The 72,089-nt window shown below is 32.5% G+C and overlaps 3 protein-coding genes, 2 long non-coding RNA genes and 3 other non-coding genes across 9 annotated transcripts; 6 read left to right on the forward strand and 2 right to left on the reverse strand.

Annotated features, from left to right (window-relative positions):
* The first annotated feature begins 16,950 nt into the window (after positions 1–16,950).
* On the forward strand, positions 16,951–20,032 carry LOC114181481 (metal tolerance protein 10-like). The gene is made up of 6 exons (XM_085670261.1): positions 16,951–17,119; positions 17,719–17,831; positions 18,311–18,555; positions 18,696–18,776; positions 18,866–19,096; positions 19,451–20,032. Exons 3-6 carry the CDS (start codon positions 18,343–18,345, stop codon positions 19,793–19,795), a joined length of 870 nt encoding a protein of 289 aa, XP_085526387.1. The 5' UTR covers positions 16,951–17,119; positions 17,719–17,831; positions 18,311–18,342; the 3' UTR covers positions 19,796–20,032.
* A 3,920-nt stretch (positions 20,033–23,952) lies between these two features.
* On the forward strand, positions 23,953–24,032 carry LOC114165421 (small nucleolar RNA snoR116). Its single transcript, XR_003599705.1, has one exon. It is a non-coding gene; the product is annotated as a small nucleolar RNA snoR116 (small nucleolar RNA).
* A 4,397-nt stretch (positions 24,033–28,429) lies between these two features.
* Positions 28,430–35,316, reverse strand: LOC114176685 (ent-kaurene synthase-like 1). 2 transcript variants are annotated; one of them, XM_028061838.2, is made up of 15 exons: positions 35,021–35,316; positions 33,603–33,684; positions 32,997–33,049; positions 32,290–32,575; positions 32,038–32,218; positions 31,740–31,957; positions 31,533–31,653; positions 31,168–31,265; positions 30,854–31,077; positions 30,639–30,751; positions 30,440–30,538; positions 29,653–29,868; positions 29,408–29,549; positions 28,948–29,193; positions 28,430–28,865 (listed from the first exon to the last, which is right to left on the reverse strand). In XM_028061838.2, exons 2-15 carry the CDS (start codon positions 33,652–33,654, stop codon positions 28,557–28,559), a joined length of 2,358 nt encoding a protein of 785 aa, XP_027917639.1. In that variant the 5' UTR covers positions 33,655–33,684; positions 35,021–35,316; the 3' UTR covers positions 28,430–28,556. The 2 variants fall into 2 exon arrangements, with proteins under 2 accessions (XP_027917639.1, XP_027917791.1); XM_028061990.2 differs by lacking the exon at positions 33,603–33,684.
* Positions 35,317–35,975: 659 nt separating this feature from the next.
* Positions 35,976–36,804, reverse strand: LOC146888691 (uncharacterized). Its single transcript, XR_014993059.1, has 2 exons — positions 36,372–36,804; positions 35,976–36,174 (listed from the first exon to the last, which is right to left on the reverse strand). It is a non-coding gene; the product is annotated as an uncharacterized LOC146888691 (long non-coding RNA).
* A 2,098-nt stretch (positions 36,805–38,902) lies between these two features.
* LOC114165408 (small nucleolar RNA snoR116) lies at positions 38,903–38,982 on the forward strand. The gene has a single exon (XR_003599703.1). It is a non-coding gene; the product is annotated as a small nucleolar RNA snoR116 (small nucleolar RNA).
* Positions 38,983–46,276: 7,294 nt separating this feature from the next.
* LOC114177184 (metal tolerance protein 10-like) lies at positions 46,277–49,358 on the forward strand. The gene is made up of 6 exons (XM_085670277.1): positions 46,277–46,445; positions 47,045–47,157; positions 47,637–47,881; positions 48,022–48,102; positions 48,192–48,422; positions 48,777–49,358. Exons 3-6 carry the CDS (start codon positions 47,669–47,671, stop codon positions 49,119–49,121), a joined length of 870 nt encoding a protein of 289 aa, XP_085526403.1. The 5' UTR covers positions 46,277–46,445; positions 47,045–47,157; positions 47,637–47,668; the 3' UTR covers positions 49,122–49,358.
* Positions 49,359–54,678: 5,320 nt separating this feature from the next.
* On the forward strand, positions 54,679–55,192 carry LOC146888692 (uncharacterized). The gene is made up of 2 exons (XR_014996846.1): positions 54,679–54,813; positions 54,893–55,192. It is a non-coding gene; the product is annotated as an uncharacterized LOC146888692 (long non-coding RNA).
* On the forward strand, positions 54,898–54,977 carry LOC114165414 (small nucleolar RNA snoR116). Its single transcript, XR_003599704.1, has one exon. It is a non-coding gene; the product is annotated as a small nucleolar RNA snoR116 (small nucleolar RNA).
* Positions 55,193–72,089: the final 16,897 nt, after the last annotated feature.

The raw sequence follows: 72,089 nt of genomic DNA on the forward strand, positions 1-72,089 counted from the left end.
GTTACCTATGATTGATTGATATTGATGTTATCATTAGTATTGTAACCATTGAGTTGTATTCCTTGGGTTGCCTTTTGTATCTATAAATAGGGACTTCTCCCATTGATAATTACACACAGAAAATCAGTCTCTACTCTCTATTCTCTTTCTCTCCTTTATTTTTATAATACGTTATCAGCACGAAAGCTATCTAATTGAGTTAGTGGAGATGTTTTTGCTTTCTCTTTAAGGACAATGCTCTTCGTACCTCAATCTAGGTTCTTTCTAACCCTTCCTTATTGACAATTTTGTCTTATATTTTTTTTTTGGATAAAAAATTATTTGACTTTATCAAATTTCATCTGTCTTATTATTATTATTTTTATTGTGATGTTGATTATTTTAATTATTGTCTATATTAATTTTATAGTTTCATAAATAAAATTTGATTATTATCAATATTTTATGAGCTAGTTTAAAAAAAAGTCAAACCTTACAAAATTTGAATTTATGACTTTTGATATTATAAGAAAAAATTACTCATATTCTTGAGTATTAGAGACTGAAATACATCTAGATGTGATGAGTCTTGATGATGCTCTAAAAAAAAGGAGAAAAAAGAAATAAAGCATTTGAGCAATAATTTGCTCTTATAACAACAATATCGTGAAAAAATTATTTCACAAATATTCTCAAATTATTTATGCCTTCTTATGGCTAAACAAAATAATGAGTTTTTGATTAAAAATCATGAGATCAAATTGGTTATGCTTCATTCCCAAAAGTGAATGGAGCAACATCCATGAGACTAAATTGGTTATGCTTCATTCCCAGAAGTGAATGTAGCAACATCTGATCCATATTTTTGTAATCATAAAGGAAATTTCAAAGAGAAATTGTGTCATCAAAAGTGGAACAATAGTATGAAAATGAGAAAAGAAGAAAATGAAAACAATGACAAATAATATGAAAATATAATTTATCACTACGGTGGTAAAGAGCATTTGGGTCATACTTGTCTTACATAAAAGCATCCTGAAAAATAGGGATAAGAACATAGAAACACACTTTGTGTTTATAAAAATATGGATGTCGCTCATCTTGATATTGTTGTTTTTCTTAGCTAAATTAAATGGAAATATTAAGAACTTTATTTTATAAAATTGCAGAAGAAGTTTTTTATGTGACAGTACAAAATATATTTTTATATATTAAATTATTTTCATTATAATTTAATTGAAGGTGAATTCTCTATGGCATTATTACTATATAAAATATGCATGTTTGATGTTGGTTATCTATAAGTAAGAATCAATATTTTCTTTTATATTATGAAATGTATATGTGAAATGAGTGTATAATGAACATTTATTATTATATATAGTAATTTTTATAAAAGTGTGAATGATAATATTGATAATTTCTAATATTGGATGATACATGAATAACATTATTAAACTTGAATTGGTATTATGTAGGGAATATGCATGATAATGGAAAAGTCTTTCCTAATATATATATATATATATATATATATATATATATATATATATATATATATATATAGTTCCATGATAGAAATAGAAATGTTGAATTTTATTAATTGCATATTTTTAAATGTTGAATACAAAAAGTCATCATTTGTGCATTTACGTGCACAAATTAAATGAAAAAAAAGCATTAATTGATTGAAATTGAATTAGAGGATGTAACTGAATTTGTATAGTAAATTGACGTAACAAGGGACAATGAAGTAACTTTTAAATAAAAGTAAATAAAAAGGACCATGCATTTTTTGGTGCAGAAAATTTAGGTTTTGGAAGGTAATAAATTTGAACTTGATTAGTATTAAAATATAATGGGTAAATTGAGATTGCATTAAATGATATATTAAAATAAAATACATTTTTTTTTGTAAGAATGTGAAGAGATTTGATATGGATTTGTGGTTCTAATTTTATTATACTATACATATATAAAGGTTCAAAGATTTTGGATATAATATTTTATACTTTTATTTGTTTTATATTATTTGATAATATATGACTTGCAAAGTTGATTAATTTTGGATGGTAACCGCAACAAATTGAGGTTATTAAGTTCATTAAAATTTAATATATATATATATATATATATATATATATATATATAAATATATACACACACACATATATATATATATGTGTGTGTGTGTGTGTGTATGATCATTTTGATATGCAGTCATATTGGATAAACTAAATATATTGTATTTTGCTGATAGTGCAAGAATTAAACTCTCAAGATTATTAATTTAGTTTTCTCATGTTTGGTTATTTGAGAAGTCAATATTAGCATTATTTTTATATCACAAATAATGTTTTAAAGGCTCTAGAAGAGCTACTACACTTCTACAAAGAAGTCTAATAGAAACTTATTAAATTCTAAAGATATTTGTCTAAATAGATATCATATTGAGACAAACAATGAAGGAGATATGAAATATCTTTATATCACTGGACTTGGGTTGATAATAAGACCATCACCAGAAAACTTTAGAAATGAGTCAATCTCATCTTTTGGAATGAATACAGGGTGATTTTGTGGTCCAATGCACCCATCATGTGGATCATTTAGATATTTTATGGTTTAATTGATGCATCAACTAAATGGTCACATGTTTGTTTATCATCAACTTGCAATCAAGCATTTGCAAAGTATTAGCACAATTAGTTAAGATATCACTTTCCAGATTATCCATTTAAGAAAATTTGTCTTGATAATGCTGGTGAATTTACATTTTATGTTTTTCATGAGTATTATATGTCAATGGGAATTGTTGTAGAACATATGTTCATGCTCAAAATGGGCTTTTAGAATTATGAATAAAATGTCTAAAGTTGGTTGCAAGACCATTACTTATGAGAGCTAATCTTCCAATGACTACTTGGAGATATGTAATTTTACATGCTACAGGATTGATTCGCATCAAGCCAACAAGTTATCATAATTATTCTATTATGCAGTTGGTTTTTGGTCAGTAAACTAATTGTCTCATTTAAGAATTTTTGTATATGATCAAATTTCCCCGCCAAAAGGGACTATGATGAGTATTTAGAGACGATTGAGAATATATGTTGGATAGGAGACATATTTACAGTTTGATTTATCAACTATTATTTTTGATGAATAAGGTTTTCCAACATTAGAGGGAGAAAAAAAAAACATTTGGATAAGGATATTGGTTGGAATGAATTATCATTATCTCTCTTGATCCTCATACAAAACATGTGAACTCGAAATTCAAATGATAATTCATTCACAAATTAGTCAATCAATTCTCAGATGTTTTTTACTAACACAAATAGGGTAATTAAATCACATATACCAACTGCGAAATGCTCCAAATATAATTGATATTTATTCATAACACGATTGAAGCGTAGTAAGCCTATTGGTTCCAAGGATAAAAATCCTCGAATGAGAAAATGAGCTAAAAAGACAAGATGACCTAATCGAGGAGGTGTAAATCACAAAAGATTCATTTGACATAATTAATAATTTGGTTCTAGAAGAACCTTGGTTCCAGAAGAACCACATGTGCATGAAATTGTTGAAAATGATGAGATCTCAATAAATTATGTCATGAATATGATAATATGGAACCAAAGTCAACGTTGGCGATGTTTTAGCATATAATATAACGATGAATGTTATGAGTAACAATGAGGATCAAGATTGTAGAGAAATAAATGATTGGTCAAATGGAAAGATGAAATAGAAGCAAAATTAGATTTGCTTGTTAAATAAAAAGGTTTTTGGACCTATAGTCCGCACACCTGAAGGTGTAAAAATCATTGAGTACAAATGGATTTTTGCGCAAAACAATATTGTAAAGAATGATAATTATATGAAAATCCCTAAAGGATTTAATTTACCCAACAATGCAAATTCTAAAGTGGATTATTCAATAAAATTGAACAAGTCCCTTTTATGGATTAAAGCAATCAAGATGTATAATTTTCCTTGTAAGTACTTGTTAAAAGAAAAGTACTTATCGTTGTATTTATGTGAAAATATCGAAAAATGAATTTGTCATAATTGTTGTTTATTCATATAACATAAACATCGTTGGAACTACTAATGAGTTCACAAAGGCAATTGATTGCTTAAAGAAAGAATTTGAGATGAAAGATTTTGGAAGTACAAAGTTTTGTTTAAGATTACAAATTGAGTATTTAAATACAAGTGTTTTTGTACATCAAGAGGTTTATATAATGAAGGTGCTTAAAAAGTTCTATATGGACAAGTTATACATTTTTACACTTCAATTGTGAGGTTGTTAGATGTTGATAAATGTCCTTTTTAACCTAACAATGATGAAGAACTTCTTGGTTAAGAAATACCATATTTTTAATGTTATAAGATCACTAATGTATTTTTCTTATTATACTCGATTTGATAGAGTATTTGTTATAAATTTGTTAAGCAAGATATAATTATTCACCTATAATAAGACATTGAATTAGTGTAAAACATAAATTTTGTTACCTTGAGAGTACTTTGAATATAGTCTTATTTTATCCAAATGAATCAAAATCAAATGAGTTATGCAGATGCGGGTTATTTATCTGATCCTAACAACAATTGATCACAAACAAGATATTTCTTGACAAGTTTCGGCTCCGACATCTTAAAGATGAAAGTTTACATGACGGAGAGAAATAGAAGATGTGATGAATAATATTACATCGAAGAATGAAGAATGATGTACTTTTTTTCCTTAACTAGGTTTTTATCCCAAAGGGTTTTTTCCTAGTAAGGTTTTAACGAGGCACGTTCTCTGATCAATGGACACCTAAGGGAGAGTGTTATGAAATGTATAGATGTCCATTGAATTGCTAGCAGTTACCTATGATTGATTGCTATTAATGTTATCATTAGTATTGTAACTATTGAGTTGTATTCCTTGGGTTGCCTTTTATATCTATAAATAGGGACTTCTCCTATTGATAATTATACACAGAAAATCAGTCTCTACTCTCTATTCTCTTTCTCTCCTTTATTTTTATAACAATTCCCAATTTTTTTGTTTATGGCTAAGTATTATTTGTCACATTATGTTTGATTTTGTTGGTGCTAGAGATCTTGGAATAATTAATTTTTTGGAATTGAAGATTAGTTTAGACCCAATAACTTATTATATTCCAAATTCCAAAAGAGAGTCATCTATGGTAGGTTTAAGTAGCATACACATGTCTATTTGATGTTTCTTAGTTGACAGAAACTAGCTAGTATAATAAAAGGCAATTAGTAGTTTAAGTCCTTTAATTTCCCATTTATTTTGCAAAAGCTCAAGTGTATTGTTTACTTCTGGATAGTGCATCATTTTCTATTAATTGCATTGAATATATATATATATATATATATATATATATATATATATATATATATATATATATATATATATATATATATATATATATATATTAAAAGCAAGAGCCTAAACTAAAATTATAGCGAAATTCTTTTGAAGCTGACAACTTTAAGTTATTGGTTTGCTGGGAATTATTTGATATTCCAATGTGGTCACCATCCCACTCGCATGCACCAAAGCAACAAACGAAGACAATTTTTTCCTCGTTTTATTTTGTTTAAGTTTTTTATACCATGATTTATTATGTTTATTTGACATCACTGTTTGTGGTTTATGCTTGATTTCCTCTAGGGCAATCATGCGTGACAAAGGAGAAAGAAGAACATGTCCTAAATGGATTTTACAGATCAACACTTGAAGCCTTTCAAATGTGGTTATGAAGTTTCATACGATGTATTTCTTTAAGTAATTTTATTTGTTGGGTTAGTGACTTGTTCTTCGGTTTGTATAAAATTATGATTAGTGTATGGATTTTTAAGTATTGGTTCATTAATTATTTTAAGTATATTCTTAATTTGTAAATTGTGATTTATATTTTTTTTTACTTCTCAAAAAATTAATAAGATAATTTAAATTATATAAACAATTATTTTACAGCAAGTTGACTATTTAAATATTTTCTAATGCATAAATTTTGTGATACTATATTAAAACTTATTATTTGATTTTTTTTAAATCTATATGTTTCCCACGGATAATTTTGTGAAAAAAGGAGATGCGTCAAAATTCAGGACAAATATCTTTGGGAAAAAATCGTGAGAATTATTTGTGGCATTGAAATGAACTTGATTTCCCACAGAAATTATATGTTTGAAATTTTCCACAAAAACTGAAATTTGTGGGAAATATTTCTTATGAACAAGTTACCCACGAATTTCTTTCCTATAAAAATGTCATGACAAAAATATCTTTACCCATAGATTTTTAGAGTTTTTCACGAATTTTGATCATGGAAAATTTGAATTTTTCTTGTAGTGTGATCATTGTAAAGCACACAAGATCAAATTAATGTACAATACAATCAAACCGAAAAAAAAAAAAACCACAGTATATGCCTCATTATTAGATATAGTAAATAAATTCGTGCCTATTTTGATGAAAAATCTTCGCATTGACTGGTATCACTAGTGCAAAATTGCATTTTTACCTCGCCTTATAGGCCTCAGTTGGCAAGGAACCGAAGCATATAATGGCACGGTGGCATTTTTGCAATTCCAGGCAACTTTTATGCCTCGGTTCAAGAAAAACCCGAAGCCAAAAGGGGTTATAGGCTTCGGTTCAAAAAAAACCGGTGCCAAAAGGTGCCTATATGCTTCGGTTGAATAGACCCGAAGCCAAAAACGTGGCTAGAAATTTCAAAAATGCCACTAGCCATTACGTCTTTGGCCTCGGGTGGCACTGAACCGGGGCCAAATAGGGCTATATGCCTTGGTTATTAATTGAACCGAGGCCATATAGTTTAATTAGGGCACAAAAACGCGAACCCCTCTACTTCTTCCTCGCGCGCCGGTGCATCCTCTCCTGCTTCAGCAAAACCCAGTCCAACACATGCTTCAGCTTCTTCCCCTTCTCATCAATCACCCTCCTCCACATCTTCACCGTCCCTTCCGACCCTGTCAACATGCACCCTCCGAACATCGCCACCACCGCGTTCACTGCATCGTCGTGCACATTGATCGACTCCAAGCACTTGAAATCTGCCACGCGCCACACCTTCACCGTCTTGTCCCATGAGCCGGAGTACAATAACCTTTTCTCCTTGTCCAGGCTGAGAGTCGAAACGATGTCGAAATGCTTCACCTTCACCGCGTTCCAGTTCCGGCGAACCTCCAGATCGTCGCCGCTGAGATGAAGAAATCATTCTCGTCGTTCGTCGTAGTGGATGCGCTGGTTCAGGCGAGTTGCAAGCATGGTGGCTGCGCGAATCTGTGGTGGCCGGAGAGTTTGGTCCGCGTGTAGGTTGCTTCGTGATGGTGGCGGCTTGCTTGAGCATGGTGTTGCTGCTTCCATGAGTGGTGCGCGAGGAAGCAGGTTACAGAGGAGTGTGTTGTGCTACAAAAAACTTAATTAAAAAAAATTACCATATGGCTTCGGTTCTCGTGGACCCGAGGCAGAAAAAGAACCCTATGACTTTGTGTAACAACCGAGGCCAAAAAGGGGTACCTTTTGGACTCACCCCAATATGCCTTAGTTCCAGACCCGAGGTAAAATGAGGAAAATAACTGGGGCAAAAAGCCCTTACTGTACTAGTGTATAGATATGAGTAATATTATATTAAAAATTTTCAACTGAGGATGGAGATGGGGATATGGATATACACATCCTCGCTTAAATACCCGTCCCCGTTTAAATTAATAAATTATCTATAATTTATTAAGTGATCTAAAATATATATATATATATATATATAAAGATTATATATATATATATATATATATATATATATAATATAATATAATATAAGATAATATAATATATATAATATATACATAATATATATATATATATATATATAACTTATTTCTTACTCTCTTAATTGTTCGACTTTTTTTCAAGATTTAATTTTTAAGGTAATTTTTCTTATTATTACATAATTTTTTTTCGTACGTGGTTATTTTCATGAGAATGTTTGACTCTTAATTTGTAGCTCTTCTTTTTGTTACTTTGGTTATACACTTTTTCTTGCTCTCTCTTAATTGTTTAGCTTGTTCTTTAAGGTTTAAGCATATCTTCAAGATACTTTTCCTTTTATCACAATCCTAAATATACATTTTTTTTCCTTTGTGTTATGTTCAAATGGATATTCTCAATTTCATTGAATCAAATTTGGGTCACATATTTAATTATTTTTACTCCTTTATGGTATTTTTATTTTTTGTTTATTTTTTGTTTCATGAGAATGTTTGACTCTCAATTTTAAGTACTCAATTGCATAAACCTTTAATTTAATTCAAGATCAAAAGATGAAGAATCTATGTTTAAATTTGAATTATTATTAATTTAATTTTATTATTTGTGTTATTTCGTTTAAGTGGTATAATATAAATTTTTAATTGTATAAAAAATATTTAAAATATTTTTAAACTTGATTATTGGTTTTCCTTTTATATTTTGTTAAAAAAGAAATTAACCTTTTTACTTTGTTTGATTTTTTTTGTGTTACCTATGTTAGTTTATAGAGAAAATGAGCAGAGGAGATCAGGATTTGCAGGTACCAAGTCCACCACAATGTTCACAACAACCAACTCCCTTTCAAAGTTCTAATAATGATAGCCAATCCCCATTGAATCCATCTATGCAAACACCTTCAGAAGTACTTGATGAAATACATTCAACAACACAAGCGAAGCCTAAGAAAAGAAAGTTGAAAAGTGTTGTGTCGCAACACTTTGAAAAGATAAAAGTTGATGGAAAATACAAAGCTAAATGTAGTTATTGCAAGAAACTGCTTGGTGGAGAAATAAAGAATGGAACAAAGCACTTGCACCATCATTTAGACATATGTATTCAAAAGAAGGCTTTAATAAGGGGGAAAGGGGGATAAGAAACAATTTTTTTCTAAGATTAGAAGTGGCAAAAAGGAGTTGGCTTGTGGAGCTTATAATGAATAAAATGCCAAGAGGGAACTTGCTATAATGATTATATTGCATGAATATCCATTGTCAATTGTGGACCCTATTGGTTTTATTAGATTCGTGACAACAATTCAACCATTACTTCAACTTCCTACACGAAATACGATAAATAAAGAGATACTCGGTATCTATGAACATGAAAAAAAAAGTTATGAACTTGATAGATACAAATAAAGGAAGAATAACAATTACATCGGATATGTGGACTGCAAGCAATCAAAAGAAAGGGTATATGTCTATCACAACTCATTATATTGATGACAATTGGACCTTGCAAAATATAATTTTGAGGTACACCTTTTTTAATTTATAAGTTTTCAATAATTTTTTATGCGCCTCTAGAAATAGTATATGTCTTACAAAATATTGCTTAATTTATAGGTTCATTTATGTTCTCGCACCTCACACAGTTGATCGACTTTGCAATGTATTAGTTGATTGTTTGTTCGATTGGAATATTGATATAAAATTGTCTACTATCACTTTCGACAATTGTTGCACAAATGATAACATGATTGAAAAAATTAATGATAAGTTGAAGTTGGACACACTCATTAAGAAAAGGGTATTTGCTTCATATGCGTTGTTCAACACATGTCCTTAATTTGATTGTGAAAGAAGGGTTAGCCGTTCTAAAGGAAGGGGTGGAAAAAATTCGAGAAAGTGTAGCATATTGGACAACAACTCCTGAAAGAATGGAAAAATTTGAGGAAACAACTAGACAATTGCAAATTTTTTTCACTAAAAAGTTAAGTTTGGATTGCCCAACTAGATGGAATTCTACTTACAAGATGCTTGATATTGCCATATGTTATAAGGATGTGTTTTTTAGGTTAAAGCAACGTGAAGCTGAATACACTTCTTTGCCAATTGATATGCAGTGGAAATTTGCAAAGGATGTTTGTCGAAGGATAATATTGTTTAATGACATCACATAAATCATTTCTGGCTCCATATACCCAATTGCCAACATCTTTTTCTCAAAGATTTGTGAGATCAAGCTTGCAACAAATTATTGGGTTAAATCTCCTGAGACAACCATTCAAAATATGGCAATACAAATGTTAAAGAAATTTGAAAGTTATTAGAGTGTTATTCATGATATATTGGCAATTGCTTTAGTTTTAGATTCAAGGTACAAGATGGACATGTTAGAATATTATTTTTATAAATTGTATGATATTGATTTTGATCTAAAGCTTAGTAGGATTCGTCAAATGTGCCATGATTTGGTTTTGTAATATCAATAAAAAAGAATGAAACTTCTTCTTATAGAGCTACATCGTTGGAGTTGGGAAATGTTGTTGATAATGATGTGAATAAATTTTTAGAGTTTATGGCAAAAAAGAAAAAATCTAGAACTACAGTTATGAAAATAGAGTTGGATTATTACTTGGAAGAAGATAATTTGCCAGTTACATAAGAATTTGATATCCTATCATGGTGAAAAACAAATGGGTTAAAGTTTCCAACCCTTTAAGCAATTGCAAGGGATGTTTTAGCTATTCCAATAACAATTGTAGCTTTTGAATATGCTTTTAGTACTAGTGGTCATATATTAACTTATCACCATAGTCGACTTCATCATATTACTATAAAGGTTTTGATATGTACAAGAAGTTGGCTATGGAACTCAAACTATCTAGGTAAGTTACTCAAATTTATTAATATTTATTGTTAGTATTTTTTTATGAATTCTCATTTAATATTCTACATTTGGTGTTTTTAGGTGTTAAAAAATTAAAAGAAAAATATGTTCTCATGAGTGAAAATGGATCTTATGAAGAAGGTACATTATATTATAGTAATTAAAATTTTCAATTTCAATTATTATATCATATCTAATTTTTCATTCTTTTTATATGTGTATGTGGATCGAATGCAAATGAAACCACTGATCGTTTGTAAAATTAATAAATATTTTGGTTATTATATTGGTGGGATCTGGGACCGTATTTGGGTTCTCTGGTGCAGTGCTTGTATGCGTAAAACAGTATCAGAACCTGCAATTCTCGCTCTGGCGGGAGGCACTCGCCTAGGCGAGACATGCAAGGACTCAAATTACTACTCTACTCGAGGTTCTCACTCAGGCGAATAGGATTGGGTTTGAGCGACTCAGACACTCGCTCAGGTGATTGAGGTTCGCCTAAGCGAGATAATGATGAGGTTGCGCGTATTGAGCGCGACTTCTCGTCCAGGCAAGGGTTTTGTGGGTTTTGAGCGAACCAGGGTCTCGCTCAGGCGAGACAGCCTCGCCTAAGTGAGATGTCGTGGTCATGTGTGATGCCTTGTTTGCATTTTTAGCCCAAGCGAGTTTGAAATGGGTGTTTGGGCGAGAGATGATCTCGCCTAGGCGAGAGGATCTCGCCTAAGCGAGATAATGTGATGTGGTCACTGTTTATAGCTCGCTCAAGCGAGGTGGGTTAGCCTAAGCGAGGCTGAGGGCTTAGCTTGGGCGAGAAGTCCCTAGCTTAAGCGAGTTTATGCGAGTTAATATGTTTCTATGTGCTTGTGAGTGTGTTTTGGCTGTTTATCCTAAGGATAGGATGTATGTGCATGTGGTGTAGTGTTTGGGCTTGAAGGACTAAGTCCAATAGGGGTCTAGGATGTGCTTGGTGGTTGGACACATGATGGGCATAGAACTGGTTGAGTTCCCGTCGGCTACTAACAAGCGAGGAGTCCTTAGTATGGTGATTGCATGTGTCGGGCGCACGATTGGCAAGGAACTGTTATGTTCCCGTCGGCTACTATTGGGCGAGGAGTCCATAGTATGGTGATTGCATGTGTCGCAAGGGTCCAAGTGAGAAGACTTGGATGATTTACAAAAGACGAGGAGTTTGTAGGGCAGGACTATGAGCGGGACATGCTCATAGGGTTGGACCACGAATGAGTTAGATTCGTGGAAGCACAGTGAAGTCCCAAGATCTAGTTCATGCATATGACTCATGAAGGACTATAAGGTCATGGGTGGATGATTTGAAAAGTATGAGAATTTAGTAATGTTATTTTGGGTTGGGAAATATATTTATATTCATGTTTTGTTTATATATATTGTGTATAGCTCATCCTTTCTGTGTGTGTGTGGCAATGATCGGATAACTTGTTATCCGGGAGCAGATGATGTGACATGTAGGCCAAGAGATGCTTAGACTCGGAGCGAGGGCTAGCAGGGGATATTTTTGTATATACATATAGTTTATGTTTCTTATTTTAGCTTTGAGAATATTATGTAAACTTGTTGGGAGCCATTGACTTTTATTTCAGTTTTATGAATTATGGACTCCTGGTTTTGTGGCTTTATATATTAAAGTTTTAAATTTCCCGTGTTTTGGGAAATAGTTTATATTAAATGCGGCATTTATTGTATTTCAAATTTTATTTATTTAATATCAGTAATATTCCTTAGGGATGTTACACAGAACACACGAGGGTCCAGGACTTTCCTCCTGCTAGAGTGTCCACGTAAAGTTTGATTATGAAATAATGAAGATGATAATAATGATTATGACAATTTTCAAATACATATTCATACCCAAGTTGAGTGACATCATTGAAAACCTACAAATCAAAATAGAAAACAAACTTATAACACTAACACTCATAAATATATATTTGTGTACCTTTCCGAAGTGTGAGGATGAGACAAAAATTTTGTACCTATTGAATTTGGATAAGAGGATGAGGATATTTTTTTTTTCAAAAGAATAAGTATGGATAACGAAATTCGTCCTAGCCCGTTGCCATCCTCTTCAATAGTATCATTTATTTTCTCAATCTTTATTAAAATCTTTTTTTTTATTTCTCAAATTGTATTGGAATTAACATCATTAATTTAATTAATTAACCATAATATATAAAATATAGTGTATGTACTTAATAAATAGAAAATTCCTAAACAAAATTAAAAACTACAATCTTATTTTAAATTTTTTGAATAAACAAAACAACATATTTTTAAATATAAAAGTGAAAAAGTTGTAAAATAGAAAAAAATAAAGAATGTGCTTCTAAGAACTATTTAAAAAAAAATACAAATAAAGATATACTTTGAAACACAGTTTCATTATCAAGGAAAAAAACATGTTTACAAGCATGATTAAAAAATTCGTACTTGAAACTGAAAAAAAAAAACATCTCAATGGGACTCCCTCCTGTTTGAAAACATGACTTTTTTTAAATTTAGGCTTAAATAGTCATTTGGTCCTAGTTTTGGTCGATTTTTTTCACTTTGGTCCTACTTTTTAAATTGTTTTCAATTTGGTCCTACTTTTCGTTATATTTTTTCAATCAACTCCTTTCCGTTAACTTCGTCTAAATCATTAACGGATGTGAACAGTAACTGCCACGTGTCATTTTGTGATTTTTTTGATTTTTTTTAAAATTTTTTTAACTTTTTTTTAATTTTTTTTTAATTTTTTTATTTTAAAAAAAATGTACACGTGTCAAGCTCATATTATGCCACGTGTCATTTTTTTTATTTTGATTTTTTAATTTTTTTAATTAAAAAAAATCCACGTGTCAAGCTAATATCATACCACGTGTCAGAATTAGATTTTTATATTCAATTTGGTCCTATTATTCGTTATCTGTTTTCAATTTGGTCCTAGTTTTTTTAAAAAAATTTAGTATTTTTGTTCCTCTCCAAAGACAAAATATAATTTGTATATAAATGTTATATGAATATTCTTATTAAAATACATATTTTTATTAAATATTTTTAATTTAAAATTAGAGTTGGTTTAAAATTAAATATTTTTAACCTCTTAAAATTTTAAATTAATAGTGTTATTGCTTTTTTTCGTTTTAATTTTAAACTAAATTTAATTCTAAATTAAAATATTTAACAAAAATATGCATTTTAATATATACAAATTAAATTTTGTCTCAATTTGGAAAGGAACAAAAATGTTAAATTTTTTTAAAAAAATAGGACCAAATTGAAAACAGATAATGAATAATAGGACCAAATTGAATATAAAAATCTAATTGTGACACGTGGCATAATATGAGCTTGACACGTGTACATTTTTTTTTTAAATAAAAAAAATTTAAAAAATTTAAGAAAATTTAAAAAAAAATTAAAAAAAAAATCAAAAAAATCACAAAATGACACGTGGCAGTTACTGTTCACATCCGTTAACAATTTAGACGGAGTTAACGGAAAGGAGTTGATTGAAAAAGTATAACGAAAAGTAGGACCAAATTGAAAACAATTTAAAAAGTCGGACCAAAGTGAAAAAAGTCGACCAAAACTAGGACCAAATGACTATTTAAGCCTTAAATTTAAATTAGTAAATCTTTTAAAATAAGTTAAATATATTTTTGTCCTTCAACTTTTAATGAAAATTAAAATTAGTGTCTCTTGAAAATGTTGAACTCAATGGCAGATCATGACCAAAAGTGTTGAAGGTGCCAAAGTAATATAATTTTTAGATCATTAGTATAATGCTTCAAGATATATGAAGAAGTAGAATCTATTTTGTTTTCATCAATAATTTCCTTTTCATCACTTTTAAACAATGAATTCATTCTTTTATTCTTTATCAATATACCTTTTTTTTATAAATAATATTAAAAAATAATTTATCATAATCTAATAAAAAAATTGAGACACATAATTATTAAAAGAAAAATATATTATAGTCAAGTCACAATTAAAAATCGGTTATGAAAAAGCACATAATACATTATTATTATTTTTTCTATATTCATAACAAAATAAATATACAAAAAGCTCATGAGATAAAAAAAAAATTAATTATCAAGTGAGACAAGACAAGAGACGGGAAAGGAAGAGGATAAATGAGAAATATAATGAGTTTGTGTCTAACTTTTTTTCTTTAAAAACAAAAAGAAAACATATGAGAGTGAGAGATTATTACAATTTGTGAAAAACTAAAAAGACAATGAAAAGGAAAATAAAGATTATGTTAATAAATATTTGGTTTAATTACTCTTTTAATTCATGTTTTCATTTAAAGATGTTAAGTAGGTCCTCCGGTCTTTATTAGTCTCAATTTGATCGATCCCGATTTTTTTAAAAATTGATGCAAGTTGCTCTTTAATGATCAATTTCGTTCAATTTCTTAAAACAGATCAATGATTCTTTCATTAAAATGTAAACTCTTAACAGGGATGATTTGCTTTGCTTTGTTAGTGTAATTAACATAATCTTAGTGTCAATTTTTAAACAAAAATAGAGACCAAAAGAAAAATTAAACCTAAATATTTTCATTCTTTGTTATATTTAATTTTATATTTTATTATCTATTAACATTAAATGTTGTGCTTATATAAAACAAATAAAAAGATACACAATTTAATTTTCATCAATTCCTAATATGTACTACCTAATTTAAAATTTTTAATAAATTTCAAATATATTTTTATATTACATATATATATATATATATATATAAATCAAATTTTGGAGGGGCCATGGCCCTCCCTACCCCTAAAGAGATTCGTCCATGCTTAAACAAATTTAGTCCTTTATCTTTAGAAATGTGTGAATTTAGTCTTTTAAATCAAATTTTTGTAAGTTTATTTGATGTTGCAAACACATTTATCAGCTAACATTGCAGCGAATATATGTTAAACGTCGCAAACAATCTAAAATACTATAATGAAATGTGTTTGAAATGTCAAATAAACTTAACAAAATTTGGTTAAAATGACTAAATTCACCCATTAAGAAAACTAATTTCAATTTTCACTAAAGATAAAAATATATTTAATGTATTAAAATGTGATGATAAAATGCGCCACTTATAAAAGAACCTTAATTGCGCAATAATTGTGGAGATCTTCAACGTTAACTAATTAACACTACTTTTTATAGAATTTTCAATAGAAAATTTTCTTACTTAGCATGTGAGTAGGCAAATTTCACAATTAAAACATGAAGGAATCTGTTCTGAGTATTGAAAGTGATGTCTTTTGATGACTTCTATATAAGAGAAAGCTATGATATCCATAAATTGCTTTAACTTATAAAAATGTATTTACTTTTTTTTTTTTTTTACATTTTTCTCTCGTGAAAGTTTTTCTAGAAATTTCCTTGGACTCAAACAACTAGTCTCTTTTTTTAACTAAAAAAGTTTTCATATTTCAACATCAATTTTGCATCTTCTTTCAGCTACCTATTTTCTTAGTTGAAGAATTAAAAGTAGTTCTAATAAACAATAAAATCATCGCTCACACTGACCCAGATGCAAACTGCTTTTTCTATTTGTTTTTCTTATCCAACCTTACTAAACCAATCATTTTCGAATCCAAATTATACTTGTGATGCATAATTTATTTATGCTATTATTCAGGTAAAGCCTGGGAACTTTCGTTGATAGTCCTATAAGAAACATTATTTAATAATTAAACAACTAATGAATAGTATTTCTTTGCTTTTGTTCAACATTTCTTACAAAAATAAATAAATTTTTCAGCGACTAAGTAATTGAAATAAAAATATGAATATATTTACGTTAATTCAAAATTAGTTCAATCTAAAATGTTTCATTTTAATTAATAATATATATTCTTATCTTTTTAAGTTCATCTAACTTTCTAAACTGAAAAGCTATACTTTTTTTTTTATCTTTCTTCAAATTTTATTATTCAAATGACATTTTAAGTCATGGTAGTTTTCGATCTTATCACTATTATTCTTATAGATTAAGTTATAGATTAAGTTAAAGTTGTCTCCTTTTTGTTAAAATGTTCAATGGAGTGTTTTAATTTAACAAGTTTATGTAACGTGGCTTATTCAGCTTCTACTCATAAAAAAGTAACCCACCTACTTGGAAGCTTGCCTACACTCCACAAACAGAGGGTCCCCCACAAGCTCTGTTCTTTTCCTCTTCCTGGATGACCCTGTAAACTACGAAAGGCCCTTAACCTTTCCTGTTTTGGACAACCACCATGACAGAGAGTGGCGGTGGAAACCGCCGCGGGGAACCGCTGCTGGAAATGCAGGAGAAAGAGCTTGCAAAAGCTCCATGGAGACTTAACGTGGAGGAGTTTCGTTTGCCAAACCAAACGCATGATCATCACCATCATCGTTTCTTCTCTTTTGGTGGACTTCTTCGCAAACCCAGTAAGATATCCTCTTTTTTCATTTTGTTCTGTTCAAACGCTTTATGTGGGTCTAAGAAGTGCCATTGTTGATGCCTTCAATGAGTCTTTTACTGGGTGCACAGTTTAATAAGGGAGTTATCGTAAGCCTTAAAAGTTGGCGTGTGGGATTTTAGGAAACCTGTGTTAGTGTGATTATGTTTTGTTTTTGGACCTTTTGTTGGGTCTAGTTTTGTTGTATCTTTGGGAGGTATGGTTGGTGTGTTGGTTTGTGCAAACCCAGTGTGCCTTTGTTTACTCTTTGATGCTAAAAGTGGTAATGCCTTTATTTCGTGTATTTGGCCTGTGTTGAAATCGGAGAATCCGGACTAACCTTGTACTTTGAAGTGTTTGATGGGTATTTGTTTTTCTCTTCGTGGTGATGCTTTGAGTTTTGAAAACTGAAGAAGTTGGAGAAGTGTTGTTATTGGTTTGTGTTATGTTTATCGTAGACCATGCTAGGAATCTTTGCATATAAGCAGAATTTTGTGTTGAATGCTGACCATTGGTGCTTGTATTTGATTGATTATGTGAATTTTCTTAATTTCTCTCTAATAGTCCCAATGCTATTTTGTGATTCAGGGAAGCAACGGAAAGTGGCAGAATATTACAAGCAGCAGGAGAGTCTACTTGAAGGATTTACTGAGATGGAGACTATGACTGAAACGGGTGGTTTCCCAGGAGCTCTCACCGAGGTTCATTGTTCTATGACCACGGATTAGAACTAACCAGTTTTGACAATAATCTCAGCCAAAGTTTATGACTTTACTTTCAACTTTATCATTTCAAACACGTGAAAAAAAAAAATTGGTCAAATATAGTCTTAAAAATGAATTCTAAGTGTAACTTAATCTGATTTGTAAAATGAAATTTGCCCTTGATATAATTTGGTCATATTTCTAGTTTGTGTGAGATCTTCAACATGGGTTAGGCTTAAATCTACTTTCTAAGTTGGTATTGGAGTCTTAGACTACTGTGTTACTTATATTATCAGACCATCCATAAATATCAGATTTCATATTTAGATATCCAATCCTCGGTGTGGAGCATTGTGTTAGACATTTTACACTGAGACTAAATAAATATTTGATCAAGTTATAGTTACAAGTGAGTTTAAACCTTATCTTTTAAGATATAAAAATAGAACTCTACTAAATATACAAATGTTTATCAGGATGAAATGAAGCAACTACGAAGAGTGAGAGGATGGCTATGCACGTGTCAAATATATGTAACGTAGTGCTGTTTGCAGCAAAGGTTTATGCCTCAATTGCAAGCAGATCATTAGCAGTCATTGCCTCAACCATGGATTCTCTATTGGATCTCTTGTCAGGCTTCATATTATGGTTTACTGCACATGCCATGAAAAAGCCAAATCAATATCACTATCCAATTGGAAAGAAACGCATGCAACCAGTGGTAAGAAGTGATTTACACTGCTTTTTAGTGAATGCGATCTTTTAGATATAGTGCCATAATGCCCAGGTAGTGCAAATAGCAACAATTGTTTGTATAAGATAGTTGCAAAATAGTCATTGCATGATATGACTTCTGTGCAGGGTATCGTTGTTTTTGCATCAGTAATGGCAACCTTGGGATTACAGATTTTGATTGAATCTGCCCGGCAACTTATTTCCAAGGTAATTGGGATAAACTTTTGTTCTTGTTTGTTTCCATAATTATTATATCGACATAATTTAATTTCTTATATCGCACTTTCTTATTATAGTCTAAGCCTGACACGGATCCAACAAAACTCCACTGGATGATCGGGATTATGGTGGGTGTGACTATAGTGAAGTTCATTCTTACGGTCTACTGCCGAAGATTTAAAAATGAAATCGTTAGAGCGTATGCACAAGATCACTTTTTTGATGTCATTACTAATTTTGTTGGATTAGCTGCTGTTGTTTTAGCTGTTAAGTTCTACTGGTGGATTGATCCAACAGGAGCTATTATTGTGAGTTCATAACTACATCCTAATACTTCTCTTTAGTTTTCATGTTTTGTTTTCAGTTATTGGTACGTACGAACACGACTTTGCATTGCATTACACTTCTTTTTTAACGTCATTTTGTCTATGTAGAGGGACTAAATTCACATCATTTTGTTAAAGATAGATAATGTTAGATGATTGTTTGCTTGTTTCATCAAGCCCGTGAGGTTTTTTATGAGGAAAGATACGGAAAGGTACATTACCAATGAGTTGTAACACGAACTTACATAAGAGACTAGGACATCATTTTCGATAAAAAACCTTAAACGAGCTACTTCATTGAACTACTAATGATGATATCCTGAATGTGTAATGCAGATAGCATTGTATACCATTAATACATGGGCCAAGACTGTGATTGAAAATGTTGGTTCACTCATTGGAAGAACAGCACCACCTGATTTTCTGGCAAAGTTAACTTATCTCATATGGAATCACCATAAGCAGATCAAGCACATAGATACTGTTAAAGCATACACCTTAGGTGCAGATTACTTTGTGGAGGTCGACATTGTGTTGCCAGAAGACATGGTTCTCCACGAAGCACACAACATTGGTGAGACACTCCAAGAGAAGCTAGAGCAACTTCCCGAAGTTGAAAGGGCTTTTGTGCACATAGATTTTGAGTTCACTCACAAGCCAGAGCACAAGGCCACGGTGTGATATGCTGGCATAGCTTAGTTTTGCTAATTCTTCTCTTGTTTATTTTATGTAAGGCTAATAACGTAATGTTTCTTTCTGATGTTTGTAGTTTCTGATTCTTCTGAATGATATTTCCTATGTGGTTGATTTAGTGTAATGTGGGTTTAGTCCTACACTTAGTTGTCAAATTGCATTGTTTTGTTATGTCATGGGACAATGATTGCATACCTAACGTTGCTTTCTTCTTAGTTATTTTAAGTCAAAAATGGCATAAGATATTTGGATAATGATATTTCAACAAAAGTATGTGATAAGTTTTTGACAAAGGTGATGTGACGGTGGTTTTTTTAAATTTTTATTACGAAAAGGTTAGTTCACACGTACGGCAGAAAGAGAAAGGAAACTAAAATTAAATGTAAGTTAGAGAGAGAAAGTGAAGAAGATAAAAAGGGGGAAAGTGAGGCTGGGGGTTGCGAAGTGAGAAATCGGGAGAGAGAGGGAAGAAGTAAGGTCGTCGGAGTTTCTAGTTCAGTGAAAGCGAGATTCCGGCAAGCATTTCGCCATCGTTAGTGGAGGATCAGTGAAAGCGAGAAAGATAGAGAGAAAGAGGGATAAAGTGAGAACGAGAATGAGAGAGTGAGAGGAGTTAAGCATTGCAGATTAGTGGTGGATAATTGCAGTTATTGTCGCCGTTTGGGTGGGTTACTGGAGACAGGTCGTAGAAGAAGTCGTCGACGACAAGGAATTCGTCTTCCCGAGCGTACAATCGAACCTTTGCCGGAGCCCATTTAATTTATTTAACCTAGAGGTAATGTATTTCGTTCGTATTACGTAGAGGATGTGTTTGTAAAGTTGATCTCATTGGCTGTGGATGTGGTTGTTGGTGATTTTTGTTCTTTTGAGAGATATGGTTGGTGAATGAGCATTTTATGTCTGTGTTTGGTTGTCCGCTTCTAGCACTGACCATCATGTTATTGAATAACGAAGTCCAATCCAACAATTGTAACTGCATTACCTGAAGTATGTGGTCTTTGTTTCTGCACAATATTGTATAAACAAGTAACGCCGATGTGGGCAGTAACGCATGTGTATGTGGGGAGTTCAAGCACAGTTTTTTCATAACAGCTGCAGAAGATACCAAAAAACTTAACTTAAATTTACAAATCAGACAAGTATTCCTTTTCATGACCCAAGCCTGATCCAATTCCAATTCAATTATTTAAGTAGGAGTGTAGCCTCACAGTATCCCAAATAAAAACCTGTTACAAAAGACGGGAGTTAGTCGCACCTATGTGGGGACTACACTTAAACTTTTGCAATACTGCTTCCACATTGAATAAAAACTATTCTTAAGTCACTTTTTTCGAGCATTGACCATCATGTTACTCAATCACGAAGTGCAGTTGACCAATTAAAATTGAATGAAAGGAATTATGTGGTTTTTATATGTACACACAGTATAAACAGCTCACGCCGATGTGGGGAGTAAGGACGCTGTATGTGGGGAGTTGGAGCAAAGTTTTTTTAATAAAGCTGCAGGACAAGCCAAAAAACTTAATTAAAAGTGCTAAATACGTTATTCCTATTTCATTCCTTAATAAAAAAAATTACTTTGCATGACCCAAGCGTGATCCAATTCCAATTCAATTAATTTAGTGTGAGTGTAGCCTCACAGGACCCCAAGTAACAACCTGTTACAAAAGCGGGGAGTAAGTCGCAACTATGTGGGGAGTACACTTGAACTTTTCCAACACATTTGCCACATTGTATAAAACTTTGTTTAACTCTCGTTTTTGGAGCATTGACCATCATGTAACTCAATAACGAAGCCCAATGGACCAATTAAAATTGAATTAACTGAAGTATGTGGATTTTATATGTGCATTGAATTGTATAAACAGCTGACTCCGATGTGGGGAGTAAGGACGCTGTATGTGGGGAGTTGAACCAAAGTTTTTTGAACAAAGCTGCAGGACCACGCAATAAACATAATTTAAATGTGTGAAATTCGTTATTCCTATTTCATTCCTTAAGAAAAAAGTTACTAAACATGACCAAAACGTGATCCAATTCCAATTGAATTAATTAAGTGGGAGTGTGGCCTCACAGGATCCCAAGTATAAACCTGATGCAAAAGCGGGGAGTCAGTCACAAGTATGTGGGGAGTACACTTCAACTTTCCAATACTGCATCCACATTGTATAAAACTTTGTTTAACTCTCGTTTTTGGAGCATTGACCCTCATGTAACTCAATGACGAAGTCCAATAGACCAATTAAAATTGAATTAACTGAAGTATGTGGATTTTATATGTGCACTGAACTGTATAAATAGCTGACTCTGATGTGGGGAGTAAGGACGATGTATGTGGGGAGTTGAACCAAAGTTTTGTGAACAAAGCTGCAGGACAAGCCAAAAAACTTAATTTAAATATGGTAAAAACATTATTCCTATTTCATTTCTTAACAAAAATATTCCTTTGCATAAGCCAATTCCAATTCAATTAATTTAGTGGGAGTGTAGTCTCACAGGACCCCAAGTAACAACCTGTTACAAAAGCGGGGAGTAAGTCGCAACTATATGGGAGTTTAGTGTAATGTGGGTTTAGTGTAATGTGGGTTTAGTCCTACACTTAGTTGTCAAATAGCATTGTTTTGTTATGTCATGGGACAATGATTGCATACCTAACGTTGCTTTCTTCTTAGTTATTTTAAGCCAAAAATGGCATAAGATATTTATTTATACTTAGCTACCTCTGATAGATGCTTGCTATGTTATACTTCATTTTTTAATTGCCTCACAACAATTCCTTAGGTGGGTGCATGAGGGTAGGGTGTTAAAGGATGTAAATGTTAAAATGTAAAGTTCTTTAAAATAATTGCTCCTTTATGGAAAATGATATTTGATACCAATAAGAGGATGACATATTTAAGAAGAAAGTGGTAAATGTAAATAGTGGTTTGATGAGAAAGGAAGAGATGGATTTAAATATGTAAAATTAGGCTTTGATTTAAATTAGCTGTAGAGAAATTTTAGTCCTTATTTTCATATTTGTTTACTTTACCGCAATTTAGTACAAGGAATATCGAATATTGCATCCAAAATTAAATTATACGTGGAAGGAAATTCCCTTTTGATAACACAAGAACATGTACTTATGATTCGTGATACCATGGTAGAATGTAAACAGTGTTTATTAAGAAATTTGTTTAAAAAATTGAATCTCACCCACTCTTAATTGTCTAAAAATTTAAATATATTTCTTTGATAAATAACTTTTGTTAATATAATCTTGTATATATATATATATATATATATATATATATATATATATATATATATATATATATATTCTTTTATATATAGTTAACCTATATCAAATAGATTTTGAAAATATATAATTATTCAACAGCTTGCACCTTCACAATTTCATTGTGCACCCAAATACATCTTAAAATTCTAATTTGATCCTCTTTTGCATTTTGAGATTTATAATGAACAATTCAAGAGCATTCCCCAATGTATAATTTAAAATACAAAAAATATATTTTAGAATTATATCATTGTAATATATATTTAATATTCCAGATTCTACCGAATACAAAATAAAAAATACATTCTGGATTGTACAATATAAAATATATATATTTTTATTTTTCACATGCCTATTGGTGCATAATAAATCCATGGAGGTGTAGGAAGAAATGTCGTTCAACACAATAGTCAAGTCTATTATTGTAAATTCTCAAAAAAGAAAAAAAACTACCTATAATGATAAAAAATCTTGATATATATATATATATATATATATATATATATATATATATATAAATAATTTTCATTCTATTTTTTAAATATTTAATAAATATGTTGATTTAGTCCTAATGTTTAGATTTTTATTTTTGAACGAATAAGTTGGTGAAGTGCAGCAAGTAATTACGTAGGGAGGCCGCAAAGAAGTGGGCCTATTATGTCATGGGCTATGCGGCCTAAAATATCGGAAGGACCCATCACACTAGAAATTAGGGTTTCGTCGTTATTCTCTGTTCCACACCCTCGCTACCTATTTAATCCCCCATTATCTTTCACTCTACGAGAGTTCAGGTCACAAGGTATTCCGAAATCCTTGCACTTTTCTCTTTCAAAGTTTTAATTGTTCGTTGATTTTATCAGTTCTGAGGCAGTGATGACTAAATTATTACCATCAAACTATAAAAGCTTATGGAGCTTGTTGATGCCATCTATTTTATCTGAGCCTTTTCTTCTTTAAATTTTGTTTTCATATTTGATTTTCGTTGCGTTGTTTACTGGTTTTGGTTTGAATTTTCAGAGGAAATCGAAGCAAGGCAACAAATTAGAGTCTCTGATTCGCCTATTCCATGGCCATGTCTCTCTCACGCCTCATCAATCCTCTCTGCTGCAGTTCTTCAACTTCAAGTTCCTCTCTCTTTTCTTCCAATAGAGCCATGCAAACTTTCTCTTTTTTGATGGAACCATTTTGTTTTCTTTTTTCGTGGTTTAATTTCGTGAGTTCGGTGAATTGAAGCTGCTGCATTGAATAAATATTTCTCAAGTTTTGGAATTGTAGTGGCAAACTTTCTCAAATGTGATTTGGGTCTGTAAATTGCTGGCTGGAACTGGAAAGTTTATTGCTTGCTTGGTTGATTCTTTGTTTGTTTTCTTCAATATGAAGAGGAAAATAGTTATATGAAGCTGTTGAATTAAAGAAAAGGCATAGATAGAAAAGTGAATTTCTTTGTTTTCTGTATACATACTCAAATGGAAATTGGGAAATGATATGAGAAAACCTAAAGGATTTGACTTTATATGTTTCCTTTCTGCTTATAACGAGTTGCAAATTAAATATTTGACTTGATGTTTTTCTCCTCTCTTTTTTTTTATTTGTTTCAACGTTGGATGGCTCCTGTCTTATGTGCATACGGAACTATGCGCATCTCCTCTCTCTAATTTTTATTTCCTTTTCAACAGATTCTTTGGTGACTTCATCATATGTGAAGGAGAAAATGGAGAATACATCCTGGGTATGATATGCATGTACTTATGTTATATATTTACAGATAGAGAGAGAAAGAGAGGACACATAAGGTTAATCTAAGAGTAATTTCAAAAGAATCACTCCTTATCCTCACCTTTGATTTCTTTCAATCAAATAGTTCTATTGAGTAACTTATCTTTATCTGTTAGATTAAAAGAAATGAAAAGTGTAGTGTAAAGGAGTTACTCATGGATTGACTATGGAAGAATTACTTTTGGAATAACTTGTTCTGCAATTTTAGATTTCATTGTGATGAATAATATTGCCAAAAAATAAAATTGCAGTTGCAATAGTGGTCATGATACAGTTGAAAAGACAGCAAAAATCTTGACATTGTAACCACACTTGAAGTCTACATTGATGAAGGAAAGGAGATTTGATGATATCCATGGTGATCAAGGCTGGAATGTGTGCTCTCCATGTACTTACATCATTAAGAAAGTGTGCTTGTAGTTTGTAATTCATGTTGTAGACCTTAAAGCATTAATTAGATGTAGATTGGTCTTTTGTGTGGTTTTAATCTGTTGAATGGTTTTTCAACAGGTTAAAATGTCTCTTTTAATCTGTTGAATGGCTTTTTAACAGGTTAAAAGGTTGGTTGCAGTAGTCTTAAACTACAACAAATTCAATCAGTTGATTTAGTTTTTAATGGACTGATTTCACTTAAGTCAAGTGAAATCAACCGATTGATTTGAAAATCAACCTGTTGAATTTCGTAACAGTTTGACTATAAAAGTTGTGATTTTCGAAAGAGAGGTCTGTTGATCATTTTAGAGCACGATTTGGTTCTGGAAACTTGTGGAAACTCTCTCCTTCGTGATCATAGGTGTTGCAGCTGTTGAAGATTGATCTTGGATCAATTCTTGAAGCTTTTGCCATGGTTTGAAGCTTGGAGAAAGTGGTTTGTGGTAGGCAAGGCTATGCTACCACTGAGGTTTGATCTTTCTCAAGCTTTGTGTGTGTGCCTGGTGGTTTTCCAGGTCTGCAAGAGGGTTCTTGCTGTGCTGGTGTGATTCTTGTGTGATTCAAGAGTCTTTTGTGGTGATTTTGCATATTTTGGAAGTGTAAGGGTGGATTCTTTGTAAAAATTTTAAAATAGTGCAAAGTCAAGCTCAGGTTGCCTTGACAAACTGGATGTAGCTCAGGTTTGAGTGAACCAGTGTAAAAATTTGTGGTGTCCTCTCTTCTCTAACCTTTCTCTCTTGCATTTTCATTTTAAAGTTTCAAGAACTTGTGCTTTAATCATCTTTTTCATGTTCTTGCATGTTTTCATAGCATCTGAAGCATTGAGCATGTTTGTATAATCATTTGGAACTGATCTTGATCATTCTTGAGCATTTTGTTTCTGGTTTAAAATTCAAATTCACATTTATGCATTTTTCCTAGTATTTCAGTCGACTATTTTTCAGTTTCAATCGATTGATTATACCATAACAGAATCTGTTTAGTAAAATCAATCTGTTAACTCTGTTTTTGATCGATTGAAAATGTATAGTTCAGTACTGTTTGTAAAAATAGCCTAAAGTATTAACTAGCCAATTCAACCCCCCCCCCCCTTCTTGGCTTTTCAACCATTTCAAAACTAACAATATGAAAAAACAAAGTTGCCCTCCTGCTTTCCAGGCCGATGGTAAACCCTACCTTTAGGGGTGCAGGAGACTATAAACTAAGGCTAACTCCACTAATAATGTATTTAACACTTAGCTCCAAAGTTGATTCCTTAAAATTTAAAAACAGTTCATCATTACATTCAATAATAAGAAAGTGAAACGGTGTTAATTGGATAAGCTCTTTTATCTAAAGCTTTGTGTGTAATTAATTTGTTTACGGAAGTATATAAAACTTATGAAGTAGCTCCTTTATTTGTTTATAAGAATTTTTTAGGTTAAAATACATTTTTGGTTCCAATTATCATCAAGTTTTTTCAAATAAGTCCTAATTTTGGTATTGTGTTCAAATAGGTCCTAATTTTCGTCAATTTTGTTCAATTGGATCATTTTTTGCTAACACCGTTTAAATCATTAACAACCATGAACAGTGACTGCGACGTGTCACTTCGTGGTTTTTTTGAATTTTTTTTGAATTTTTTTAAATGTACACGTGTCAACCCAATAGCGTGCCACGTATCACTTCGTGGTTTTTTTGAATTTTTTTGAATTTTCTTTTTGAAATTTTTTTTTAAATTTTTTTTTTAAATGTCCACGTGTCAGCCCAATAGTGTGTCACGTGTCAAAGTCAATGTTCTATATTCAATTTGGTCCCTATATTTGTTATTTTTGTTCAATTTAGTCCCAATTTTTGTTAACATTAACCAATTTGGTCCCTATAAAAAATGTGATCAAATTTAATTTTTATATCAAAGTTATAATGATGTGAATTTTAATATATTATATAAAAATATTTAATAAAAAATGTGAATTTTAATATAAAAATTGAATTTGGTTTCAATTTCGAGAGGGACCAAATTGGTTAATTTTAACAAAAATTGGGACTCAATTGAACAAAAATAACAAATATAGGGACCAAATTGAATATAGAACATTGACTTTACACGTGGCACGCTATTGGGTTGACACGTGGACATTTAAAAAAATTTAAAAAAAAATTCAAAAAAAATCACGAAGTGACACGTGGCACGCTATTGAGTTGACACGTGTACATTTAAAAAAAATTAAAAAAAATTTAAAAAAAAAATTAAAAATTTAAAAAAACCACAAAATGACACGTGACAGTCACTGTTCATGGCCGTTAATGATTTAAACGGTGTTAACAAAAAAGACCCAATTGAACAAAATTGACGAAAATTGGAACCTATTTGAACACAAACCAAAATTAGAACTTATTTGAAAAAACTTGACGAAAATTATGATCAAAAAGGTATTTCAACCTATTTTTTAAATGTGGGACATGTTGGACAAATAAGTTTGTCGATTCTCACAAATCCATCTTCCATGACTCACAACTCAAGTCATATTCTGGTCTATCCACATAAATTTGTTTTTAATCTTGTATTCTTATACAAAACTCTGTCCAAATAATTTTTTTAATCTTGTATTATTGTACAGAACTGTTCATGTATTAAATATAACTATTTTTATTTAATCCTTCATTAATATAATATATTTATAGATATAAACCTAGTTTTTATTTCAAGATTTATTTTAATATTATTTTATAATATGTTTTGATGTCTACTTGTAGTATATAATACATTATGAATATAAATTTAAATTTCATTTTATGGTTTACTTTAATATTTTTCTATAATATGCTTCATTGTCTACATGTAACTAACTAATAAATAATTAATATTATGTTTTACTTATACTAAATCCTTATTTTTATAAGTTACTCAAATTAGGAATTAGAAATTGAAGAATTATAAAAACACATACAATAATTTTTCTTAATTTTTTTTTTCAAATTTATACTTTTCCGAACCACCCCAACTTTAATCACTATGCAGCTTCAAATCAAGGAGGTCAATACAAAGCAATCATAACATGATATTAAAGGGATTAAACCTAAAGACAAAAAGAATTGACCATCATAAACAAGATTAGAAGAAAGGAAAAACAAGGAAAACGAATCAGCAACAGTTGGGAAAGACTGGGGCTCTTTTTACTCAGCAGTTCTTGGTTGCATGTGTAGGTACTAAGTGGAATGGGGCATCACATTAGTAGAGCTTCAATGCTTTGACAGAACTAAGGTTCTACCGAAAATGTTCTAATAATTCATCAAAGAGATGACAGGATCATTAATCACTGCCTTTACACTAGAGTACATCTCATGTGAAGTAAATCCATCATCCTTCATGTAAAATAGATGTAAAACTTTTGTCATTTTCCAAAACAAATCCTTGCAATCTCTGGGAACTAAGCTTCCTTTTTCATGCAAAATTAACCTCAGCAGTTCTATTCTCTTTTCCTCAGCATCACCCTTCAGTTTTTCGATAGCATCTTCGGCAGTAGAAGCTCCATTGCCTTGAGTAATATGCAAAGACAGTACATTCAATTTCCCTTCCTCAGATTCTCTCTACAACAGAGATGAAAACATTAGTTGCCATAACTCATTAGTAAAAACATTAGTAAACAAGGAGCACATATGTATTATGTACCTTAAAACTGTGAATGTCATTAAAAAGACGACCACATGTACTCATGAGCTTATACAGATGATTCAATTCGTGAGTCTCAGCATCTTCATTTGAAAGCTTAGGTCCTACAAGATAGAGGGCAGGAAGTACAATTGGACCTAAGGCAAATGATATGTATGCATTTTCCATATAATCATCAATTGTTGGCACCGTCTTCGTTCGCTGCCACTCAGCTTCTTTATACATTGATTGAATCAGATCCAACCACTGTAAAAAGTAAACAAATTCAACCTATTGGTTAAGAAGTCATCTTTACTTGCAGAACTCCATGTAAATTTCATGTCATTTAAGTAACTTTTTCTTAGACAAGAGCCAAACTAATATTATTAACATAAAGAACAAGTCACTGTTAAGGTTTTTCAAGGACCATATTTCAAATGACTGCATAAAATGAAGGCACAAACAAGAAGAAATGTCTCACAATCTTGATAACATTGTTTTTCACATTACGTCCTTGTCGCTTGACTGATTTCTCTCCAATCTCACAAACTGTGCTGTGAATTGCGGAAAATATAATCTTAACTGTCTCAGAACAACAAGCAGTGTTGATATCTACATCCCACCTGCAGTTTAATTGTAATAATATCACTGTGTGTGCAGGAAATTTGTGATAGAAGTCATTTAGAAATCAAGTGATGGCCGTTTCAAATAATAATAGGAATATACTTCTCAACTAGTTGAATAAGGTCCACTAGTTCCTCTTCAGAACCTCCAACATCAAAGAAATCATCAACAACTGTTGTGAGCACCCCATTTTTTGCCCAGGATATGCGAGCATCAGAAAGTTCAGGTGTGAAAAGTGTAGCAGCACCAGAGAAGTAACAGTAGGCCAGTTTCTGCCTCGCAAATTTTAGTTGGTCTAGTCTGTACTCAACAACCCATCTGCATATGGTATTGTAGCACATTTAAATCAAACTTGAAAAAATGTGATATGACAGTTAAGGGATGTGATGTGTAGTATGGAAGTAAGGTGTGTGTTTCTTAAGTAGGTATGACAGTTTTCTGATTCACAAGGTTAATGTACTGAAGTTTTTCTGAAGGAGGAGACTCCTTGTTTGGGATCAGACGTGACTCAGTATTCGTTCTACAAATTCTGATTCAAATCATGAATTATTTCAATAAAATATTACAGTTTGTGTTCAAACATTTGAATTTAACAAAATGAATGTTCCTAAGTCGAAATGTGAGTGGATACTATCTTTATGATGCATATTTGAATAAAATTTCTTCACAATTAAGCATGAGTAGTAGCATCGACAAAAGAACCCAGATTCCTCAATGACAACAAGCCAGAAGAGAAACACTAATGAGGGAGGAAGATATACTTAAAACTCTCTGTGGTTAGCACTACCAAACCTTAAGCTATAGTGAATTGATTATGGTATTTATCTATGGATCTATGGCTAAATGCATATCTTTGAAAAATTGAGAGAAAAAGAAAAGAAAGACATGCCTGGAAAGCTGTTTCAACTCTTCAATGTGTATTGATTGACAGATATTGAAGTCTTCTACTGCTAGCTTTAGAATTTCTTGGCTTACAAGATTGCATGATCTGGATCATACTAACAATCAATAATTTGATCTCTAAAAATAGAAAGGAACAAAACAGAGATTGAGACAATTGAAACAAACTAGCAGAGAACCATCTATACCTATAGGATGATTTTGAAATTCTTGTTTCTTCTACATTGTAATACTCCATTGATCTCCTGTTTAACAATCGCTCCAAATTTGCATACAAAGGAAAATTAAGAACATCCTTGACCTAAAATACGAAAAAAACAAAAAAACTCACCATTAGAAAACATTATAAGATTGTATAAAACTAAGGAAGTAAAGTTTCTGAAAGACTAAAACAAGAAACTACCTCTTGGTCGACATAACTACGAAGCTTATCAGCATATAATCTGTAAGGGGAGGATTCCTGCTTCAGAAGCTGTTTCGTCCACAAACTCTGTCTCACCAAAATTGATTCATCAGGATGTATAATGGCTTGTGAAGCCCTATAAAGCTCTATCACAGCACTAACATCCTTCAAGTACCCTTTCAAGGACTCAGCAAATTTATCTTCAGAATATTGATAAAATGGATCTGCGACGACACAACATACAGATTAGTTTACTTGGTATTGATCCAAAAGGTAAAAACTTTGAACAGCGTGAATGTTACAAATCATCAAACCTGAAGATACATCATAGCCATTGAGACGCAAGATTCGAAATGCCATTGCACAGGTGGTGGGATCTAAGAATATATCTTCCGCTCCTTGCACCCAAAATCTGTTTATTTTTTCACAAATTATATATATATACAGAGGGATTCAAGGGATTTAAATGAGAAGTTATATGCTGAATATTTTGAATAGAATGGTATCTGAACGAATGCTTTGAGTGTTTTCAAACTTACTATCAAAGGATGTTGAATATCTTGAATAGAATGTTATCTCTATATTTTCATCACATCACATGCTTATAATTTTTTTCCCACCTCTCAAGTAACTGACATGATGTTAATAACGGATGCATGCGCACTAAATGGAGTATTACCTGTATGTATCATCCAATACACTACGAATTTCCTCTTTGAAATGATGATTAATACCCAACCTTTCAAGACTATCAATCATACAGAGTCGAGCATATATATCCAGAGGGTGAATTGTCGGAACTGATTTGACAAAAAAAAAAAAGAAATTACCCTATGAAAAATAGTAAATAGACTTAAATTAAGAGAAATACAATTTGGAAACACACCTGCATTTCCAAATTTTTCTAGTACAGATTGGAGGTAACCAAGACATTCAGCATTCTTAAGGCGCTGAAAAACAGCTGCTGTTGTAGCAGGTGAATTGAACAAAGATCCATTCTTTCTTTGATATTTCATGATTGTTTTCCAATCTTGTGAATCTTGCATTCCTTCTGAAACATATGCTTGATATTCTCTCCACCCTTCTGAATTTCTTTGTTTACCTCTGGACAATTACGCCAGAAAGAGGTCAGTTTGGGGAAGTTAAGCAAAAGGAAAAAACAAGATGTCTCTACTAAATTCTACCTTTGGAGTTCTATTTCTCTCTTTTGGATCATTGTATTCAAGATCGTAGCTTCAATTGGAAGATTAATGCCCAAATTTTGTGCATATTCTATCAAAGAAGGAAAATTGATACCAAATCCTATGGGAAGGTGCTGCTTCTCATCCTGGATTGAGGCAATGTTTGACTGAATAAAGTGAAGACCTGGAGGAATATCAGGAAACATGATTTATACAGCAGCAGAGAAAGAAAGGGTTAGGAGAAGAGTAAAGTACCCCTGTTAATTTGATCTTCTCCGACACCCCATTGCTTTAGAGCAAGGATGGATGCTAAGGTAGATAAGAGAGCATCATTCATCAGTAATGGATGGCGATCAGGAAGACCCCAAGAACCATCTAAGTGTTGATTAGCCAACAACCAATTTAAGCACTGAGGGAAAAGTGGGGTCTGATGAGAAGCTGGAGAGGTTATCATTGCCACCCAAGCTGTATCATATGAAGAAATCGAAAGTTCAACCTTGTTGAACAATTTCCTGATTCTGTCTTTTGACTCCCCAAGGCACTGCATGCAATAAAACATACATTTTATTCCCTCAAAGTCTCAAAAATCGTCTACTACTACAAGTGTGGTTACAATGTCAAGATTTTTGCTGTCTTTTCAACTGTATCATGACCACTATTGCAACTGCAATTTTATTTTTTGGCAATATTATTCATCACAATGAAATCTACAATTGCAGAACAAGTTATTCCAAAAGTAATTCTTCCATAGTCAATCCATGAGTAACTCCTTTACACTACACTTTTCATTTCTTTTAATCTAACAGATAAAGATAAGTTACTCAATAGAACTATTTGATTGAAAGAAATCAAAGGTGTGGATAAGGAGTGATTCTTTTGAAATTACTCTTAGATTAACCTTATGTGTCCTCTCTTTCTCTCTCTATCTGTAAATATACAACATAAGTACATGCATGTCATACCCAGGATGTATTCTCCATTTTCTCCTTCACATATGATGAAGTCACCAAAGAATCTGTTGAAAAGGAAATAAAAATTAGAGAGAGGAGATGCGCATAGTTCCGTATGCACATAAGACAGGAGCCATCCAACGTTGAAACAAATAAAAAAAAAAGAGAGGAGAAAAACATCAAGTCAAATATTTAATTTGCAACTCGTTATAAGCAGAAAGGAAACATATACAGTCAAATCCTTTAGGTTTTGTCATATCATTTCTCAATTTCCATTTGAGTATGTATACAGAAAACAAAGAAATTCACTTTTCTATCTATGCCTTTTCTTTAATTCAACAGCTTCATATAACTATTTTCCTCTTCATACTGAAGAAAACAAACAAAGAATCAACCAAGCAAGCAATAAACTTCCAAGTTCCAGCCAGCAATTTACAGACCCAAATCACATTTGAGAAAGTTTGCCACTACAATTCCAAAACTTGAGAAATATTTATTCAATTCAGCAGCTTCAATTCACCGAACTCACGAAATTAAACCACGAAAAAAGAAAACAAAATGGTTCCATCAAAAAAGAGAAAGTTTGCATGGCTCTATTGGAAGAAAAGAGAGAGGAACCTGAAGTTGAAGAACTGCAGCAGAGAGGATTGATGAGGCGTGAGAGAGACATGGCATACAGTGAGTGAAAGGAATGGTGTCGCTGTTCCAAACACCAAAGTGGGGGCATATAGTCAAAAAATCAAATACATGTCACTAAAAAATCAAATTCGACAAAATTCAGCAAGATCAACCTCCATACACATTATTAGTCACTCAAATAACCGAGTCACTCAAATCAGGGCTTGTACAACAACATAACACCTAGGGATGTCAAAACGGGCCAACCCGACCCGTTTTGACCCGGCCCGATTTTGGCCCGATTTATACGGGCCGGGCCGGGCTGGCCCTCAAGGGTGAAACGGGTTACACTTTTGAACCCGGCCCGCAAGCTGGCGGGCTGGCGGGCTGGCCCGCGGGCTTTTTTCCATATGTTACATTTTCAGTCCAAAATCAGATTTCAACAAAATTATTGCAACAAAAACAACCCTGCAGTATATAATATAACTGATCACAAAACAAACAACCCTACAATATATATAAATGACATTTTGCTCTCTGCAAGTCATCAAGACACTGTTGCAACATCAATAACAAGTCTGAATTAGAGTACTTTAGGCATGGAGCATTACCAAAGTGCAAACAGTTACATAAAAAAAAACAGAAGCATTAATTATGGATGAGAGGTTGTATAATTTGTTTGGCAACATGTGCTGCAGAAGCATCTAAACCCTCCAAATCAATAGGAGCATCTTCTGAAATCTCCCCATCATCAAACCCCGGTAGAGATGCCTCAAACAAATTAGAGTTCAGAACAGTTAAAAAGGAGGTGGCATTATAGTTCTACATCAAATATACTGCAGTGTATAAGCAAATTTCAGTTTAAGTTAATGCCAAACAACTCAATCCCAGCTTTGCAAACACGGCACATACAACTTTGCAACTTGGTACTTTCTATCATATAATTCAATCATTAATGAAGAACATATTTTTGTCTCAAGGATGATAGAACAATATGAAACAGTGGCAGTATTTATTTGATCACAGTGCAACGATGAAATACATGTTCTCCACATATCTCCAACATGATTACAGATAAACAGACAAACAAAGAAAACAACCACAACTATCAGCCTATCACACAGTCAGATAAAAAATAGTAACACTAGAAAAACAAGAAAAAAAGAAATGAACATCACCACCACACCAAAACGGCAGCAACTACGAAATTGAAATTGGGGGAAAATTTAACCAACAACAGCACAACAATTATGATTCACAGAATGGGTCCAATCCAAACAAGGACAAATCGCAGCAACAACAACCACACATACACCATAACTTCCAATTACAGGAAACCAATTTTAGGGTTACGAAAATCATAAATTTAGGTTACAAATTGAAAGAAAATGGAACCAGAACGCAAATTACAAACAAACCTGTGTTCGTGGTGGTCGTGGCTGTCGAAATCGTTCGTCAATCGCAGTCCGATGGTGGCGCTGCTGCCCCTGCCAGCGACGTGGTGGATGTCACGGTGGAGGAGAAAGGAGACGCCGTGAATGGCCTGCACTCTGCCTTCGTGTTTCTTGGCCAGCGACGTGGGTGGAGGAGAAACGAGGGTGCTCTCTTCTGGTTTCCCAAAACGCGGGTGGTGGAGGAGGAGGAGAAGAGAGTGTGAGAGGAATGAAGGAATAAGTCTGGCAGTGGCAACGATAATAATGGAGAAAGAAAACCCTAATACCTTTTAAGCCTTGTCTGGGTTTTGGAATTTGGATGAAAGTGACAACGATAATAATGGAGTTTGCCGCCACTACTTGTCTCGGTGAAACTAGGTTTTTGTTAACAATGAAATTGGGTTTGATTGGGCTTGCCCAAACACAATGCGTCCACTTCAGAATTCGCACATGGTTTGTGCTTCTTGTACCCCATCATTGTCAAGTGCACACCATATTAATATCAAAAAGGCTAAAATATCCTTTCTTAGTGCACAACACTCCTGTTGCCTCCGCCGCAGTGAAAAGAAGAAGACAGAGAGATCTCTGCAGAGAAAGAAGAGAAAAACATAATACTATGCAAAAATAAATAAATAAATAAAAGAACTTATTCTAGATCTTTTTTTTGAAAACGAATTTTTTAAAATCTTAAAAATTAAACACTCCACCCACATCCTACTGCTACACTGCACGTGTTTTTTTTTTATTCATTAACTTATACGGCCCGCGGGCTGGCCCGTTTTGGCCCGTGGGCTGGCCCGACGGGCCAGCGGGCTTGACGGGCCGGGCTGTCATGGGTTGGCGGGCTGAAATTCTTGGCCTGGCCCATGCTTTTTCAGGCGGGCTGGCGGGCCGGCCCGTCGGGCCTGGCCCATTTTGCCATCCCTAATAACACCATCAATAGACATATGAATATGGAATTCCTTAAAAAGATAGTAAATAATTCATCAAAACAGCAAGGGTGGTGAATAACAGAAAATCAAAACAGCAAGGGTGGTGAATAATTCATCAAAACAGCAACACAATTACACCATTATACAACAGTCCAGTCCAACACATGGTTACCTGAATATTGCTCCAATCCAAATAAGCGGCAGCAGCTACGCAAATTGAAACTGGGGAAGATTTAACGATGAACATCCATTAACGGCAGCAGCAACAACAATTACGATTCATGATTCACAGAATGGGTCGTGGTGGTCGGAAATTACAAAATCAGAAATTTAGGATTATCAAAATTGGGAATTTAGGTTACAAATCGGGTGAAATGGAACCATAACTCAAATTTGGAACATACTTGTCTTCGCGGTGGTCGTGGCGGTCGGAATCGTCTGCCAATCGCAGTCCGACGGTGGCTCCGCTGTTTTCGCGGTGGTCGTGGACGCTGTTTTCTCCAAATAGCGAACGCCGTGGTGGATGTCAAGGTGGAGGAGAAGAGAAGCGGGTATGGTTAGCGATGACGACGTGGTGGCCTGTGTGTTTTGCGGTGGCCAGCGGCGACGTAGCCAGGGCAGACAATGGAAATCGGAGAGAGAGAGTGCGCGGAGGGAGAGATTGGGTGGGTGGGTGGGGAGCGCAAACAGAGAGACAGTGAGTGAGGGGTGGCCTGTGTGTTTGGCGGTGGCCAGCGGCGACGTAGCGAGCGCAGGAAATCGGAGAGAGAGAGTGCGCGGAGGGAGAGATTGGGTGGGTGGGTGGGGAGCGCAAACAGAGAGACAGTGAGTGAGGGTGAGGGAGAGGGATGCTGAAATATGCACGTGGGTGGGATATTTTTAATTAACTGGTACGGGCCGCGGGCTGGCCCGTTTTGGCCCACGGGTTGGCCCGACGGGCCAGCGGGCTTGACGGGCCGGGCTGTATGGGGTTGGCGGATTGAATTTCTTGACCCGACCCATGTTTTTTTTGTCGGGCTGGTGGGCCGACCCGTCGGGCCCAGCCCATTTTGACACCCCTACATATATATATATATATATATATATATATATATATATATATATATATATATATATATATATAACTCTTGGAACAAAGCGAAGTGCATGTGTTGGGTTGTGTGCTGTTGTTTTCTCTTATATAATTAACTACTAATTAATTATAGAGGATAGAAGGTGTTTAAGATACACTTAGTCAAACATTTTCTAAACTCATTTACTCTTACGGATTTCATTAATAATAGATTTAATTACATCTTTTATCATTCAACTTGTTTTGTTTCTACAACTTCCCACAACACTGATAACTGTGTAAAATAATATTGGGCACATTTTCACAAACAGTGCAGAAAAAGGAAAACATTGGTGAACAAGAGGACAAAGATCATTTACTAATGTTGATAAAGAAAAATAAAAATCAAATTGATGCCACTAGTTGATGACATGCATTGGTGCAGTAATAAACCACGCTTTTCAAGATAGTTTCTAGGAGCATTGGTATGTTCAATTTATATTCTTCTTTACCCTTCCCCTATATTTAAATAAATTAATATTTTATTATAATATAATATTTTATTAGAAATAATTGATGTAAGATGTATCTTATTTGTAGAAGTGTCAAAAAAAACTTTTTCCATTTCTTGAAATGAATCTTTGTTCGAAATATAATAGTTGGGGACACTTAAAACATTTTAGTTCAGTATAACTCAATTAAATCCAAATATAACTGATACTTTATCTCTAGATGTTAGATGTGCTTAAAAAAGTTACTTCTAAGCCAAACTACTTCAGAAGTAAACAGAATTAGTATATAAAATTAGTTATAATTCAATTAATGATTTTTTTCAAAATCAAAGTTATCACTTAAATGATAATTTTAAAATTTTAGAATGGTCACGTAATTGAAAAATTTGTTTATTTTGATGACTAACACTTACGTGATATTAATTGTCTAAAAATTTAAATATATTTCTTTGATAAATAACTTTTGTTAATATAATCTTGTATAATATATATATATATATATATATATATATATATATATATATATATATATATATTCTTTTATATATAGTTAACCTATATCAAATAGATTTTGAAAATATATAATTATTCAACAGCTTGCACCTTCACAATTTCATTGTGCACCCAAATACATCTTAAAATTCTAATTTGATCCTCTTTTGCATTTTGAGATTTATAATGAACAATTCAAAAGCATTCCCCAATGTATAATTTAAAATACAAAAAATATATTTTAGAATTATATCATTGTAATATATATTTTATATTCCAGATTCTACCGAATACAAAATAAAAAATACATTCTGGATTGTACAATATAAAATATATATATTTTTATTTTTCACATGCCTATTGGTGCATAATAAATCCATGGAGGTGTAGGAAGAAATGTCGTTCAACACAATAGTCAAGTCTATTATTGTAAATTCTCAAAAAAGAAAAAAAACTACCTATAATGATAAAAAATCTTGATATATATATATATATATATATGTATATATATATATATATATATATATATATATATAATTTTCATTCTATTTTTTAAATATTTAATAAATATGTTGATTTAGTCCTAATGTTTAGATTTTTATTTTTGAACGAATAAGTTGGTGAAGTGCAGCAAGTAATTACGTAGGGAGGCCGCAAAGAAGTGGGCCTATTATGTCATGGGCTATGCGGCCTAAAATATCGGAAGGACCCATCACACTAGAAATTAGGGTTTCGTCGTTATTCTCTGTTCCACACCCTCGCTACCTATTTAATCTCCCATTATCTTTCACTCTACGAGAGTTCAGGTCACAAGGTATTCCGAAATCCTTGCACTTTTCTCTTTCAAAGTTTTAATTGTTCGTTGATTTTATCAGTTCTGAGGCAGTGATGACTAAATTATTACCATCAAACTATGAAAGCTTATGGAGCTTGTTGATGCCATCTATTTTATCTGAGCCTTTTCTTCTTTAAATTTTGTTTTCATATTTGATTTTCGTTGCGTTGTTTACTGGTTTTGGTTTGAATTTTCGAAGGAAATCGAAGCAAGGCAACAAATTAGAGTCTCTGATTCGCCTATTCCATGGCCATGTCTCTCTCACGCCTCATCAATCCTCTCTGCTGCAGTTCTTCAACTTCAGGTTCCTCTCTCTTTTCTTCCAATAGAGCCATGCAAACTTTCTCTTTTTTGATGGAACCATTTTGTTTTCTTTTTTCGTGGTTTAATTTCGTGAGTTCGGTGAATTGAAGCTGCTGCATTGAATAAATATTTCTCAAGTTTTGGAATTGTAGTGGCAAACTTTCTCAAATGTGATTTGGGTCTGTAAATTGCTGGCTGGAACTGGAAAGTTTATTGCTTGCTTGGTTGATTCTTTGTTTGTTTTCTTCAATATGAAGAGGAAAATAGTTATATGAAGCTGTTGAATTAAAGAAAAGGCATAGATAGAAAAGTGAATTTCTTTGTTTTCTGTATACATACTCAAATGGAAATTGGGAAATGATATGAGAAAACCTAAAGGATTTGACTTTATATGTTTCCTTTCTGCTTATAACGAGTTGCAAATTAAATATTTGACTTGATGTTTTTCTCCTCTCTTTTTTTTTATTTGTTTCAACGTTGGATGGCTCCTGTCTTATGTGCATACGGAACTATGCGCATCTCCTCTCTCTAATTTTTATTTCCTTTTCAACAGATTCTTTGGTGACTTCATCATATGTGAAGGAGAAAATGGAGAATACATCCTGGGTATGATATGCATGTACTTATGTTATATATTTACAGATAGAGAGAGAAAGAGAGGACACATAAGGTTAATCTAAGAGTAATTTCAAAAGAATCACTCCTTATCCTCACCTTTGATTTCTTTCAATCAAATAGTTCTATTGAGTAACTTATCTTTATCTGTTAGATTAAAAGAAATGAAAAGTGTAGTGTAAAGGAGTTACTCATGGATTGACTATGGAAGAATTACTTTTGGAATAACTTGTTCTGCAATTTTAGATTTCATTGTGATGAATAATATTGCCAAAAAATAAAATTGCAGTTGCAATAGTGGTCATGATACAGTTGAAAAGACAGCAAAAATCTTGACATTGTAACCACACTTGAAGTCTACATTGATGAAGGAAAGGAGATTTGATGATATCCATGGTGATCAAGGCTGGAATGTGTGCTCTCCATGTACTTACATCATTAAGAAAGTGTGCTTGTAGTTTGTAATTCATGTTGTAGACCTTAAAGCATTAATTAGATGTAGATTGGTCTTTTGTGTGGTTTTAATCTGTTGAATGGTTTTTCAACAGGTTAAAATGTCTCTTTTAATCTGTTGAATGGCTTTTTAACAGGTTAAAAGGTTGGTTGCAGTAGTCTTAAACTACAACAAATTCAATCAGTTGATTTAGTTTTTAATGGACTGATTTCACTTAAGTCAAGTGAAATCAACCGATTGATTTGAAAATCAACCTGTTGAATTTCGTAACAGTTTGACTATAAAAGTTGTGATTTTCGAAAGAGAGGTCTGTTGATCATTTTAGAGCACGATTTGGTTCTGGAAACTTGTGGAAACTCTCTCCTTCGTGATCATAGGTGTTGCAGCTGTTGAAGATTGATCTTGGATCAATTCTTGAAGCTTTTGCCATGGTTTGAAGCTTGGAGAAAGTGGTTTGTGGTAGGCAAGGCTATGCTACCACTGAGGTTTGATCTTTCTCAAGCTTTGTGTGTGTGCCTGGTGGTTTTCCAGGTCTGCAAGAGGGTTCTTGCTGTGCTGGTGTGATTCTTGTGTGATTCAAGAGTCTTTTGTGGTGATTTTGCATATTTTGGAAGTGTAAGGGTGGATTCTTTGTAAAAATTTTAAAATAGTGCAAAGTCAAGCTCAGGTTGCCTTGACAAACTGGATGTAGCTCAGGTTTGAGTGAACCAGTGTAAAAATTTGTGGTGTCCTCTCTTCTCTAACCTTTCTCTCTTGCATTTTCATTTTAAAGTTTCAAGAACTTGTGCTTTAATCATCTTTTTCATGTTCTTGCATGTTTTCATAGCATCTGAAGCATTGAGCATGTTTGTATAATCATTTGGAACTGATCTTGATCATTCTTGAGCATTTTGTTTCTGGTTTAAAATTCAAATTCACATTTATGCATTTTTCCTAGTATTTCAGTCGACTATTTTTCAGTTTCAATCAATTGATTATACCATAACAGAATCTGTTTAGTAAAATCAATCTGTTAACTCTGTTTTTGATCGATTGAAAATGTATAGTTCAGTACTGTTTGCATCCTAACTTGGTGATCTATTTGATTCAATTAAATGAGGTTTTTAGCTTGTAAAAATAGCCTAAAGTATTAACTAGCCAATTCAACCCCCCCCTTCTTGGCTTTTCAACCATTTCAAAACTAACAATATGAAAAAACAAAGTTGCCCTCCTGCTTTCCAGGCCGATGGTAAACCCTACCTTTAGGGGTGCAGGAGACGACTTCGAGCCCAACAAGGCAAAGAGGGAAGGTGGCCAAAAAAGCTGCCATTTTAGCCTTTGCCAAGTACTCAGATTCATACTTGAGGGCATCGTCAGCCACCCACGAGTATAGGGTATCAAAGCCCTTCGCAAGGCGTCCGACTACGGTAGTCTTACCCTTTTAAGCACAAGTCACCACCTTCTTCCTCGAAGGAAGAGGTATGAACACGATCCCCAATGAGGCCATTAGAGAAAGAATGACAGAAGGGATTGTGGTGAGGAATCCCACTTGTTAGAAGAAGAAGAGGTCTCAACAGAAGAGTCCTCACCTATATGGGTAATCTCCATGTCTAGTAGGGACCTATGCACATCACTTCCAGAAGATGAATCAGATGACACATGCCTAGGGAAAAGAGAAGAACGGAACGAAGACGCAAAAGCGAGGGAGCGAAAGACGCAGGTGAGGAGACAAAGGCGAAAGTCAGAAGACGTGAGAAAGGCATGAAAAGAAACTTGGAAAAGTGAATAAGATGACAGAGCACTCAATATTTAGATGACTCGAATTGCCAAAATGCTTCATTGGGGACGTTTCGCTCCAACAGCTTCCAATGTTCCTCAGTCACGTATCCCCCAATACGATTGCGCCATGTCACCTTCGCTAGAAAATGTTGTAGTTTCGCCAAAAGGGGTCAACCTTGAGCCCAATTTAACATTCTCTCGTAGGGAAGGGCTAACCTCAAGCCCAGACCAGACCAACCCGATGCAATCACCAACAGCTCAGCCTAAGAAAACCAGCTTACTAAGACAACCAGATTGTTTGTCAGACAACCTAGTATAAGGAGGTTGACCCACCAACAAAGCTTGAGGTCGACGATGAGACCTGATGTGATCACGATCAACACCACATCATTGCATATCAAACTTTCGAGTTAGGGGGCTTATGTGCATGTATGACCCAATTATCCATAATGGGCCTAATGGATATGAGTCAAAAAAGGGGTCCATTAAACATGATTGAATATTTGTTATGATCTCCCCTCGTTAAAAGGGATCACACATTAACGAACAATATCTTGAAAATTTGGATATGCCTTAATGACATGTAAATGAATATTATTATGACCCAACCATCTTAATTACAAAATCAACAAGTAAACCCTATATATGTTAGCATTACTCTGTCACTCAAGATCATCTTCGAACACATTGCATCACTTGCATACAATAACACCCGTAACTCTTACTGATTTGAGCATTAGAGAGTTTTCTACAAGTCGATTCCCCCTCCCTAGAGCAACCACGCGGAACACACGAGGGTCTAGGACTTTCTTCCTGCTAAAGTGTCCACGTAAAGTTTGACCATGAAATAATGAAGATGATAATAATGATTATAAAAATTTTCAAATACATATTCATACCCAAGTTGAGTGACATCATTGAAAATCTACAAATCAAAATAGAAAACAAACTTATAACACTAACACTTACAAATATATATTTGTTTACCTTTCCTAAGTGTGAGGATGAGACAAAAATTTCGTACCTATTGAATTTGGATAAGAGGATGAGAATGATATTTTTTTTCAAAAGAATAAGTATGGATAACGAAATTTGTCCTACCCTATTGCCATCCTCTTCAATAGTATCATTTATTTTCTCAATTTTTATTAAAATTTTATTTGTTTTTATTTCTCAAATTGTATTGAATTAACATCATTAATTTAACTAATTAACCATAATATATAAAATATAGTGTATGTACTTATAAAATAAATACAAAATTCCTAAACAAAATTAAAAACTACAATCTTATTTTAGATTTTTTGAATAAACAAAACAACATATTTTTAAATATAAAAGTGAAAAAGTTGTAAAATAGAAAAAATAAAAAATGTGCTTCTAAGAATTATTTTAAAAAAAATACAAATAAAGATATACTTTGAAACACGGTTTCATTATCAAGGGAAAAAACATGTGTACAAGCATGATTAAAAAAATCTTACTTGAAACTTTGAAAAAAAAACATCTTACTGTTTGAAAACATAACTTATTTTTAAATTTAAATTAGTAAATTTTTAAAATAAAGTTAAATATATTTTTTATCCTTCAACTTTTAATAAAAATTGAATTTAGTCCTTCTTGAAAATGTTGAACTCAATGGCAGATCTTGACCAAAAGTGTTGAAGGTACCAAAGTAATATAATTTTGAGATCATAGTATAATGCTTCAAAATATGTGAAGAAGTATAATCTATTTTGTTTTCATCAATAATTTCCTTTTCATCACTTTAAACAATGAATTCATTCTTTTATTCTTTATAAATATATCTTTTTTTGTAAATAATATTAAAAAATAATTTATCATAATCTAATAAAAAAATTGAGACACATAATTATTAAAAGAAAAATATGGTATAGTCAAGTCATAATTAAAAATCAGTTATGAAAAAACACATAATACATTATTATTATTTTTTCTATATTCATAAAAAATAATGAATATACAAAAAACTCATGAGATAAAAAAAATGTTTTCATTATCAAGTGAGACAAGAGACGGGAAAGGAAGAGGATAAATGAGAAATATAATCAGTTTGTGTCTAACTTTTTTTTCTTTAAAAACAAAAAGAAAACATATGAGAGTGAGAGATTATTACAATTTGTGAAAAACTAAAAAGATAATGAAAAGGAAAATAAAGATTATGTTAATAAATATTTGGTTTAATTACTCTTTTAATTCATGTTTTCATTTAAAGATGTTAAGTAGATCCTATAGTCTTGATTAGTCTCAATTTGATCCATCCCGATTTTTTAAAAACTGATGCAATTTGCTCTTTAACGATCAATTCCGTTCAATTTCTTGAAACAGATCAATGATTTTTTCATTAAAATTTAAACTCTTAATATGAATGATTTGCTTTGTTAGTGTAATTAGCATAATCTTAGTGCCAATTTTTAAACAAAAATAGGGACCAAAAGAAAAATTAAACCTAAATATTTTCATTCTTTATTATATTTAATTTTATATTTTATTATCTATTAACATTAAATGTTGTGCTTATATAAAACAAATAAAAAGATACACAATTTAATTTTCATCAATTCTTAATATATACTACCTACAATTTAAAAATTTTAATAAATTTCAAATATATTTTTATATTACACACATATACATACACACACACACACACACACATATATATATATATATATATATATATATATATATATATATATATATATATATAATTAAAAAAAATCAAATTTTGGAGGAGCCATGGTCCCTCCCTACCCTTAAAGACATTCGTCCATGTTTAAACAAATTTAGTCCCTTATTTTTAGAAATGTGTGAATTTAATCTTTTAAATCGATTTTTTTTAAGTTTATTTGACATTACAAATACATTTCTCAACTAACATTGCAGCGAATATGTGTTAAACGTTGCAAACAAACTAAATACTATAATGAAATGTGTTTGAAACGTCAAATAAACTTAATAAAATTTTGTTAAAATAACTAAATTCATCCATCTACAAAATTGAGAGACTAGATTGGTTCAAGATTTTTAAGAAAACTAATTTCAATTTTCACTGAAATTTAAATACCGAAAACATATTTAACAGCTTAAAATGTGATGATAAGATGCGCCACTTATAAAAGAACCTTAATTGCGCAATAATCGTGGAGATCTTCAACGTTAACTAATTAACACTACTTTTTATAGAATTTTCAATAGAAAATTTTCTTACTTAGCATGTGAGTAGGCAAATTTCACAATTAAAACATGAAGGAATCTGTTCTGAGTATTGAAAGTGATGTCTTTTGATGACTTCTATATAAGAGAAAGCTATGATATCCATAAATTGCTTTAACTTATAAAAATGTATTTACTTTTTTTTTTTTTTTACATTTTTCTCTCGTGAAAGTTTTTCTAGAAATTTCCTTGGACTCAAACAACTAGTCTCTTTTTTTAACTAAAAAAGTTTTCATATTTCAACATCAATTTTGCATCTTCTTTCAGCTACCTATTTTCTTAGTTGAAGAATTAAAAGTAGTTCTAATAAACAATAAAATCATCGCTCACACTGACCCAGATGCAAACTGCTTTTTCTATTTGTTTTTCTTATCCAACCTTACTAAACCAATCATTTTCGAATCCAAATTATACTTGTGATGCATAATTTATTTATGCTATTATTCAGGTAAAGCCTGGGAACTTTCGTTGATAGTCCTATAAGAAACATTATTTAATAATTAAACAACTAATGAATAGTATTTCTTTGCTTTTGTTCAACATTTCTTACAAAAATAAATAAATTTTTCAGCGACTAAGTAATTGAAATAAAAATATGAATATATTTACGTTAATTCAAAATTAGTTCAATCTAAAATGTTTCATTTTAATTAATAATATATATTCTTATCTTTTTAAGTTCATCTAACTTTCTAAACTGAAAAGCTATACTTTTTTTTTTATCTTTCTTCAAATTTTATTATTCAAATGACATTTTAAGTCATGGTAGTTTTCGATCTTATCACTATTATTCTTATAGATTAAGTTATAGATTAAGTTAAAGTTGTCTCCTTTTTGTTAAAATGTTCAATGGAGTGTTTTAATTTAACAAGTTTATGTAACGTGGCTTATTCAGCTTCTACTCATAAAAAAGTAACCCACCTACTTGGAAGCTTGCCTACACTCCACAAACAGAGGGTCCCCCACAAGCTCTGTTCTTTTCCTCTTCCTGGATGACCCTGTAAACTACGAAAGGCCCTTAACCTTTCCTGTTTTGGACAACCACCATGACAGAGAGTGGCGGTGGAAACCGCCGCGGGGAACCGCTGCTGGAAATGCAGGAGAAAGAGCTTGCAAAAGCTCCATGGAGACTTAACGTGGAGGAGTTTCGTTTGCCAAACCAAACGCATGATCATCACCATCATCGTTTCTTCTCTTTTGGTGGACTTCTTCGCAAACCCAGTAAGATATCCTCTTTTTTCATTTTGTTCTGTTCAAACGCTTTATGTGGGTCTAAGAAGTGCCATTGTTGATGCCTTCAATGAGTCTTTTACTGGGTGCACAGTTTAATAAGGGAGTTATCGTAAGCCTTAAAAGTTGGCGTGTGGGATTTTAGGAAACCTGTGTTAGTGTGATTATGTTTTGTTTTTGGACCTTTTGTTGGGTCTAGTTTTGTTGTATCTTTGGGAGGTATGGTTGGTGTGTTGGTTTGTGCAAACCCAGTGTGCCTTTGTTTACTCTTTGATGCTAAAAGTGGTAATGCCTTTATTTCGTGTATTTGGCCTGTGTTGAAATCGGAGAATCCGGACTAACCTTGTACTTTGAAGTGTTTGATGGGTATTTGTTTTTCTCTTCGTGGTGATGCTTTGAGTTTTGAAAACTGAAGAAGTTGGAGAAGTGTTGTTATTGGTTTGTGTTATGTTTATCGTAGACCATGCTAGGAATCTTTGCATATAAGCAGAATTTTGTGTTGAATGCTGACCATTGGTGCTTGTATTTGATTGATTATGTGAATTTTCTTAATTTCTCTCTAATAGTCCCAATGCTATTTTGTGATTCAGGGAAGCAACGGAAAGTGGCAGAATATTACAAGCAGCAGGAGAGTCTACTTGAAGGATTTACTGAGATGGAGACTATGACTGAAACGGGTGGTTTCCCAGGAGCTCTCACCGAGGTTCATTGTTCTATGACCACGGATTAGAACTAACCAGTTTTGACAATAATCTCAGCCAAAGTTTATGACTTTACTTTCAACTTTATCATTTCAAACACGTGAAAAAAAAAAATTGGTCAAATATAGTCTTAAAAATGAATTCTAAGTGTAACTTAATCTGATTTGTAAAATGAAATTTGCCCTTGATATAATTTGGTCATATTTCTAGTTTGTGTGAGATCTTCAACATGGGTTAGGCTTAAATCTACTTTCTAAGTTGGTATTGGAGTCTTAGACTACTGTGTTACTTATATTATCAGACCATCCATAAATATCAGATTTCATATTTAGATATCCAATCCTCGGTGTGGAGCATTGTGTTAGACATTTTACACTGAGACTAAATAAATATTTGATCAAGTTATAGTTACAAGTGAGTTTAAACCTTATCTTTTAAGATATAAAAATAGAACTCTACTAAATATACAAATGTTTATCAGGATGAAATGAAGCAACTACGAAGAGTGAGAGGATGGCTATGCACGTGTCAAATATATGTAACGTAGTGCTGTTTGCAGCAAAGGTTTATGCCTCAATTGCAAGCAGATCATTAGCAGTCATTGCCTCAACCATGGATTCTCTATTGGATCTCTTGTCAGGCTTCATATTATGGTTTACTGCACATGCCATGAAAAAGCCAAATCAATATCACTATCCAATTGGAAAGAAACGCATGCAACCAGTGGTAAGAAGTGATTTACACTGCTTTTTAGTGAATGCGATCTTTTAGATATAGTGCCATAATGCCCAGGTAGTGCAAATAGCAACAATTGTTTGTATAAGATAGTTGCAAAATAGTCATTGCATGATATGACTTCTGTGCAGGGTATCGTTGTTTTTGCATCAATAATGGCAACCTTGGGATTACAGATTTTGATTGAATCTGCCCGGCAACTTATTTCCAAGGTAATTGGGATAAACTTTTGTTCTTGTTTGTTTCCATAATTATTATATCGACATAATTTAATTTCTTATATCGCACTTTCTTATTATAGTCTAAGCCTGACACGGATCCAACAAAACTCCACTGGATGATCGGGATTATGGTGGGTGTGACTATAGTGAAGTTCATTCTTACGGTCTACTGCCGAAGATTTAAAAATGAAATCGTTAGAGCGTATGCACAAGATCACTTTTTTGATGTCATTACTAATTTTGTTGGATTAGCTGCTGTTGTTTTAGCTGTTAAGTTCTACTGGTGGATTGATCCAACAGGAGCTATTATTGTGAGTTCATAACTACATCCTAATACTTCTCTTTAGTTTTCATGTTTTGTTTTCAGTTATTGGTACGTACGAACACGACTTTGCATTGCATTACACTTCTTTTTTAACGTCATTTTGTCTATGTAGAGGGACTAAATTCACATCATTTTGTTAAAGATAGATAATGTTAGATGATTGTTTGCTTGTTTCATCAAGCCCGTGAGGTTTTTTATGAGGAAAGATACGGAAAGGTACATTACCAATGAGTTGTAACACGAACTTACATAAGAGACTAGGACATCATTTTCGATAAAAAACCTTAAACGAGCTACTTCATTGAACTACTAATGATGATATCCTGAATGTGTAATGCAGATAGCATTGTATACCATTAATACATGGGCCAAGACTGTGATTGAAAATGTTGGTTCACTCATTGGAAGAACAGCACCACCTGATTTTCTGGCAAAGTTAACTTATCTCATATGGAATCACCATAAGCAGATCAAGCACATAGATACTGTTAAAGCATACACCTTAGGTGCAGATTACTTTGTGGAGGTCGACATTGTGTTGCCAGAAGACATGGTTCTCCACGAAGCACACAACATTGGTGAGACACTCCAAGAGAAGCTAGAGCAACTTCCCGAAGTTGAAAGGGCTTTTGTGCACATAGATTTTGAGTTCACTCACAAGCCAGAGCACAAGGCCACGGTGTGATATGCTGGCATAGCTTAGTTTTGCTAATTCTTCTCTTGTTTATTTTATGTAAGGCTAATAACGTAATGTTTCTTTCTGATGTTTGTAGTTTCTGATTCTTCTGAATGATATTTCCTATGTGGTTGATTTAGTGTAATGTGGGTTTAGTCCTACACTTAGTTGTCAAATTGCATTGTTTTGTTATGTCATGGGACAATGATTGCATACCTAACGTTGCTTTCTTCTTAGTTATTTTAAGTCAAAAATGGCATAAGATATTTGGATAATGATATTTCAACAAAAGTATGTGATAAGTTTTTGACAAAGGTGATGTGACGGTGGTTTTTTTAAATTTTTATTACGAAAAGGTTAGTTCACACGTACGGCAGAAAGAGAAAGGAAACTAAAATTAAATGTAAGTTAGAGAGAGAAAGTGAAGAAGATAAAAAGGGGGAAAGTGAGGCTGGGGGTTGCGAAGTGAGAAATCGGGAGAGAGAGGGAAGAAGTAAGGTCGTCGGAGTTTCTAGTTCAGTGAAAGCGAGATTCCGGCAAGCATTTCGCCATCGTTAGTGGAGGATCAGTGAAAGCGAGAAAGATAGAGAGAAAGAGGGATAAAGTGAGAACGAGAATGAGAGAGTGAGAGGAGTTAAGCATTGCAGATTAGTGGTGGATAATTGCAGTTATTGTCGCCGTTTGGGTGGGTTACTGGAGACAGGTCGTAGAAGAAGTCGTCGACGACAAGGAATTCGTCTTCCCGAGCGTACAATCGAACCTTTGCCGGAGCCCATTTAATTTATTTAACCTAGAGGTAATGTATTTCGTTCGTATTACGTAGAGGATGTGTTTGTAAAGTTGATCTCATTGGCTGTGGATGTGGTTGTTGGTGATTTTTGTTCTTTTGAGAGATATGGTTGGTGAATGAGCATTTTATGTCTGTGTTTGGTTGTCCGCTTCTAGCACTGACCATCATGTTATTGAATAACGAAGTCCAATCCAACAATTGTAACTGCATTACCTGAAGTATGTGGTCTTTGTTTCTGCACAATATTGTATAAACAAGTAACGCCGATGTGGGCAGTAACGCATGTGTATGTGGGGAGTTCAAGCACAGTTTTTTCATAACAGCTGCAGAAGATACCAAAAAACTTAACTTAAATTTACAAATCAGACAAGTATTCCTTTTCATGACCCAAGCCTGATCCAATTCCAATTCAATTATTTAAGTAGGAGTGTAGCCTCACAGTATCCCAAATAAAAACCTGTTACAAAAGACGGGAGTTAGTCGCACCTATGTGGGGACTACACTTAAACTTTTGCAATACTGCTTCCGCATTGAATAAAAACTATTCTTAAGTCACTTTTTTCGAGCATTGACCATCATGTTACTCAATCACGAAGTGCAGTTGACCAATTAAAATTGAATGAAAGGAATTATGTGGTTTTTATATGTACACACAGTATAAACAGCTCACGCCGATGTGGGGAGTAAGGACGTTGTATGTGGGGAGTTGGAGCAAAGTTTTTTTAATAAAGCTGCAGGACAAGCCAAAAAACTTAATTAAAAGTGCTAAATACGTTATTCCTATTTCATTCCTTAATAAAAAAAATTACTTTGCATGACCCAAGCGTGATCCAATTCCAATTCAATTAATTTAGTGTGAGTGTAGCCTCACAGGACCCCAAGTAACAACCTGTTACAAAAGCGGGGAGTAAGTCGCAACTATGTGGGGAGTACACTTGAACTTTTCCAACACATTTGCCACATTGTATAAAACTTTGTTTAACTCTCGTTTTTGGAGCATTGACCATCATGTAACTCAATAACGAAGCCCAATGGACCAATTAAAATTGAATTAACTGAAGTATGTGGATTTTATATGTGCATTGAATTGTATAAACAGCTGACTCCGATGTGGGGAGTAAGGACGCTGTATGTGGGGAGTTGAACCAAAGTTTTTTGAACAAAGCTGCAGGACCACGCAATAAACATAATTTAAATGTGTGAAATTCGTTATTCCTATTTCATTCCTTAAGAAAAAAGTTACTAAACATGACCCAAACGTGATCCAATTCCAATTGAATTAATTAAGTGGGAGTGTGGCCTCACAGGATCCCAAGTATAAACCTGATGCAAAAGCGGGGAGTCAGTCACAAGTATGTGGGGAGTACACTTCAACTTTCCAATACTGCATCCACATTGTATAAAACTTTGTTTAACTCTCGTTTTTGGAGCATTGACCCTCATGTAACTCAATGACGAAGTCCAATGGACCAATTAAAATTGAATTAACTGAAGTATGTGGATTTTATATGTGCACTGAACTGTATAAATAGCTGACTCTGATGTGGGGAGTAAGGACGATGTATGTGGGGAGTTGAACCAAAGTTTTGTGAACAAAGCTGCAGGACAAGCCAAAAAACTTAATTTAAATATGGTAAAAACATTATTCCTATTTCATTTCTTAACAAAAATATTCCTTTGCATAAGCCAATTCCAATTCAATTAATTTAGTGGGAGTGTAGTCTCACAGGACCCCAAGTAACAACCTGTTACAAAAGCGGGGAGTAAGTCGCAACTATATGGGAGTACACTTGAACTTTTGTAATGCTGCTTCCACATTGAATAAAAACTATTCTTAAATTGCCTTTATCGAGCATTGACCATCATGTAACTCAATCACGAAGTGCAGTTGACCAATTAAAATTGAATGAAAGGAATTATGTGGTTTTTATATGTACACACAACTGTATAAACAGCTCACGCCGATCTGGGGAGTAAGTACTCTGTATGTGGGGAGTTGAATCAAATTGTTTTGAACAAAGCTGCAGGACAAACCAATTAACTTAATTAAAATGTGGTAAATACATTATTCGTATTTCATTCCTTAAGAAAAATATTCGTTTGCATAACCCAATTCCAATTCAATTAATTAAGTGGGAGTGTAGCCTCACAAGACCCAAAGTAAAAACCTGTTACAAAAGCGGGGAGTTAGTCGCCCCTATGTGGGGAGTACACTCCAACTTTTTCAATACTGCTTCCACATTGAATAAAAACTCTTGTTAAATCGCCTTATTCGAGCATTCACCATGATGTAACTCAATGACGAAGTCAATCACGAAGTCCAGTGCACCAATTAATATTGCATTCACTAAATTTTGTTCTTTTTCAACTACACAAACCGGTAAAAAACATTTGACGCAGATATGGGGACTTATGCATACATATGTGGGGAGTAAAGGGAAACTTTTTTAACAAAGCTGCAGAAAAAGCGAACACAATTAATATAATATGTGTAAACAGATCATTCGTCTTTGATTTAGCCCAACAAATATTCCTTTCTATTATCCAATCCTAATTCAAGTAATTTGGTGGGAGTGTAGACTTACTAGAGCCAAAATTCAAACCTCTAATGGTAAGTGGGGAGTTAAGTGCACCTACGTGGGGAGTGGAGTTCAACTTAATCAGTACTGCTTGCATATTCTATACAACTTTATTTAAATCTCCTTATTGGAGCATAAACAATTATGCAAATTATTGACGAAGTCCACACCGCCAATTAACACTGCATTCACTGAATTTTGTGCTTTTTCAACTGCACAATAATGTGTAAAACATGTCACGCAGATGTGAGGACTTATGCATATATATATATATATATATATATATATATATATATATATGGGGAGTTTGGGCAAACTTTTCTAAGAAAGCTGGAAAAAAAACCTAATACAATGATTTTAAATTTAGTAAATACATCATTAATATTCGATTCAGTCAGACATATATTCCTTACAATTATTCAATTCCAACCCAATTAATTTGTCGGTACTGTAGCCAAAGAAGAACCAAAATAAAAACCTCAAACCAAAGCGGGGAGTTAGGACAAATTATGTGGGGAGTAGAGTTCATGATTATGATTACTGCATATGGATTGTCAAATGATCATTCATTTGACAATGATCATCCTTTTACGATCAATCATCATTCATTCAATAACACACAACACCGAATGGGAAAAATGGGTTCTCAAAAATTCAGTAAACATTAACGATAACACCACCAAATAACTTTTCCCCAACTCCATCAAAAACGAACATTTACAAAACCAACTTGTTCGCAAAATAAGTCAAAACTTGACGAAAACGAGATTAACTTCATCATCAACCAACACAGTACGCAAATGTCAAATGAGACCAAAAGAAACTTACAATGCAATGGACACGACCACCAAATGGTTGTCGCCGACCAAGGAAGGTGGACCCAGAGTTCGCAAAACACTACCAACTCCAAAAGTTTCGTCTTCTGGATGATAGGGAGAGTCTTCGCTTTCACTGATAACTATCCTCCACTAACGACGGCGAAATGCTTGCCGGAATCTCGGTTTCACTGAACCAGAAACTCCGACGACCTTACTTCCTCCCTCTCTCTCTCGATTTCTCACTTCACAACCCCCCGGCCTCACTTTCCCCCTTTCTCTCTTCTTCACTTTCTCTCTCTAACTTACATTTAATTTCAGTTTCCTTTCTCTTTCTGTCGCACGTGTGAACTAACCTTTTCGTAATAAAAATTAAAAGAAATCGCTGCCACATCACCTTTGTAAAAAATTTGTCAAATACTTTCGTTGAAATATCATTATCCAAGATATTTATTCTTAGCTACCTCTGATAGTTGCTTGCTATGTTATACTTCATTTTTTAATTGCCTCACAACAATTCCTTAGGTGGGTGCATGAGGGTAGGGTGTTAAAGGATGTAAATGTTAAAATGTAAAGTTCTTTAAAATAATTGTTCCTTTATGGAAAATGATATTTCATACCAATTAGAGGATGACATATTTAAGAAGAAAGTGGTAAATGTAAATAGTGATCTGATGAGAAAGGAAGAGATGGATTTAAATATGTAAAATTAGGCTTTGATTTAAATTAGCTGTAGAGAAATTTTAGTCCTTATTTTCATATTTGTTTACTTTACGGCAGTTTAGTACAAGGAATATTGAATATTGCATCCAAAATTAAATTATACGTGGAAGGAAATTCCCTTTTGATAACACAAGAACATGTACTTATGATTCGTGATACCATGATAGAATGTAAACAATGTTTATTAAGAAATTTGTTTAAAAATTGAATCTCACCCACTCTTAATTATCTAAACATTTAAATATATTTTTTTGATAAATTAGCTTTTGTTAATATAATCTTTTATATATATATATATATATATATATATATATATCGGTGAAAATTAAATAATTAGCAAGTCAATCCAGTTGGTTCAAGAAAAGTACGTCAACCATCTTCGTTCAAAAATAACAACGTTCAAAAATAATAAACTAAACATTAGGACTAAATCAACATATTTATTAAATATTTAAAAAATAGAATGAAAATTTTACATGTATAATTTTATACAAACCAATTTTGGAAATTTAGAAAACAATTTGATTTCACCCTTTAATTAAGAATCTGGTATGTAACTTTAAGATTTAAGCCATTATAAAGGCGAACATGGTGGAATGAGTTGAAGTGCAGCAAGTAATTACATAGGGACTGTGCTGGCCGCAAAGAAGTGGGCCTATTATGTCATGGGCCTAAAATATCGGAAGGACCCATCACACTAGAAATTAGGGTTTCGCCGTTATTCTCTGTTCCACACCCTCGCTACCTATTTAATCCCCCATTATCTTTCACTCTACAACAGTTCAGATCACAAGGTATTCCGAAACCCGTCTTTTCTCTATAATCTTTGCACTTTTCTCTTTCAAAATTTTAATTGTTCGTTGATTTCATCAGTTCTGAGGCAGTGATGACTAAATTATTACCATCAAACTATGAAAGCTTATGGAGCTTGTTGATGCCATCTATTTTATCTGAGCCTTTTCTTCTTTAAATTTTGTTTTCATATTTGATTTTCATTGCGTTGTGTACTAGTTTTGGTTTGAATTTTCGGAGGAAATCGAAGCAAGGCAACAAATTAGAGTCTCTGATTCGCCTATTCCATGGCGTTATCAGTGCTGTACGTTGCCGACAACGATTTGGAGCTGATATTCTGGCATTGGCCCTTAATTTTTTCATAGGCTTGTGCATTCAAATGTTCCTACATCTCAAATTCCCTTTTTGTTTGTCTTCTTCAGTAATTTTTGTTAGTTTTTTTTTTTTCTGGTAGGTTTGCTTAAGAATTTAAATTAGTTATTTTTAAAGGTTTTTTTGTTATTTTTGGTAGGTTTGGTTAACAATTTAAATTATTTTTTGGTAAGATAAATTTTTATTTAAGAAAACATTAATTCTTAAATTGGCAAAGATATTATCGTTTGGATTGTCTTTCTTACGGAATAGAAAATTTTTAGAATTTAAATTTATGGAATAGAAAAGTTTTAGTTTAAATCCTATGAAACATAAAACTTTTAAAACCAACTGATTTATGGAGCATAAAGCATAGAAAATATCTTATAGAAGATGTATGAATGGTATTTAAGAATTGTTTTATACTTAATTTACTTATTTTTTGAATTTCTTTAATAAAAGTATATAACAAATCATCTCGTTTTTTTAGAATAAATCTTTAACAAAAATAAAATTCTCATCTCGATTTTGACCTCAGATCATTTCTATTTTGACCTCAAATCATCTCAATTTTTTAGAATGGATCCTATAACAAAAAAGTTTCATCAGATGGACGTCACAATTTATTTCCTTTCCTTCCTGTTAGCAGGAATGCATTGTCTGGTAGGATTAAGTCTATAATTTATTGGAGGGGATGACAATGGACATTATTATGTGTGCAAATGTATTCTATACTCAGAATGCATTTGCAAGCTCTTGGCATTTCAAGGTGTGCTATTGAGTTTTTCTGTGCTTATAGTTAGAAAGCTTACAAATTATTCAACAAAACTTATACATAATTACAAATAATTACAAATAGTTACAGAGAGAACCACAATTATATATACAGAGAGAACTACAAATAAATTGATTTTTTAACTCCTATAACTAAACATTTGCATCACCATCTTCCTCCTAGATTTCTCCAAACCTACATCCTCATTTGTCACACCATTAAGTTGATCATTGTAAAAGAAAAAAGACAAAAATAACATAAATCACAAAACAACACAAGGTATACTAATAAGCCAAAAAATAAAATAAAAAGAAAAATATCATATCATCACAATTCATCCTACATTAACACACCAAGCATTCATGAAGACATATGCTACACAAAGTGAAAAACTCGACTCAATTAGCTAGATAATGTATGGTAGTCTTTGCTATTCTATAGAATCATTGCTAATGGGTTTTATCCTATCACTCGCAAGGTTAGTCCTTCTCCCGTCTTAGGCCAAGGTAAAGCTTCTAAACTAGGACCTCTTGCTACTTTCACCATACAACCCATTTTACTTTAGATAAGTCTGAATGGTTATTAGATATTCAGGATAACTTCCATCTCATGATCCCTACATAAATGCATACACTAATGAATTATGGTCGCTGCAATGTGCCCAAAGGTGTATTAGATTCCTAAACTCCCTCTTTGAGCTTTGATTGAGTTGTTTGACATTCTTGAATTATCCTTACTTTAGCGGTCAATATCAGCACAAACCAAAACAAGCAATGATTCAAAGTTCAAATTTTTACAACACCCAAATTACAACCGAGAAATAGAACAAAACACAACATATAAAAGCTAAAATTAGCTTCCTTCACCTCAAAGAAAACCCTAGGTTCTTCCACACCTTCCCACGTCTTCAACCCCCTCAAAACATAACTACACTACAAGACCAAATCATAAAATATCAACATGCAAGGACAAATTTGGGTTGAAGTTGGATCACATGCAACACAGACAACCTAAGGCAACAAAATATTTCAACTTTGAGTCTAAAAGAGGAGGTAGAATCGTAACTTATTCTACTCATGATTTTAATCGGTGGGCTTTGCAATGTTTTTTGCGATGATTGCAAAGGTAGCCTCTAGTCAAAGAGAAGATGAAATTTGAGTAAGTTCTTTAAGAGAGAAGACAAAGACTAAAGGGAGAAGACAATTTGAGGAAGATGAGCATTGCGTCTCTATTTTCTAAGGTGAGCTGTTTTTGTTTTTATTTTAACAAGGTTTTTACAATAGTCTTTTTCTTTAAAATTGGAAATCAAGACATGTAGTTTGGCCATAGGATTCTTGAAGTGTAATAATTAGCTTAATCATTATTACATTCACATTTAAAATTTATTTCTTCAAATCTCATGGATTGTAACCATTTAACAACTTTTCATTCTCCATGGTCATGCCACTTCACCTATAAATGAGATGTCAAACCTCTCTTGTAATCACTTTTGAATAGTGAATACACATTGAATTTTTGAGACAACTTTGAAAAGTCTCCTATTGTTTTTATTTTATCTAATAAAGCTTTTGCAAGTTGTGAATCCTCTTGCACTTGCCTTTTGGGATTCTTCACAAATGTTCTGCGTTCATCATCTTCCTTTCCTTAATCCATTTTCTATTTTCTTTTGTTATTTGTTATTGTTTCTACACTATTTTTTTTTTTGCCAAATGAACACCATGGGACATGCTTCCACTGCCAAACATTATTCTTTCATAAACTTTGATTTTTCCAACACTTGTGTTAATGAACATTCTCTCATCTCATAAGAATCAAATCACAAGTAACTTTATGAAAAAAAAAATTTAAAGAGATATAAGGTTAGTTTACTTTATATAAGGATTTTTTATTACTTGAATCGTTTTTATTTTTATTAAAATTGTTTGATAATATGTTTATTTAAGTTAGCATTACAAAATAAAAAATAAAAATTACTAATAGATTACCAATGATAAAAAATCAGTTAGTAAGATGCTCGTTAGTAAGTTTTGCTAGTGAGAAAAATTCGTCGATAATTACTAGTAGCCAAAATCCATCAGTAATTATCTATTAGTGATCACTGACGAATTTTGGTCGTCGATTATTATCGTCGTTAAATGTCACAATTTCTTTTTATTCTTCCTCCTTTCATCACTCATCCTCTTCTCCTTTTCCTCCCCCTATTCATCCTTTTTTTTTTCTTTCTCTTCTATTCTTCTTTTCACTCATCTCCGATTAGTTTATATGACTTTGGTGTGAGATTTGATACCCATTTTACCCACACATTATAAAAACATTCAATTATTGATGAATTTAAAAAAATCAATTATTGATAGAATAACCAATAAGTTTTTAAAAAATCACTAACAAATTCCCAATAAATTTTTAGAAAAAATCAATTATCAATAAGGTTACTACAAAATTGTTAAAGCTTAAAGTAAAAACTTTGATGCCCATTTTATCAACAAAACTTATCGACAAAAATATCTATCAAAAACAAAAATTCTAAATTACAAACAAATTTTATCGACAAATCTGATACCGACGAATACTTTTGTCAATGATTAATACTATAATTTACTGACAGATTCATTGTCGATAAATATTTATATCCGTAATCCATCAATAAATTTTATTTTATTAATAATTTCTTTTGTCGATAAATATTGTGTTGATAATTTAACATTTCTTATATACTTTTATAAATTATATCATTCTCTCGTAAATTTTTTGTCATCATTAAAGAACAATAAAGTATTATTATATTTAGTCTATATAACCAACAAGAAAAAAAATTGTATTATGTAGTACGTAGTATCTAGAAAAGGAATGTGCTCTTTCAATGAAGAAAATATGCCATATTACGTAGGATCTAGAAAATGAATGTACTCCCTCCTGGTATTGTCTCTTGAAAAGAAGTTAGAACCTTGAAGAATATCCATTTGAGAATTCCTTTTTCTACCATTTTATTTTGAACTCTAAGACTATGAGTGTTAAAGTGGGTCAACCTGACTCATCATGGATTGAGCTAAAAATGGATCAATTCAATCTGGTTCACTTTTTGGTGAGTCAAAAATTTTGTAATTTGATCTGATCCATCACGGGTTGATAAGTTGGTGGATTGACTAACTTATGAATGCTTTGTTTTTCTTTTTGCAATTTATTTTATATATTTATTGCATTAGAATGAGAAGAAAGTGACTTAATTTATTTTTTATAGTAGTGAAATCAAAGTGTTGGCCTAATTCTCGAAATATTATTATAAAGATAATAGTTAAAGATTAAAGTATCAACGTATATAACTTGAAAAACAAATTAATTAAACATTCCAACTATTCTAATATTATGAGCAACATTCTAACATTTAAAAATATGAAATTGTGAATCTATATAACTAGAAGTAGCAAATAATTATAACAAAAAAAAGTGTAAGAAAATATTAATGGGTTAAGTTAGTCGAGTTGAGTTCAACTCACTTTTAAAATAAGTTGAATTTTTCTCAACCTAACCTAATTCGAATCCGTGGTGAACTTATGAATTGAAATCCATTTTGACATTTCTATCCAAGACCCTTATGTAACATTATCGAATATAACTAAAATAACAACTGCGTTGACTCAGCTACTTTAAAGTAAAATAAAGTATTTTAATTAATTTTTAAATAAATAAAAAATGTGTGTCCTTTAAACTAATATTATTTATTTATTATATACAAATTTTATATCGGTCTAGTCAATATTAACACTTTGTGTCGTGGGTAACTTATTTATTTCGATTCGAGTTACCATCCAAAATATTAAATTATTTTAATTAAATAATAGCTCATATAATTTATAAAATGACTCTAATGTAATAATATCTAATGATTATTAAATTATAAATATATTAAAGTGATGAAAATTATTTTAGTGATATTAAAATTAATTTCCTGTTTTTTTTTTTTTTTACATCATGATTCAATTTTGAATTATTTAGATAAAATGTTTAAAGGTTAAATAGTTTAGAAAATTATCAGAAAAAGATAATTAGTATACTTTTTTAAGTTACATTTGTTCGATGATAACGTAAATTTTTCTTGAAGCACATTAGAAAGAATCCGGATAACGTTTTGAATCCTTCAATAGAAAGAATAATTTATAAGCATTACATTATAATAAAAAATATATTATCTAGAATGTCACGGCATAGTTTTGTTGTATGTTAAATTTTGAAAGATTACATATCTTGACATTAAATTATTTTCTGATCACTATTATAAAAATGATATCTAGCTACCGAATTTAGTCACCGAAACAACGATCGATTGGTTTGTTAGTGATATTGGTTCATATAGCGACTGAAATAGTGATCGCAAATATTAGTGACAACAATCCAGTCGTTAAATCAGTGGTTATGAACAATAGAATAAAAGTGTTTGTTTTAGTCACCGACTAAAGTAATTCATTAGCAATAGTAACATTTTAGCCGGATATTAATAATTTAAATAAAATAAAAATAATATTAATAATAATTCGTCAATAAATAAAAAACCTCATTCCCAAACTGCGGGAACGTTTCAAATTTTATTAACGCGTCATAAATCAAATACATAAGTTCAAAAACAACTATTACAAAATTCATGGTCTAATTGAAATTAGCGGTTTATAAAATATCAAATATATATAAAAATTTCCCATGCTAGCCCCTCTCTAGCTCTAAGCACTACAAGAAAATGTCTTATTAGTAACCAATTTTAGTGACTAAAAGTTGTTAATCACTATAGTGACCAATTTAGATACCAATTTACAAAATTAAAATTTATTGGTTACTAAAATAGTCACTAATATAAATAAAAAATTATAATTGGTTACTAAATTTGTCACTAATTAATTAGAGAGCAATTTAGTAACTAAGTTATTTTGGTAGCCAAAACTTAGGTAGCTAATTTTTAGTAACCAGTTTTTTTTGGTAGCCAAAACTATGGTAGCTAATCTTAAAAACCAATTTAGTGACCAATTATATTTTTTTATTCATAATAGTAACTGTTTTAGTAACCAATAATTTTTTTACTTTGTAAACTTGTATTTAAATTAGTAATTATAGTAACTAACAACTTTTGGTCACTAAAATTGGTTACTAATGAAGCATTTTGTTGTAGTGAAGCGTCATCAGCTCCACTTGAAACATCATTCATTCATGTGTAATGAGTTACACAATCATCGCCAAACACAAGTAGACATGGTGAGCTTACAGAATAAACAATATAATGTGAACACATAATCGTCGAAGAACCTCCATCCTCCGACTCTAGAAAACATGGCCACTACCATGTCTATCCATGTTCTACATCCTCAGATGATGACCTTAAGATAACTCTTGCTGCCACAAGCCACAACTCGTGGTTCCACATCTACAAGCCACAACTCGTAGATTACATGTACATGACTATCATGTTACAAATCCATAACGCCAGGTAGAGTTCCCAATACAAACCGCAATTCGCATTCTCAACACAAGATTCATAACAACAATGGCCACTACCCGTGATTGCCTAATCAAGTGGAGCGAACCCATACGAGCCACAACTCGCATACTCACACCGGTTTTCCAATATCACTAGGCCACTACCCGAGATCGCCACATGTTTACCCTCTATTCTGAGTCACAACTCAAGGAATGCTTCAACAAGTTCGATACTCAAGGTATCATCCCAAGCAACGTAGACCACACACAAATCCATTGGAACAACCCATGTCCCCTGCGTTATTGCCTGGCGTTGCCTACGAGCCGCTAAGCGAAATTTGGTTACAGACCACTTGGCACCACCTCGTGCCGTCAGGCACCACACCAATAACGTCAATGCTACTGGGTTTTGGCATTTTAGAGCATGTTCCAAAGAACCTAAACACCCCACACACATTCTAGAACACCAATTACTCATTTGTGTAATGTTACATGCCTCATAATACCCCATCCAATCTTATATACATCCATCCCTAATTTGTTTACCTATGGTATTAACTTTTCTCTTTCTCTTTTTTTCAATTTTTTGTAACACTAAATAATTGTTTATGTCATGTCTATGAAATACAAATTATTCTTGTTCCATGTGAGACTCTAAAATCTAATTGTTCCTTTCTCATGGTGAGACTATAGAATCTAATTGTTCCTTTTTCATGGTGAGACTCTAGTAATATCTATTTGAAACATTAATTATTTATCTTAGATTTTATGTTGTATCAATTTTATTTTAGTTTGATCTTTTCACGAAAATAGTCGAGTGAACTTCTTTATTTAACGAATAATTTTCTATTGCAGGACTAATATTCTTTATGGTTGCTCATGTTTAAAAACAAGGAAAGGAATTGGAGATTGCTATTTGATGAATAATTGCATGCTAATATTTTTTACATAGTTACTCATGTTTAAAAACAAGATAATAATTATAATTGCATGCAGTTTCATTTTCTTTCCATTAGATGTTAATATTTTTCTTTAATGTCATCCTAATTCATCATTTTCGTATTTACTTTAACTCAAGTACACCAATCTTGAATCTTTATATCTATTACCTTACTATTGTAGGTGAGTTTAGAGTTGATTAAAATTGATTTTATTTGTTGCTATTGTTTGGCATTGTAGATATATTCATGATGTTAATTATTATATTTCAATATGTTACAGTATAATTTGATGAAGGGGATTGAGGTACATGGAGAAGAAATTGAAAAATAACTTGTCCCTTGGGGGAAATACTTTAAATTTGTGTTGGAATACAATTGAATCATTCAAAGGGTATACACGGTACATCAATGACAAAAAGAGAGGTGGTGAAACAATTTGTTCAAAGTCAAGATGAAGATGCACAAAAAAGAACACTTAATTTAGTAATAGAGTTATAAATGATCATATGTATTATATTTGGATTCATCAGTATATATTTATAGTGTATTTTTTTTTGTCATTTAAAATGTAATTGATACTTTATATTTTAATATTTATATTTGATGTACATTTATTTTCTTTGTTTTTTATTTTAACACTTTTTAATTTTTTGTCTATTTATTATGATATGGAAGGAATGTGACAATTAAATATTGACATAATTTCTAATGATAATTATAAAAAATAATTCATAATTATAAAAATAATTCATAATTATCCTAAAATATTTGAAATAATAACGACATATTAAAATATTGTCACAAATATAATAGTAATTAGAGTAGTAAGAGTGGCAATTAATTGATATTGTTATTATATATAAAATATATATATTAGTGACTACTAATTTATCGTATATGTGTGATAGTGTATTTTTGTCACTATTACATCAAATTACTATAGTGACAATTATTTTTACCATAATATAATTTAATTTTAGTGATAGTGTATTTTTGTCACTATTATAAAAAATTATTAGTGATAATTATTTTTGCCACAATATAATTTAATTTTAGTGATATATAAAAATATTGTCTCAAGTACAATAGTGACAAAGGTATTAGTGACATCTTAATTATTGTCACAAGATGGTATTAGTGACATATTTATAATTTTTAGTGATGAATATTAGTATCATTATAGATACTTTTTCTTGTAGTGTGAGTAAGTTCATTTTATACCATTTTTTTAAAGCAATATGTTTTCTGTTAGGAACAAGGCAATAAAGGAAAGAATAAAGGAGAGAAAAATAGACACAGAGAATTTAACGTGGTTCGGCTACAATGTGTATGCCTACGTCCACGACTACACTAGGAAGTATTTGTATTTTTTGGTGTATCTTAAAGCTTTACATAGAGTCTCTTATATAGTAAAATAGAGAACCACAACTCACTATTCTAAGCGATGTGGGACTAAATCAAGTACCATAATTCTAACAATTCTCCCACTTGGGGTTTGATTTACATTACCACCTAGTGTAGTGCCTTCATCATCAATCTTCTCGAAGGCCAGTTGAGGCAATGCAAAGCCTCAACTTAGTTGTTGTGATAGTCTTGGTTAACATATCAGCTGGATTCTCTGCACCTGGAATCTTCAACAAAATCAAATCTCCATCATTTATCAAGTTTCTGATAAAATGATACTTCAATTCAATGTGTTTACATCTGGAGTGAAGAATTGGATTTTTAGCAAGACAAATGGCACTTTGACTGTCACTGAACAATGAAGGTTCATCTTGCCCTTTTCCTAATTCTTTTAGAAGATTCTTCAACCATATCATCTCTTTTGCTGTTTCTGAGATAGCTATATATTCAGCTTCAGTGGTTGAAAGGGAGACTCTTCCTTGAAGTTTGGACTTCCAACTGATAGCTGTGCCACCCAACGTAAAAATATAACCTGTTGTGCTCTTTCTACCATCCAAATCACCTCCCAAATCTGCATCAGAAAACCCCTGTAAAGTGAGATTACTTCTTTTAAAGGACAAATGCATCTTTGAAGTGCCCTTCAAATATCTCAATATCCACTTCACTCCTTCCCAATGCTCCTTTCCGGGATTGGATAGAAACCTGCTCACAACTCCCACTGCATGTGTTATATCAGGTCTGGTGCAAACCATAGCATACATCAAGCTCCCTACTGCAGATGCATATGGCACTTTAGACATGTGATTTTCTTCTTCCTCTGTCTGAGAAGATTGCCTTTTTGAGAACTTTAAGTGAGTTCCCAAAGGTGTATTCCTGGTTTTAGCATTTCTAACATTGAACCTGCTAAGCAATTTTTCAATATATTTTTCCTGAGATAAATTTAGAATACCTTTAGATCTATCCCTGGAAATTCTCATACCAAGAATTTGCTTGGCTGGACCAAGATCCTTCATTTCAAAATTTTCTGACAATTATTTCTTCAACCTGTCAATTTCTGCCATATTAGCACCAACAATCAACATGTCATCAACATACAAGGCAAGAATGATATAACTATCAATATATTTCTTCACATAACAACAATGATCTTCTTCACATCTGTGAAATCCTGAGTTTCTCATAAACTCATTAAACTTCTTATACCATTGTCGCGGTGCTTGTTTCAACCCATACAAACTTTTATGAAGCTTGCATACAAGATTCTCTTTGCCTTGTACTTCAAAACCTTTTGGTTGTGCCATAAAGATTTCTTCCTCAAGATCTCCATGTAGGAATGCAGTTTTCACATCTAACTGCTCCAGATGAAGATTTTCTGCAGCTACTATACTCAAGATAACTCTGATGGTAGTCATCTTGACAACAGGAGAGAAAATTTCTGTGAAGTCAATTCCTTGTCTCTGTTGGAACCCTTTCACTACGAGTCTGGCCTTATATCGTTTGCTGCCATCTGGTTCTTCTTTTAACCGATAGACCCACCTGTTTTGCAAAACCTTCTTTCCTTCTGGAAGCTTGGTTAAAGACCATGTCTTATTCTTCTGAAGAGACTTTATCTCATCTTCCATTGCTAGCTCCCACTTAATAGATTCACCTCCCTGCATAGCCTCAGCAAAATGCTCTGGCTCACCAGCATCAGTCAACAACAAGTAATGCAATGAAGGGGAGTACCTTTGTGGTGCTACAATGGTTCTGCTAGACCTTCTAGTCGGTAATTCAGGAGTTACTGACTCTACTATCTGTTCAGGTTCTGACCCAAACTCTGACTCGGGCTCTGACTCAGGCTCTACATCTGTATTCTGCCTTCTGTTGGCTACATCACTTTCTGAAACTTCTTCTAATGATACCTGCTCTGGCTTTTTATTTGCATTTGCAAATTCTGCAGTCTTGTCCTTATAGAACATGTTTTCATTAAAAGTAACATTTCTACTTCTGATAATTTTCTTGTTTTGGTCATCCCAAAACATGTAGCCATACATGTCAGATCCATAGCCAATGAAATAGCATCGCTTTGCCTTAGGGTCCAATTTATCTCTACTATTAGAGTTCAACAAAATATATGAAGCACAACCAAAAACTTTCAGATGTGAAAGGTTTACCTCATTTCCAGACCATACTTCTTCAGGTAACTAATAGCCTAAAGGAACTGATGGTCCTCTGTTTATGAGATAGGCTGCTGTGCTTATTGCATCTGCCCAAAATACCTTGGGTAATCCTGACTGGATTCTCATACATCTTGCTCTCTCATTCAAGGTTCTGTTCATTCTTTCTGCCACACCGTTTTGTTCTGGTGTTCTTGGAATCGTCTTGATCATTCTGATCCCATTCTCTGAACAAAACTCCATGAATTGATTACTGTCATATTCTCCACCATTATCAGACTTCAAACATTTAATCTTTAAACCTGTTTGAGTCTCAACCTCCTGTTTCCACCTTTTAAACACAGAAAACACATCAGATTTATTTTTAAGAAAATAAACCCATACCTTTCTTGTAGAGTCATCAATGAAGGTTACGTAATACTGTGAACCTCCAAGAGATTTCACTGGAGCTGGCCCCCAAACATCTGTATGCACTAGTGCTAGTCTTTCAACTTTAGACGACTTACTTGTTTTGGAGAAGCTAACCTTTTTCTGCTTTCCAAAGATACAATGTTCGCAAGGTCCAACGTCAACATGTTTCAAGTTAGGTATTTTACCTTTAGAGACCATGAGCTTCATTCCTTTCTCACTCATATGCCCAAGTCTCTGATGCCATAAAGAGGAACTGTTGCCAACTTCTGCAATTGATATCATATCCTCATCTGCAATCATGTAAAGAGATCCTTGCTTCTTCCCACGAGCAACAACAAGATTACCTTTCATTACTTTCCAGTGTCCATCTCCAAAGGTGGTGTAATGCCCCTCATCATCCAACTGCCCTATAGATATTAAGTTTCTCTTTAAGGCTGGAATATGTCTGACATTCTTCAAAGTCCACACACTTCCATTAGAGGTTCTGATATTGATATCACCTCTTCCTATAATATCAAGAGATTTCCCATCTGCAAGGTAGACCTTCCCAAACTTTCCTGGAACATAGTTAGATAATAGTTCTAAAGAAGGTGTAGTATGAAATGACGCACTTGAGTCCATAATCCATGAATCAATAGAACAATCTAGACTACATAATAGTGCATCTTCAATTTCATCAGTTGCTGCATTTGCTGATTGATCACTATCTTGCCTCTTGTTGTTGTTCTTCCTTGGAGCCCTACATTGATTTGTAAAGTGACCCCTTTTCTGACAATTCCAACAAGTGATATCATTCCGGAATTTTGGTTTTGATTTCTCTCTAGACTTTGATCTGCCTCGACCTTGATTACGACCTTTCTGGCTACTTCTTCCTCTAGTTTCAGTACTCAATGCTGAACCGGAACTAGAACTGGAAGATTCCCCTGAACTTTTCCTGCGAACATCTTCGCTTAAGATCAAGTCACGGATGTTATCAAGCTTCAACTTACTATTACTTGCAGAATTACTAACTGCAGTAACAGTTGCACTCCAACTTTCCGGAAGAGATGATAATAAAATTAATGCTTTCACCTCATCATCAAATGTTATCTGCACTGATGTCAACTGCGCAATAATTGTATTAAATTCACTAATATGATTAGTAATCGAGTTACCTTCACCCATTTTTAGGTTGACTAGTCTGCGAATCAAATACACTTTATTGGCTGCAGATGGCTTCTCATACATATTTGACAATGCCTTCATCAAATCTACGGTTGTGTTCTCGTTCATGATGTTGAACGCAACATTCTTGGCTAATGTCAATCGGATCACACCGAGTGTCTGCCGATCTAACAAATCCCATTCCGCCTGCTCCATGTCAGTTGGCTTCTGCCCTGTTAAGGGTAGATACAACTTCTTCTGATACAGGTAGTCCTCTATCTGCATCTTCCAGAACCCGAAGTCACTGCCATCAAACTTCTCAATCCTCACCTTCCCTTCTTCCAATGCCATTGCTCTTGCTGCTTTGACGAAAGCTCCTGCTGCTTTTGACCAAAGCTCCTGCTGCCTTTGACCAAAGCTTCTGCTGCCTTTGACTAAAGCTTCTGCTGCCTTTGACCAAAGCTCCCACTACTTCTCTAAACTGAGATCCCCAAGAAGAAAAAAATAGAAACCAAATCTTTTCTGATGTGGAAGATCAGACAATGCTGCAACCACAGAGCATACTAAGAAAAATGGCTCTGATACCAATTGTTAGGAACAAGGCAATAAAGGAAAGAATAAAGGAGAGAAAAATAGACACAGAGAATTTAACGTGGTTCGGCTACAATGTGTATGCCTACGTCCACGACTACACTAGGAAGTATTTGTATTTTTTGGTGTATCTTAAAGCTTTACATAGAGTCTCTTATATAGTAAAATAGAGAACCACAACTCACTATTCTAAGCGATGTGGGACTAAATCAAGCACCATAATTCTAACAATTTTCCTCTTGTATGTGACTTTTCTACGCTTTAAACATATCTCTATCTGTTAGAGATCATAAAATTATATTCTAATTGTTGATCAAACTCTTCTTTGGATATTCATCACTAAAAGATGTTGCATATATATTACTTATTGTGCTGTCTTTTTTGTAAAAGATCAAGCGGATGACCTGACTTAGATGTTTTCATTGTTACAGATAATTGAGTTGATCTTCATTGAAAGTGATATTACAGCTCGCTTCAGTTATGATTCAACTATTGAAGATTTTAAGTCATTGAAATAACGTAGAGGAGCACCCTGACTAAAAGGTAACTTTTTTTTTGTTAATATATTATTATGAGTGCTTGTTTTGAATAAAAAAAATTATGTGAAGAAATGAAAAAAAAAATTAAAACAAATAATTTATACATAACAAATATAATTTGACCCCTCTAAAATTTTTGTTCAAGTTCCGCCATTGAAGCTAACCCTAGAAGTCATTAATCAATGAACCTAAAACATGGACTTATGCTAACAATGAGAACAATTATATTGATTTAATATTATTTTCCAACTTGAATGAAGGGAAATACAATTGTAAAAATATAAGCAAATTTCCCTAACAAATTTATATGTATATTAACATTGTAAATGCATAAATAAATATAATGTATGTTTAATAGACAAGAAGTTATGAGCTTGCTATGATTGGTTAGATGAAGTTATAACATCATATGTTTTCGTCTGTTACACTCCTTTGTAGGTCCTTATGTACATCTTTAATCTGATTCCATACTGAGTCTATTCATACCTCAAACAATCTCTCCCTTTAGCAATTGACCACTAGGAATCGAACTCGTGACTTGACTCTGATATCAATTGTTAGGATCGAACGCTTACTACTAGGTCAAAAGTTATAGTTATTAGTCAGGACACAACTATTTTTACCTAACTGCAACAATTTCTCCCTTAACAATTGTCGTGCTAGGAATCCGAACAATACCTTCATCCTTTATTCATTCCTACTCTAAACATATAAAGGTCCTTACGTATATTTCACCCAAACTTGCATAGCTTTTACTCTGTTCAGTCTTATACTTAATATCTAACTCTTGTTTCGTCTATCTCTTAGTTTATCCATTGGCTTAGCCAAAATTTATATTTCTTTCACTGCACTAAAAGCTATGGCCTACTCTTAGTGTAAAACAAATCCTTACGGTCTATACTGAATGAGAATATGTCATGTAAGAAATTTTATAATGACATGATTAAAGTTATAGCGAGTTAAATTTTTCTTTTTTCTTTTTTTTTTAAGTTTTCATGGTATATTCTAGGTAAAAACGAGAATATTTCATAAAAAAATAATATAATAGTAAGAAAAATATATTAGGTAAAGTTCATGTGAATTTTATTCATGAGGGTACCTGTTCTTAAAACTAGCAGGATTGTCATGATCTCACATTTGAAGAATATTTTTATATTCATAACTATTTTACTTGTTTAAGAAAAACATCTATAGGAAAGTGTTGAATTTGACCATTTCCCATTCATTTAGCTAAAAAAAAGAAGATACACGAAATCCTATGTGGGAATGGATATTTAGCCTTTTGGGTACCATGAAACTCATTCATGTTTTGACTCTGTCTAATTTAGACCTAAAAAAGTAGCAATTATGTTTCATGATGTGTATGAACTTTACAAGAATTTTGTGCTTCAAATTTTATATCCACCTGTCCTCATTGATTTGTTGATCCACAGAACACGAAACCATTAGCTTTGAACATTTGAATTATTTTAATTTCTAGCACAAAAGTATCAAAGTCAAAAAATCTAATTGGAAGAATTTTTCCACCTTTGAATAGGAGTGAATAAAATACAAAAAGACAATAAAATACAAAATGACTATAAAATAACTCAAAAGTATTTGTAGTTGGTGGTTTTGACGATTATAACAAAATGTCATCCGTTTTAATTTTTTAACGAAAAATATAATATAAAGAAGGATTAAATATTGGTTAGTCCTTTAAATTTCTATAAAAATTTAAATTAGTTTATCTTTAAAATTTTGAACTAATTTAATTTTTTATTTTTAAAAAATATATAAATTTAGTTTTTTTAATTAAATTTTGTTAAATTTATTTAATGTTTCATCATGAAACATATTTAAAATGTCAAATAAACTTAATAAAATTTAATTGAAAAAATTAAATTCACATAATATTTATATAATGATAAAAAATTAAATTAGACCAAAATTTTGTAAAATGATCAATTCACATTTAATCTAAAAGAAATAAAAAGAAATGTATTTTATAAAAACTTAAAAACTGTAGGAAGTAAAGTAACGAATTCTTCTATTCTCCATAACAAAAGTAAAAATTACCTAAATTAGTATCGCAATTTGAATATTAAAGGTTAGGATGACGACATCCTAATAAGAAAAGAAAAAGGAGTAAAACTTAAGAAATGTTTAGATGGTAAATTTTCTTCTTAAGATTTCAAAAATAGTTTTCCTTTTTTTATATTTTAAATTGATTCACTTATCTTCTTTTTTTTATTTCCATTTAACGTATTCACTTTTATGTCGAGGCTCAGATTCGCTTCAAGACAGCCTCGATAGCCTTTTGAGTTAAAAAAGAAGAAGTGAAATGACACTTAATATATATATATATATATATATATATATATATATATATATATTTTTTTTTTTTTTTAATTTGACATGCTTTTAGAAATAGAAGTATTTTCAAATCTTCAAACATACATATCTTAAACTTCATTTTTTTTATTTCTTTAAGAGAAAAAAAAAATGATTCAGAGTAAAGACCTACATATTTTTGGTTCTCCAAGCACGAAAAGGATTTACCTAAGTTTGAAAATGTTAACATTTTATGCCATGCTTTGATCACAATATTAGATTATACATTGACAAATAGGAATGGACAAAAAATTTAATTTTCATGATATAATCTATTTTTTCTCTGATCCAATCCATTTAATATCTATAATATTATAAATTCAATCTATTTAAAATCTATTTTATTGGATCTGAATTTCAATATAATCTGCATTTTATATATTTTATGGATTGGATATCCATTCCCTAAATCTAGATTTTCAAAATGGATAATCCAAAATATGCAATCCAAATTTTCAATTTATATTTTTTGTCAGGTAGGTCGAGACAGACTAACCCAAATTTAGTCATATTTGACTGAGCCAGTGTGACCGTATACGAAATTTGGCCGAATTCGGCCGAATTCAATCAAGTTGGTCCCGATCAAAATTTGGCCCAGCAGGTCCTAGGCCAAATTTGGAAGTATTCGATCGAGTTGACCCCTACCTAAATTTGACTGCATTGGGCTGAGTCGACCCAAACAAAATTTGACCGTATTCGGCCGAGGCGACAGCGACAAAAATTTGGCCGTATTCAGCCTAATTGGCTCCGATCAAAATTCAGTTGAATTTAATCGAGGTGGCCCCGATCGAGATTTGGCCGAATCGGCCTTGACCCAAATTTGGCTGTATTCAGCTGAGACGACCTATGACAAAATTTGGTCGTATTTGAATGAGTTTATCACGATCGAAATTTGGCCATATTCAACCGAGTTGGTCACGACCGAAATTCGGCTAAATTCAGTCGAGTCGGCTTCGGTCAAAATTCAATTTTGTTGGCCTCGATTGAAATTTGACATAGTTGGTCCTGGTAAGAATTTTGTCGTATTCGGCAGAGTTGATCGCGATTGAAATTTTTTCGTATTTATGTGAGTCGATCCTGACCTAAATTTCGTCGAATTCAGTCGAGTTGGCCATGACCAAAATTTAGTCGAGT

Source organism: Vigna unguiculata, chromosome 1 (assembly GCF_037176805.1).
Source record: "Vigna unguiculata cultivar grain cowpea cultivar isolate G323 ecotype 2 chromosome 1, ASM3717680v1, whole genome shotgun sequence".
In the NCBI taxonomy this organism is placed as follows: Eukaryota; Viridiplantae; Streptophyta; class Magnoliopsida; order Fabales; family Fabaceae; genus Vigna; species Vigna unguiculata.

Bases quoted from the DNA above. Each gene is read 5' to 3' on its own strand.
- LOC114181481 (XM_085670261.1), top strand. From the start codon at position 18,343: ATGGCTATGCACGTGTCAAATATATGTAACGTAGTGCTGTTTGCAGCA. The intron at 18,556-18,695 runs GTAAGAAGTGAT...ACTTCTGTGCAG, and splicing joins AGAAACGCATGCAACCAGTG to GGTATCGTTGTTTTTGCATC. The intron at 19,097-19,450 runs GTGAGTTCATAA...TGTGTAATGCAG, and splicing joins ATCCAACAGGAGCTATTATT to ATAGCATTGTATACCATTAA.
- LOC114176685 (XM_028061838.2), bottom strand. From the start codon at position 33,654: ATGTCTCTCTCACGCCTCATCAATCCTCTCTGCTGCAGTTCTTCAACT. The intron at 29,194-29,407 runs GTGAGACATTTC...TACTTTTTACAG, and splicing joins AAAACAATGTTATCAAGATT to TGGTTGGATCTGATTCAATC. The intron at 28,866-28,947 runs GTACATAATACA...TCTCTGTTGTAG, and splicing joins ATGACATTCACAGTTTTAAG to AGAGAATCTGAGGAAGGGAA.
- LOC114177184 (XM_085670277.1), top strand. From the start codon at position 47,669: ATGGCTATGCACGTGTCAAATATATGTAACGTAGTGCTGTTTGCAGCA. The intron at 47,882-48,021 runs GTAAGAAGTGAT...ACTTCTGTGCAG, and splicing joins AGAAACGCATGCAACCAGTG to GGTATCGTTGTTTTTGCATC. The intron at 48,103-48,191 runs GTAATTGGGATA...TTCTTATTATAG, and splicing joins CCCGGCAACTTATTTCCAAG to TCTAAGCCTGACACGGATCC.